This window comes from Salvelinus alpinus, chromosome 29 (genome assembly GCF_045679555.1).
Source record: "Salvelinus alpinus chromosome 29, SLU_Salpinus.1, whole genome shotgun sequence".
In the NCBI taxonomy this organism is placed as follows: domain Eukaryota; kingdom Metazoa; phylum Chordata; class Actinopteri; order Salmoniformes; family Salmonidae; genus Salvelinus; species Salvelinus alpinus.
Window position 1 is genome coordinate 35,373,944 of NC_092114.1, and position 72,089 is coordinate 35,446,032.

At 39.4% G+C, this 72,089-nt stretch overlaps 2 long non-coding RNA genes across 2 annotated transcripts; both read left to right on the plus strand.

The window, feature by feature from the left end:
- The first annotated feature begins 28,784 nt into the window (after window positions 1–28,784).
- Window positions 28,785–29,626, plus strand: LOC139559434 (uncharacterized). Its single transcript, XR_011671757.1, has 4 exons — window positions 28,785–28,930; window positions 29,123–29,253; window positions 29,346–29,407; window positions 29,561–29,626. It is a non-coding gene; the product is annotated as an uncharacterized lncRNA (long non-coding RNA).
- Window positions 29,627–29,883: 257 nt separating this feature from the next.
- Window positions 29,884–30,702, plus strand: LOC139559120 (uncharacterized). Its single transcript, XR_011671690.1, has 2 exons — window positions 29,884–30,016; window positions 30,145–30,702. It is a non-coding gene; the product is annotated as an uncharacterized lncRNA (long non-coding RNA).
- The last annotated feature ends 41,387 nt before the right edge of the window (window positions 30,703–72,089 follow it).

Genomic DNA, 72,089 nt, shown 5'->3' on the forward strand with positions numbered 1-72,089 from the left:
ATCAAACACCATGTAACGTGTCTAATACTCAATCTCGAAAACACTTATATATCTATGTTATATGACATATTACAAGTTTATAATCCCTCTAAAATGTATTTTCCTTTATTTTCAAGGTCTCCTGACCACCACTGTTGCCCCAACAACAACTACCAGCACCACAACACTTCCTACCCTTTTGACTTCAGTGACATCAACAACTAGGTAAGCAACATCATTTGTTATAATTATTTCATACAATTCAATTAACACCTTGTCAATCGAGGAACCTTTACAACAATGAACCTTGTATATCCATGCTTGTGTCGTTAACTACTGATGTTTTAATAAAAGCATCCAAAGTGTCAACCTTTCTTTAGAAAAGCTCTTTGAGTACATCAATCGGTCAAAAGGTGCAATGTAAATCCAATCCATTATTATTAATGTGCTTGCTGAAGGCAAGACCACTAGATTTCTTAGATACTTTTTCAAATTATTTTAACATTTTCTAAACTTTCTAAACTAAAACAATTTAATTGAGTATAAATTAGCATATAATAACCCACCCAAAATAATATTAACTCTTGAACCGTTCAAGCTAGAGAGACCGAACCAACTTTCATATGTTCAGGCTATCCTATCCTATCCTATCCTAATCCATCAATCAATCTTTCCATCTACCTACTTTTTCCAATTATAACCAGTCACTACCATTACTACTGCGGTGACTGCCAATACTATAACTTATTTTACAACCATGAATACTTTAAGACAAGCTAGCAAGTACACACATTTTCTTTAGGAAATGTAATTTTCCATGTATTATTATTTTCTCTTAGATTTGGCACAGTGGGGGTATTTGTTAAACTGATATTCAAGGTCAAAACACCAGTCCCCACTGAGGATGATGTCCTTGGTGCCGTCAAGAAGCAATTGTCTCCTCAATTCACGACCACTCAAACCACCTTCCAGAATGCAACTTATATCAGTGAGTTCCACAAATTAGGCTTCATGAAGACATTTATTTCCACTCTATAATATAATTTCTTAATAAGTAAACATTCAACTGCTCCTGCTATCTAAATACTTCTTGAATGTTTTTAATTGTTGTTGAAACTCCTAAATTGTAGCATTTCATTTGATCTGTTGCTATTGTGACCATTTTTTGTGTGCTCACAGAACTTACAGATACTTCATTTGCCATCGACCTTGGTTTCAAAATAACCAATGTAACCCAGGAGTCTCTAAGTAATAGACTCACACTCACCAATGAGACCGAGATCCAGGATTCAATTAACAGACTAGTAAGATACTGTACTTCTACACATAAGATCCATCCATGGTCATGTTCAGGTCATGATAGTAATTGACAACTTGATGTTTTGTCCCCTTTTAGCTCCATAAGGTTCTCAGTGAACCAGACGGCAAACAGTTTCAATTTCCCAACGCCGACTTCATGTAAGTACAACGTCATATCCTTGAACCAACCCATCTTTCTCAACTGCACTCTTTAGAATTTCTGCAGATTTCATTTAGCTGCTGCTTGTACAGCTAAACAGGATGAAGTGAGCATGTTTAACTCTCACACAAAACCCATTTTTACGCCCACAGTGCTGATGGCACTGAAATCACGGCAAACGTGACATATGTATACAAAGAGGAAGATGTCAACCACCCTAGTAGTTTTCTACAGGAAGTCTTAAAAGTCTCAGGTATGCTGCTTTTGTTACCATACGGTTGTCATTTCTATGTTTTTCTTTATGACAGTGAGTTATCAAACACCATGTAACGTGTCTAATACTCAATCTCGAAAACACTTATATATCTATGTTATATGACATATTACAAGTTTATAATCCCTCTAAAATGTATTTTCCTTTATTTTCAAGGTCTCCTGACCACCACTGTTGCCCCAACAACAACTACCAGCACCACAACACTTCCTACCCTTTTGACTTCAGTGACATCAACAACTAGGTAAGCAACATCATTTGTTATAATTATTTTATACAATTCAATTAACACTTTGTCAATCGAGGAACCTTTGCAACAATGAACCATGTATATCCATGCTTGTGTCGTTAACTACTGATGTTTTAATAAAAGCATCCAAAATGTCAACCTTTCTTTAGAAAAGCTCTTTGAGTACATCAATCGGTCAAAAGGCGCAATGTAAATCCAATCCATTATTATTAATGTGCTTGCTGAAGGCAAGACCACTAGATTTCTTAGATACTTTTTCTAATTATTTTAACATTTTCTAAACTTTCTAAACTAAAACAATTTAATTGAGTATAAATTAGCATATAATAACCTACCCAAAATAATATTAACTCTTGAACCGTTCAAGCTAGAGAGACCGAACCAACTTTCATATATTCAGGCTATCCTATCCTATCCTTATCCATCAATAAATCTTTCCATCTACCTACTTTTTCCAATTATAACCAGTCACTACCATTACTACTGCGGTGACTGCCAATACTATAACTTATTTTACAACCATGAATACTTTAAGACAAGCTAGCAAGTACACACATTTTCTTTAGGAAATGTAATTTTCCATGTATTATTATTTTCTCTTAGATTTGGCACAGTGGGGGTATTTGTTAAACTGATATTCAAGGTCAAAACACCAGTCCCCACTGAGGATGATGTCCTTGGTGCCGTCAAGAAGCAATTGTCTCCTCAATTCACGACCACTCAAACCACCTTCCAGAATGCAACTTATATCAGTGAGTTCCACAAATTAGGCTTCATGAAGACATTTATTTCCACTCTATAATATAATTTCTTAATAAGTAAACATTCAACTGCTCCTGCTATCTAAATACTTCTTGAATGTTTTTAATTGTTGTTGAAACTCCTAAATTGTAGCATTTCATTTGATCTGTTGCTATTGTGACCATTTTTTGTGTGCTCACAGAACTTACAGATACTTCATTTGCCATCGACCTTGGTTTCAAAATAACCAATGTAACCCAGGAGTCTCTAAGTAATAGACTCACACTCACCAATGAGACCGAGATCCAGGATTCAATTAACAGACTAGTAAGATACTGTACTTCTACACATAAGATCCATCCATGGTCATGTTCAGGTCATGATAGTAATTGACAACTTGATGTTTTGTCCCCTTTTAGCTCCATAAGGTTCTCAGTGAACCAGACGGCAAACCGTTTCAATTTCCCAACGCCGACTTCATGTAAGTACAACGTCATAACCTTGAACCAACCCATCTTTCTCAACTGCACTCTTTAGAATTTCTGCAGATTTCATTTAGCTGCTGCTTGTACAGCTAAACAGGATGAAGTGAGCATGTTTAACTCTCACACAAAACCCATTTTTACGCCCACAGTGCTGATGGCACTGAAATCACGGCAAACGTGACATATGTATACAAAGAGGAAGATGTCAACCACCCTAGTAGTTTTCTACAGGAAGTCTTAAAAGTCTCAGGTATGCTGCTTTTGTTACCATACGGTTGTCATTTCTATGTTTTTCTTTATGACAGTGAGTTATCAAACACCATGTAACGTGTCTAAATCTCAATCTCGAAAACACTTATATATCTATGTTATATGACATATTACAAGTTTATAATCCCTCTAAAATGTATTCCTTTATTTTCAAGGTCTCCTGACAACCACTGTTGCCCCAACAACAACTACCAGCACCACAACACTTCCTACCCTTTTGACTTCAGTGACATCAACAACTAGGTAAGCAACATCATTTGTTATAATTATTTCATACAATTCAATTAACACCTTGTCAATCGAGGAACCTTTACAACAATGAACCATGTATATCCATGCTTGTGTCGTTAACTACTGATGTTTTAATAAAAGCATCCAAAGTGTCAACCTTTCTTTAGAAAAGCTCTTTGAGTACATCAATCGGTCAAAAGGTGCAATGTAAATCCAATCCATTATTATTAATGTGCTTGCTGAAGGCAAGACCACTAGATTTCTTAGATACTTTTTCAAATTATTTTAACATTTTCTAAACTTTCTAAACTAAAACAATTTAATTGAGTATAAATTAGCATATAATAACCCACCCAAAATAATATTAACTCTTGAACCGTTCAAGCTAGAGAGACCGAACCAACTTTCATATGTTCAGGCTATCCTATCCTATCCTATCCTAATCCATCAATCAATCTTTCCATCTACCTACTTTTTCCAATTATAACCAGTCACTACCATTACTACTGCGGTGACTGCCAATACTATAACTTATTTTACAACCATGAATACTTTAAGACAAGCTAGCAAGTACACACATTTTCTTTAGGAAATGTAATTTTCCATGTATTATTATTTTCTCTTAGATTTGGCACAGTGGGGGTATTTGTTAAACTGATATTCAAGGTCAAAACACCAGTCCCCACTGAGGATGATGTCCTTGGTGCCGTCAAGAAGCAATTGTCTCCTCAATTCACGACCACTCAAACCACCTTCCAGAATGCAACTTATATCAGTGAGTTCCACAAATTAGGCTTCATGAAGACATTTATTTCCACTCTATAATATAATTTCTTAATAAGTAAACATTCAACTGCTCCTGCTATCTAAATACTTCTTGAATGTTTTTAATTGTTGTTGAAACTCCTAAATTGTAGCATTTCATTTGATCTGTTGCTATTGTGACCATTTTTTGTGTGCTCACAGAACTTACAGATACTTCATTTGCCATCGACCTTGGTTTCAAAATAACCAATGTAACCCAGGAGTCTCTAAGTAATAGACTCACACTCACCAATGAGACCGAGATCCAGGATTCAATTAACAGACTAGTAAGATACTGTACTTCTACACATAAGATCCATCCATGGTCATGTTCAGGTCATGATAGTAATTGACAACTTGATGTTTTGTCCCCTTTTAGCTCCATAAGGTTCTCAGTGAACCAGACGGCAAACAGTTTCAATTTCCCAACGCCGACTTCATGTAAGTACAACGTCATATCCTTGAACCAACCCATCTTTCTCAACTGCACTCTTTAGAATTTCTGCAGATTTCATTTAGCTGCTGCTTGTACAGCTAAACAGGATGAAGTGAGCATGTTTAACTCTCACACAAAACCCATTTTTACGCCCACAGTGCTGATGGCACTGAAATCACGGCAAACGTGACATATGTATACAAAGAGGAAGATGTCAACCACCCTAGTAGTTTTCTACAGGAAGTCTTAAAAGTCTCAGGTATGCTGCTTTTGTTACCATACGGTTGTCATTTCTATGTTTTTCTTTATGACAGTGAGTTATCAAACACCATGTAACGTGTCTAATACTCAATCTCGAAAACACTTATATATCTATGTTATATGACATATTACAAGTTTATAATCCCTCTAAAATGTATTTTCCTTTATTTTCAAGGTCTCCTGACCACCACTGTTGCCCCAACAACAACTACCAGCACCACAACACTTCCTACCCTTTTGACTTCAGTGACATCAACAACTAGGTAAGCAACATCATTTGTTATAATTATTTTATACAATTCAATTAACACTTTGTCAATCGAGGAACCTTTGCAACAATGAACCATGTATATCCATGCTTGTGTCGTTAACTACTGATGTTTTAATAAAAGCATCCAAAATGTCAACCTTTCTTTAGAAAAGCTCTTTGAGTACATCAATCGGTCAAAAGGCGCAATGTAAATCCAATCCATTATTATTAATGTGCTTGCTGAAGGCAAGACCACTAGATTTCTTAGATACTTTTTCTAATTATTTTAACATTTTCTAAACTTTCTAAACTAAAACAATTTAATTGAGTATAAATTAGCATATAATAACCTACCCAAAATAATATTAACTCTTGAACCGTTCAAGCTAGAGAGACCGAACCAACTTTCATATATTCAGGCTATCCTATCCTATCCTTATCCATCAATAAATCTTTCCATCTACCTACTTTTTCCAATTATAACCAGTCACTACCATTACTACTGCGGTGACTGCCAATACTATAACTTATTTTACAACCATGAATACTTTAAGACAAGCTAGCAAGTACACACATTTTCTTTAGGAAATGTAATTTTCCATGTATTATTATTTTCTCTTAGATTTGGCACAGTGGGGGTATTTGTTAAACTGATATTCAAGGTCAAAACACCAGTCCCCACTGAGGATGATGTCCTTGGTGCCGTCAAGAAGCAATTGTCTCCTCAATTCACGACCACTCAAACCACCTTCCAGAATGCAACTTATATCAGTGAGTTCCACAAATTAGGCTTCATGAAGACATTTATTTCCACTCTATAATATAATTTCTTAATAAGTAAACATTCAACTGCTCCTGCTATCTAAATACTTCTTGAATGTTTTTAATTGTTGTTGAAACTCCTAAATTGTAGCATTTCATTTGATCTGTTGCTATTGTGACCATTTTTTGTGTGCTCACAGAACTTACAGATACTTCATTTGCCATCGACCTTGGTTTCAAAATAACCAATGTAACCCAGGAGTCTCTAAGTAATAGACTCACACTCACCAATGAGACCGAGATCCAGGATTCAATTAACAGACTAGTAAGATACTGTACTTCTACACATAAGATCCATCCATGGTCATGTTCAGGTCATGATAGTAATTGACAACTTGATGTTTTGTCCCCTTTTAGCTCCATAAGGTTCTCAGTGAACCAGACGGCAAACCGTTTCAATTTCCCAACGCCGACTTCATGTAAGTACAACGTCATAACCTTGAACCAACCCATCTTTCTCAACTGCACTCTTTAGAATTTCTGCAGATTTCATTTAGCTGCTGCTTGTACAGCTAAACAGGATGAAGTGAGCATGTTTAACTCTCACACAAAACCCATTTTTACGCCCACAGTGCTGATGGCACTGAAATCACGGCAAACGTGACATATGTATACAAAGAGGAAGATGTCAACCACCCTAGTAGTTTTCTACAGGAAGTCTTAAAAGTCTCAGGTATGCTGCTTTTGTTACCATACGGTTGTCATTTCTATGTTTTTCTTTATGACAGTGAGTTATCAAACACCATGTAACGTGTCTAAATCTCAATCTCGAAAACACTTATATATCTATGTTATATGACATATTACAAGTTTATAATCCCTCTAAAATGTATTCCTTTATTTTCAAGGTCTCCTGACAACCACTGTTGCCCCAACAACAACTACCAGCACCACAACACTTCCTACCCTTTTGACTTCAGTGACATCAACAACTAGGTAAGCAACATCATTTGTTATAATTATTTCATACAATTCAATTAACACCTTGTCAATCGAGGAACCTTTACAACAATGAACCATGTATATCCATGCTTGTGTCGTTAACTACTGATGTTTTAATAAAAGCATCCAAAGTGTCAACCTTTCTTTAGAAAAGCTCTTTGAGTACATCAATCGGTCAAAAGGTGCAATGTAAATCCAATCCATTATTATTAATGTGCTTGCTGAAGGCAAGACCACTAGATTTCTTAGATACTTTTTCAAATTATTTTAACATTTTCTAAACTTTCTAAACTAAAACAATTTAATTGAGTATAAATTAGCATATAATAACCCACCCAAAATAATATTAACTCTTGAACCGTTCAAGCTAGAGAGACCGAACCAACTTTCATATGTTCAGGCTATCCTATCCTATCCTATCCTAATCCATCAATCAATCTTTCCATCTACCTACTTTTTCCAATTATAACCAGTCACTACCATTACTACTGCGGTGACTGCCAATACTATAACTTATTTTACAACCATGAATACTTTAAGACAAGCTAGCAAGTACACACATTTTCTTTAGGAAATGTAATTTTCCATGTATTATTATTTTCTCTTAGATTTGGCACAGTGGGGGTATTTGTTAAACTGATATTCAAGGTCAAAACACCAGTCCCCACTGAGGATGATGTCCTTGGTGCCGTCAAGAAGCAATTGTCTCCTCAATTCACGACCACTCAAACCACCTTCCAGAATGCAACTTATATCAGTGAGTTCCACAAATTAGGCTTCATGAAGACATTTATTTCCACTCTATAATATAATTTCTTAATAAGTAAACATTCAACTGCTCCTGCTATCTAAATACTTCTTGAATGTTTTTAATTGTTGTTGAAACTCCTAAATTGTAGCATTTCATTTGATCTGTTGCTATTGTGACCATTTTTTGTGTGCTCACAGAACTTACAGATACTTCATTTGCCATCGACCTTGGTTTCAAAATAACCAATGTAACCCAGGAGTCTCTAAGTAATAGACTCACACTCACCAATGAGACCGAGATCCAGGATTCAATTAACAGACTAGTAAGATACTGTACTTCTACACATAAGATCCATCCATGGTCATGTTCAGGTCATGATAGTAATTGACAACTTGATGTTTTGTCCCCTTTTAGCTCCATAAGGTTCTCAGTGAACCAGACGGCAAACCGTTTCAATTTCCCAACGCCGACTTCATGTAAGTACAACGTCATAACCTTGAACCAACCCATCTTTCTCAACTGCACTCTTTAGAATTTCTGCAGATTTCATTTAGCTGCTGCTTATACAGCTAAACAGGATGAAGTGAGCATGTTTAACTCTCACACAAAACCCATTTTTACGCCCACAGTGCTGATGGCACTGAAATCACGGCAAACGTGACATATGTATACAAAGAGGAAGATGTCAACCACCCTAGTAGTTTTCTACAGGAAGTCTTAAAAGTCTCAGGTATGCTGCTTTTGTTACCATACGGTTGTCATTTCTATGTTTTTCTTTATGACAGTGAGTTATCAAACACCATGTAACGTGTCTAAATCTCAATCTCGAAAACACTTATATATCTATGTTATATGACATATTACAAGTTTATAATCCCTCTAAAATGTATTCCTTTATTTTCAAGGTCTCCTGACAACCACTGTTGCCCCAACAACAACTACCAGCACCACAACACTTCCTACCCTTTTGACTTCAGTGACATCAACAACTAGGTAAGCAACATCATTTGTTATAATTATTTCATACAATTCAATTAACACCTTGTCAATCGAGGAACCTTTGCAACAATGAACCATGTATATCCATGCTTGTGTCGTTAACTACTGATGTTTTAATAAAAGCATCCAAAGTGTCAACCTTTCTTTAGAAAAGCTCTTTGAGTACATCAATCGGTCAAAAGGTGCAATGTAAATCCAATCCATTATTATTAATGTGCTTGCTGAAGGCAAGACCACTAGATTTCTTAGATACTTTTTCAAATTATTTTAACATTTTCTAAACTTTCTAAACTAAAACAATTTAATTGAGTATAAATTAGCATATAATAACCCACCCAAAATAATATTAACTCTTGAACCGTTCAAGCTAGAGAGACCGAACCAACTTTCATATGTTCAGGCTATCCTATCCTATCCTATCCTAATCCATCAATCAATCTTTCCATCTACCTACTTTTTCCAATTATAACCAGTCACTACCATTACTACTGCGGTGACTGCCAATACTATAACTTATTTTACAACCATGAATACTTTAAGACAAGCTAGCAAGTACACACATTTTCTTTAGGAAATGTAATTTTCCATGTATTATTATTTTCTCTTAGATTTGGCACAGTGGGGGTATTTGTTAAACTGATATTCAAGGTCAAAACACCAGTCCCCACTGAGGATGATGTCCTTGGTGCCGTCAAGAAGCAATTGTCTCCTCAATTCACGACCACTCAAACCACCTTCCAGAATGCAACTTATATCAGTGAGTTCCACAAATTAGGCTTCATGAAGACATTTATTTCCACTCTATAATATAATTTCTTAATAAGTAAACATTCAACTGCTCCTGCTATCTAAATACTTCTTGAATGTTTTTAATTGTTGTTGAAACTCCTAAATTGTAGCATTTCATTTGATCTGTTGCTATTGTGACCATTTTTTGTGTGCTCACAGAACTTACAGATACTTCATTTGCCATCGACCTTGGTTTCAAAATAACCAATGTAACCCAGGAGTCTCTAAGTAATAGACTCACACTCACCAATGAGACCGAGATCCAGGATTCAATTAACAGACTAGTAAGATACTGTACTTCTACACATAAGATCCATCCATGGTCATGTTCAGGTCATGATAGTAATTGACAACTTGATGTTTTGTCCCCTTTTAGCTCCATAAGGTTCTCAGTGAACCAGACGGCAAACCGTTTCAATTTCCCAACGCCGACTTCATGTAAGTACAACGTCATAACCTTGAACCAACCCATCTTTCTCAACTGCACTCTTTAGAATTTCTGCAGATTTCATTTAGCTGCTGCTTGTACAGCTAAACAGGATGAAGTGAGCATGTTTAACTCTCACACAAAACCCATTTTTACGCCCACAGTGCTGATGGCACTGAAATCACGGCAAACGTGACATATGTATACAAAGAGGAAGATGTCAACCACCCTAGTAGTTTTCTACAGGAAGTCTTAAAAGTCTCAGGTATGCTGCTTTTGTTACCATACGGTTGTCATTTCTATGTTTTTCTTTATGACAGTGAGTTATCAAACACCATGTAACGTGTCTAAATCTCAATCTCGAAAACACTTATATATCTATGTTATATGACATATTACAAGTTTATAATCCCTCTAAAATGTATTCCTTTATTTTCAAGGTCTCCTGACAACCACTGTTGCCCCAACAACAACTACCAGCACCACAACACTTCCTACCCTTTTGACTTCAGTGACATCAACAACTAGGTAAGCAACATCATTTGTTATAATTATTTCATACAATTCAATTAACACCTTGTCAATCGAGGAACCTTTGCAACAATGAACCATGTATATCCATGCTTGTGTCGTTAACTACTGATGTTTTAATAAAAGCATCCAAAGTGTCAACCTTTCTTTAGAAAAGCTCTTTGAGTACATCAATCGGTCAAAAGGTGCAATGTAAATCCAATCCATTATTATTAATGTGCTTGCTGAAGGCAAGACCACTAGATTTCTTAGATACTTTTTCAAATTATTTTAACATTTTCTAAACTTTCTAAACTAAAACAATTTAATTGAGTATAAATTAGCATATAATAACCCACCCAAAATAATATTAACTCTTGAACCGTTCAAGCTAGAGAGACCGAACCAACTTTCATATGTTCAGGCTATCCTATCCTATCCTATCCTAATCCATCAATCAATCTTTCCATCTACCTACTTTTTCCAATTATAACCAGTCACTACCATTACTACTGCGGTGACTGCCAATACTATAACTTATTTTACAACCATGAATACTTTAAGACAAGCTAGCAAGTACACACATTTTCTTTAGGAAATGTAATTTTCCATGTATTATTATTTTCTCTTAGATTTGGCACAGTGGGGGTATTTGTTAAACTGATATTCAAGGTCAAAACACCAGTCCCCACTGAGGATGATGTCCTTGGTGCCGTCAAGAAGCAATTGTCTCCTCAATTCACGACCACTCAAACCACCTTCCAGAATGCAACTTATATCAGTGAGTTCCACAAATTAGGCTTCATGAAGACATTTATTTCCACTCTATAATATAATTTCTTAATAAGTAAACATTCAACTGCTCCTGCTATCTAAATACTTCTTGAATGTTTTTAATTGTTGTTGAAACTCCTAAATTGTAGCATTTCATTTGATCTGTTGCTATTGTGACCATTTTTTGTGTGCTCACAGAACTTACAGATACTTCATTTGCCATCGACCTTGGTTTCAAAATAACCAATGTAACCCAGGAGTCTCTAAGTAATAGACTCACACTCACCAATGAGACCGAGATCCAGGATTCAATTAACAGACTAGTAAGATACTGTACTTCTACACATAAGATCCATCCATGGTCATGTTCAGGTCATGATAGTAATTGACAACTTGATGTTTTGTCCCCTTTTAGCTCCATAAGGTTCTCAGTGAACCAGACGGCAAACCGTTTCAATTTCCCAACGCCGACTTCATGTAAGTACAACGTCATAACCTTGAACCAACCCATCTTTCTCAACTGCACTCTTTAGAATTTCTGCAGATTTCATTTAGCTGCTGCTTGTACAGCTAAACAGGATGAAGTGAGCATGTTTAACTCTCACACAAAACCCATTTTTACGCCCACAGTGCTGATGGCACTGAAATCACGGCAAACGTGACATATGTATACAAAGAGGAAGATGTCAACCACCCTAGTAGTTTTCTACAGGAAGTCTTAAAAGTCTCAGGTATGCTGCTTTTGTTACCATACGGTTGTCATTTCTATGTTTTTCTTTATGACAGTGAGTTATCAAACACCATGTAACGTGTCTAAATCTCAATCTCGAAAACACTTATATATCTATGTTATATGACATATTACAAGTTTATAATCCCTCTAAAATGTATTCCTTTATTTTCAAGGTCTCCTGACAACCACTGTTGCCCCAACAACAACTACCAGCACCACAACACTTCCTACCCTTTTGACTTCAGTGACATCAACAACTAGGTAAGCAACATCATTTGTTATAATTATTTCATACAATTCAATTAACACCTTGTCAATCGAGGAACCTTTGCAACAATGAACCATGTATATCCATGCTTGTGTCGTTAACTACTGATGTTTTAATAAAAGCATCCAAAGTGTCAACCTTTCTTTAGAAAAGCTCTTTGAGTACATCAATCGGTCAAAAGGTGCAATGTAAATCCAATCCATTATTATTAATGTGCTTGCTGAAGGCAAGACCACTAGATTTCTTAGATACTTTTTCAAATTATTTTAACATTTTCTAAACTTTCTAAACTAAAACAATTTAATTGAGTATAAATTAGCATATAATAACCCACCCAAAATAATATTAACTCTTGAACCGTTCAAGCTAGAGAGACCGAACCAACTTTCATATGTTCAGGCTATCCTATCCTATCCTATCCTAATCCATCAATCAATCTTTCCATCTACCTACTTTTTCCAATTATAACCAGTCACTACCATTACTACTGCGGTGACTGCCAATACTATAACTTATTTTACAACCATGAATACTTTAAGACAAGCTAGCAAGTACACACATTTTCTTTAGGAAATGTAATTTTCCATGTATTATTATTTTCTCTTAGATTTGGCACAGTGGGGGTATTTGTTAAACTGATATTCAAGGTCAAAACACCAGTCCCCACTGAGGATGATGTCCTTGGTGCCGTCAAGAAGCAATTGTCTCCTCAATTCACGACCACTCAAACCACCTTCCAGAATGCAACTTATATCAGTGAGTTCCACAAATTAGGCTTCATGAAGACATTTATTTCCACTCTATAATATAATTTCTTAATAAGTAAACATTCAACTGCTCCTGCTATCTAAATACTTCTTGAATGTTTTTAATTGTTGTTGAAACTCCTAAATTGTAGCATTTCATTTGATCTGTTGCTATTGTGACCATTTTTTGTGTGCTCACAGAACTTACAGATACTTCATTTGCCATCGACCTTGGTTTCAAAATAACCAATGTAACCCAGGAGTCTCTAAGTAATAGACTCACACTCACCAATGAGACCGAGATCCAGGATTCAATTAACAGACTAGTAAGATACTGTACTTCTACACATAAGATCCATCCATGGTCATGTTCAGGTCATGATAGTAATTGACAACTTGATGTTTTGTCCCCTTTTAGCTCCATAAGGTTCTCAGTGAACCAGACGGCAAACCGTTTCAATTTCCCAACGCCGACTTCATGTAAGTACAACGTCATAACCTTGAACCAACCCATCTTTCTCAACTGCACTCTTTAGAATTTCTGCAGATTTCATTTAGCTGCTGCTTGTACAGCTAAACAGGATGAAGTGAGCATGTTTAACTCTCACACAAAACCCATTTTTACGCCCACAGTGCTGATGGCACTGAAATCACGGCAAACGTGACATATGTATACAAAGAGGAAGATGTCAACCACCCTAGTAGTTTTCTACAGGAAGTCTTAAAAGTCTCAGGTATGCTGCTTTTGTTACCATACGGTTGTCATTTCTATGTTTTTCTTTATGACAGTGAGTTATCAAACACCATGTAACGTGTCTAATATCTCAATCTCGAAAACACTTATATATCTATGTTATATGACATATTACAAGTTTATAATCCCTCTAAAATGTATTCCTTTATTTTCAAGGTCTCCTGACAACCACTGTTGCCCCAACAACAACTACCAGCACCACAACACTTCCTACCCTTTTGACTTCAGTGACATCAACAACTAGGTAAGCAACATCATTTGTTATAATTATTTCATACAATTCAATTAACACCTTGTCAATCGAGGAACCTTTGCAACAATGAACCATGTATATCCATGCTTGTGTCGTTAACTACTGATGTTTTAATAAAAGCATCCAAAGTGTCAACCTTTCTTTAGAAAAGCTCTTTGAGTACATCAATCGGTCAAAAGGTGCAATGTAAATCCAATCCATTATTATTAATGTGCTTGCTGAAGGCAAGACCACTAGATTTCTTAGATACTTTTTCAAATTATTTTAACATTTTCTAAACTTTCTAAACTAAAACAATTTAATTGAGTATAAATTAGCATATAATAACCCACCCAAAATAATATTAACTCTTGAACCGTTCAAGCTAGAGAGACCGAACCAACTTTCATATGTTCAGGCTATCCTATCCTATCCTATCCTAATCCATCAATCAATCTTTCCATCTACCTACTTTTTCCAATTATAACCAGTCACTACCATTACTACTGCGGTGACTGCCAATACTATAACTTATTTTACAACCATGAATACTTTAAGACAAGCTAGCAAGTACACACATTTTCTTTAGGAAATGTAATTTTCCATGTATTATTATTTTCTCTTAGATTTGGCACAGTGGGGGTATTTGTTAAACTGATATTCAAGGTCAAAACACCAGTCCCCACTGAGGATGATGTCCTTGGTGCCGTCAAGAAGCAATTGTCTCCTCAATTCACGACCACTCAAACCACCTTCCAGAATGCAACTTATATCAGTGAGTTCCACAAATTAGGCTTCATGAAGACATTTATTTCCACTCTATAATATAATTTCTTAATAAGTAAACATTCAACTGCTCCTGCTATCTAAATACTTCTTGAATGTTTTTAATTGTTGTTGAAACTCCTAAATTGTAGCATTTCATTTGATCTGTTGCTATTGTGACCATTTTTTGTGTGCTCACAGAACTTACAGATACTTCATTTGCCATCGACCTTGGTTTCAAAATAACCAATGTAACCCAGGAGTCTCTAAGTAATAGACTCACACTCACCAATGAGACCGAGATCCAGGATTCAATTAACAGACTAGTAAGATACTGTACTTCTACACATAAGATCCATCCATGGTCATGTTCAGGTCATGATAGTAATTGACAACTTGATGTTTTGTCCCCTTTTAGCTCCATAAGGTTCTCAGTGAACCAGACGGCAAACCGTTTCAATTTCCCAACGCCGACTTCATGTAAGTACAACGTCATAACCTTGAACCAACCCATCTTTCTCAACTGCACTCTTTAGAATTTCTGCAGATTTCATTTAGCTGCTGCTTGTACAGCTAAACAGGATGAAGTGAGCATGTTTAACTCTCACACAAAACCCATTTTTACGCCCACAGTGCTGATGGCACTGAAATCACGGCAAACGTGACATATGTATACAAAGAGGAAGATGTCAACCACCCTAGTAGTTTTCTACAGGAAGTCTTAAAAGTCTCAGGTATGCTGCTTTTGTTACCATACGGTTGTCATTTCTATGTTTTTCTTTATGACAGTGAGTTATCAAACACCATGTAACGTGTCTAAATCTCAATCTCGAAAACACTTATATATCTATGTTATATGACATATTACAAGTTTATAATCCCTCTAAAATGTATTCCTTTATTTTCAAGGTCTCCTGACAACCACTGTTGCCCCAACAACAACTACCAGCACCACAACACTTCCTACCCTTTTGACTTCAGTGACATCAACAACTAGGTAAGCAACATCATTTGTTATAATTATTTCATACAATTCAATTAACACCTTGTCAATCGAGGAACCTTTGCAACAATGAACCATGTATATCCATGCTTGTGTCGTTAACTACTGATGTTTTAATAAAAGCATCCAAAGTGTCAACCTTTCTTTAGAAAAGCTCTTTGAGTACATCAATCGGTCAAAAGGTGCAATGTAAATCCAATCCATTATTATTAATGTGCTTGCTGAAGGCAAGACCACTAGATTTCTTAGATACTTTTTCAAATTATTTTAACATTTTCTAAACTTTCTAAACTAAAACAATTTAATTGAGTATAAATTAGCATATAATAACCCACCCAAAATAATATTAACTCTTGAACCGTTCAAGCTAGAGAGACCGAACCAACTTTCATATGTTCAGGCTATCCTATCCTATCCTATCCTAATCCATCAATCAATCTTTCCATCTACCTACTTTTTCCAATTATAACCAGTCACTACCATTACTACTGCGGTGACTGCCAATACTATAACTTATTTTACAACCATGAATACTTTAAGACAAGCTAGCAAGTACACACATTTTCTTTAGGAAATGTAATTTTCCATGTATTATTATTTTCTCTTAGATTTGGCACAGTGGGGGTATTTGTTAAACTGATATTCAAGGTCAAAACACCAGTCCCCACTGAGGATGATGTCCTTGGTGCCGTCAAGAAGCAATTGTCTCCTCAATTCACGACCACTCAAACCACCTTCCAGAATGCAACTTATATCAGTGAGTTCCACAAATTAGGCTTCATGAAGACATTTATTTCCACTCTATAATATAATTTCTTAATAAGTAAACATTCAACTGCTCCTGCTATCTAAATACTTCTTGAATGTTTTTAATTGTTGTTGAAACTCCTAAATTGTAGCATTTCATTTGATCTGTTGCTATTGTGACCATTTTTTGTGTGCTCACAGAACTTACAGATACTTCATTTGCCATCGACCTTGGTTTCAAAATAACCAATGTAACCCAGGAGTCTCTAAGTAATAGACTCACACTCACCAATGAGACCGAGATCCAGGATTCAATTAACAGACTAGTAAGATACTGTACTTCTACACATAAGATCCATCCATGGTCATGTTCAGGTCATGATAGTAATTGACAACTTGATGTTTTGTCCCCTTTTAGCTCCATAAGGTTCTCAGTGAACCAGACGGCAAACCGTTTCAATTTCCCAACGCCGACTTCATGTAAGTACAACGTCATAACCTTGAACCAACCCATCTTTCTCAACTGCACTCTTTAGAATTTCTGCAGATTTCATTTAGCTGCTGCTTGTACAGCTAAACAGGATGAAGTGAGCATGTTTAACTCTCACACAAAACCCATTTTTACGCCCACAGTGCTGATGGCACTGAAATCACGGCAAACGTGACATATGTATACAAAGAGGAAGATGTCAACCACCCTAGTAGTTTTCTACAGGAAGTCTTAAAAGTCTCAGGTATGCTGCTTTTGTTACCATACGGTTGTCATTTCTATGTTTTTCTTTATGACAGTGAGTTATCAAACACCATGTAACGTGTCTAAATCTCAATCTCGAAAACACTTATATATCTATGTTATATGACATATTACAAGTTTATAATCCCTCTAAAATGTATTCCTTTATTTTCAAGGTCTCCTGACAACCACTGTTGCCCCAACAACAACTACCAGCACCACAACACTTCCTACCCTTTTGACTTCAGTGACATCAACAACTAGGTAAGCAACATCATTTGTTATAATTATTTCATACAATTCAATTAACACCTTGTCAATCGAGGAACCTTTGCAACAATGAACCATGTATATCCATGCTTGTGTCGTTAACTACTGATGTTTTAATAAAAGCATCCAAAGTGTCAACCTTTCTTTAGAAAAGCTCTTTGAGTACATCAATCGGTCAAAAGGTGCAATGTAAATCCAATCCATTATTATTAATGTGCTTGCTGAAGGCAAGACCACTAGATTTCTTAGATACTTTTTCAAATTATTTTAACATTTTCTAAACTTTCTAAACTAAAACAATTTAATTGAGTATAAATTAGCATATAATAACCCACCCAAAATAATATTAACTCTTGAACCGTTCAAGCTAGAGAGACCGAACCAACTTTCATATGTTCAGGCTATCCTATCCTATCCTATCCTAATCCATCAATCAATCTTTCCATCTACCTACTTTTTCCAATTATAACCAGTCACTACCATTACTACTGCGGTGACTGCCAATACTATAACTTATTTTACAACCATGAATACTTTAAGACAAGCTAGCAAGTACACACATTTTCTTTAGGAAATGTAATTTTCCATGTATTATTATTTTCTCTTAGATTTGGCACAGTGGGGGTATTTGTTAAACTGATATTCAAGGTCAAAACACCAGTCCCCACTGAGGATGATGTCCTTGGTGCCGTCAAGAAGCAATTGTCTCCTCAATTCACGACCACTCAAACCACCTTCCAGAATGCAACTTATATCAGTGAGTTCCACAAATTAGGCTTCATGAAGACATTTATTTCCACTCTATAATATAATTTCTTAATAAGTAAACATTCAACTGCTCCTGCTATCTAAATACTTCTTGAATGTTTTTAATTGTTGTTGAAACTCCTAAATTGTAGCATTTCATTTGATCTGTTGCTATTGTGACCATTTTTTGTGTGCTCACAGAACTTACAGATACTTCATTTGCCATCGACCTTGGTTTCAAAATAACCAATGTAACCCAGGAGTCTCTAAGTAATAGACTCACACTCACCAATGAGACCGAGATCCAGGATTCAATTAACAGACTAGTAAGATACTGTACTTCTACACATAAGATCCATCCATGGTCATGTTCAGGTCATGATAGTAATTGACAACTTGATGTTTTGTCCCCTTTTAGCTCCATAAGGTTCTCAGTGAACCAGACGGCAAACAGTTTCAATTTCCCAACGCCGACTTCATGTAAGTACAACGTCATATCCTTGAACCAACCCATCTTTCTCAACTGCACTCTTTAGAATTTCTGCAGATTTCATTTAGCTGCTGCTTGTACAGCTAAACAGGATGAAGTGAGCATGTTTAACTCTCACACAAAACCCATTTTTACGCCCACAGTGCTGATGGCACTGAAATCACGGCAAACGTGACATATGTATACAAAGAGGAAGATGTCAACCACCCTAGTAGTTTTCTACAGGAAGTCTTAAAAGTCTCAGGTATGCTGCTTTTGTTACCATACGGTTGTCATTTCTATGTTTTTCTTTATGACAGTGAGTTATCAAACACCATGTAACGTGTCTAATACTCAATCTCGAAAACACTTATATATCTATGTTATATGACATATTACAAGTTTATAATCCCTCTAAAATGTATTTTCCTTTATTTTCAAGGTCTCCTGACCACCACTGTTGCCCCAACAACAACTACCAGCACCACAACACTTCCTACCCTTTTGACTTCAGTGACATCAACAACTAGGTAAGCAACATCATTTGTTATAATTATTTTATACAATTCAATTAACACTTTGTCAATCGAGGAACCTTTGCAACAATGAACCATGTATATCCATGCTTGTGTCGTTAACTACTGATGTTTTAATAAAAGCATCCAAAATGTCAACCTTTCTTTAGAAAAGCTCTTTGAGTACATCAATCGGTCAAAAGGCGCAATGTAAATCCAATCCATTATTATTAATGTGCTTGCTGAAGGCAAGACCACTAGATTTCTTAGATACTTTTTCTAATTATTTTAACATTTTCTAAACTTTCTAAACTAAAACAATTTAATTGAGTATAAATTAGCATATAATAACCTACCCAAAATAATATTAACTCTTGAACCGTTCAAGCTAGAGAGACCGAACCAACTTTCATATATTCAGGCTATCCTATCCTATCCTTATCCATCAATAAATCTTTCCATCTACCTACTTTTTCCAATTATAACCAGTCACTACCATTACTACTGCGGTGACTGCCAATACTATAACTTATTTTACAACCATGAATACTTTAAGACAAGCTAGCAAGTACACACATTTTCTTTAGGAAATGTAATTTTCCATGTATTATTATTTTCTCTTAGATTTGGCACAGTGGGGGTATTTGTTAAACTGATATTCAAGGTCAAAACACCAGTCCCCACTGAGGATGATGTCCTTGGTGCCGTCAAGAAGCAATTGTCTCCTCAATTCACGACCACTCAAACCACCTTCCAGAATGCAACTTATATCAGTGAGTTCCACAAATTAGGCTTCATGAAGACATTTATTTCCACTCTATAATATAATTTCTTAATAAGTAAACATTCAACTGCTCCTGCTATCTAAATACTTCTTGAATGTTTTTAATTGTTGTTGAAACTCCTAAATTGTAGCATTTCATTTGATCTGTTGCTATTGTGACCATTTTTTGTGTGCTCACAGAACTTACAGATACTTCATTTGCCATCGACCTTGGTTTCAAAATAACCAATGTAACCCAGGAGTCTCTAAGTAATAGACTCACACTCACCAATGAGACCGAGATCCAGGATTCAATTAACAGACTAGTAAGATACTGTACTTCTACACATAAGATCCATCCATGGTCATGTTCAGGTCATGATAGTAATTGACAACTTGATGTTTTGTCCCCTTTTAGCTCCATAAGGTTCTCAGTGAACCAGACGGCAAACCGTTTCAATTTCCCAACGCCGACTTCATGTAAGTACAACGTCATAACCTTGAACCAACCCATCTTTCTCAACTGCACTCTTTAGAATTTCTGCAGATTTCATTTAGCTGCTGCTTGTACAGCTAAACAGGATGAAGTGAGCATGTTTAACTCTCACACAAAACCCATTTTTACGCCCACAGTGCTGATGGCACTGAAATCACGGCAAACGTGACATATGTATACAAAGAGGAAGATGTCAACCACCCTAGTAGTTTTCTACAGGAAGTCTTAAAAGTCTCAGGTATGCTGCTTTTGTTACCATACGGTTGTCATTTCTATGTTTTTCTTTATGACAGTGAGTTATCAAACACCATGTAACGTGTCTAAATCTCAATCTCGAAAACACTTATATATCTATGTTATATGACATATTACAAGTTTATAATCCCTCTAAAATGTATTCCTTTATTTTCAAGGTCTCCTGACAACCACTGTTGCCCCAACAACAACTACCAGCACCACAACACTTCCTACCCTTTTGACTTCAGTGACATCAACAACTAGGTAAGCAACATCATTTGTTATAATTATTTCATACAATTCAATTAACACCTTGTCAATCGAGGAACCTTTGCAACAATGAACCATGTATATCCATGCTTGTGTCGTTAACTACTGATGTTTTAATAAAAGCATCCAAAGTGTCAACCTTTCTTTAGAAAAGCTCTTTGAGTACATCAATCGGTCAAAAGGTGCAATGTAAATCCAATCCATTATTATTAATGTGCTTGCTGAAGGCAAGACCACTAGATTTCTTAGATACTTTTTCAAATTATTTTAACATTTTCTAAACTTTCTAAACTAAAACAATTTAATTGAGTATAAATTAGCATATAATAACCCACCCAAAATAATATTAACTCTTGAACCGTTCAAGCTAGAGAGACCGAACCAACTTTCATATGTTCAGGCTATCCTATCCTATCCTATCCTAATCCATCAATCAATCTTTCCATCTACCTACTTTTTCCAATTATAACCAGTCACTACCATTACTACTGCGGTGACTGCCAATACTATAACTTATTTTACAACCATGAATACTTTAAGACAAGCTAGCAAGTACACACATTTTCTTTAGGAAATGTAATTTTCCATGTATTATTATTTTCTCTTAGATTTGGCACAGTGGGGGTATTTGTTAAACTGATATTCAAGGTCAAAACACCAGTCCCCACTGAGGATGATGTCCTTGGTGCCGTCAAGAAGCAATTGTCTCCTCAATTCACGACCACTCAAACCACCTTCCAGAATGCAACTTATATCAGTGAGTTCCACAAATTAGGCTTCATGAAGACATTTATTTCCACTCTATAATATAATTTCTTAATAAGTAAACATTCAACTGCTCCTGCTATCTAAATACTTCTTGAATGTTTTTAATTGTTGTTGAAACTCCTAAATTGTAGCATTTCATTTGATCTGTTGCTATTGTGACCATTTTTTGTGTGCTCACAGAACTTACAGATACTTCATTTGCCATCGACCTTGGTTTCAAAATAACCAATGTAACCCAGGAGTCTCTAAGTAATAGACTCACACTCACCAATGAGACCGAGATCCAGGATTCAATTAACAGACTAGTAAGATACTGTACTTCTACACATAAGATCCATCCATGGTCATGTTCAGGTCATGATAGTAATTGACAACTTGATGTTTTGTCCCCTTTTAGCTCCATAAGGTTCTCAGTGAACCAGACGGCAAACCGTTTCAATTTCCCAACGCCGACTTCATGTAAGTACAACGTCATATCCTTGAACCAACCCATCTTTCTCAACTGCACTCTTTAGAATTTCTGCAGATTTCATTTAGCTGCTGCTTGTACAGCTAAACAGGATGAAGTGAGCATGTTTAACTCTCACACAAAACCCATTTTTACGCCCACAGTGCTGATGGCACTGAAATCACGGCAAACGTGACATATGTATACAAAGAGGAAGATGTCAACCACCCTAGTAGTTTTCTACAGGAAGTCTTAAAAGTCTCAGGTATGCTGCTTTTGTTACCATACGGTTGTCATTTCTATGTTTTTCTTTATGACAGTGAGTTATCAAACACCATGTAACGTGTCTAATACTCAATCTCGAAAACACTTATATATCTATGTTATATGACATATTACAAGTTTATAATCCCTCTAAAATGTATTTTCCTTTATTTTCAAGGTCTCCTGACCACCACTGTTGCCCCAACAACAACTACCAGCACCACAACACTTCCTACCCTTTTGACTTCAGTGACATCAACAACTAGGTAAGCAACATCATTTGTTATAATTATTTTATACAATTCAATTAACACTTTGTCAATCGAGGAACCTTTGCAACAATGAACCATGTATATCCATGCTTGTGTCGTTAACTACTGATGTTTTAATAAAAGCATCCAAAATGTCAACCTTTCTTTAGAAAAGCTCTTTGAGTACATCAATCGGTCAAAAGGCGCAATGTAAATCCAATCCATTATTATTAATGTGCTTGCTGAAGGCAAGACCACTAGATTTCTTAGATACTTTTTCTAATTATTTTAACATTTTCTAAACTTTCTAAACTAAAACAATTTAATTGAGTATAAATTAGCATATAATAACCTACCCAAAATAATATTAACTCTTGAACCGTTCAAGCTAGAGAGACCGAACCAACTTTCATATATTCAGGCTATCCTATCCTATCCTTATCCATCAATAAATCTTTCCATCTACCTACTTTTTCCAATTATAACCAGTCACTACCATTACTACTGCGGTGACTGCCAATACTATAACTTATTTTACAACCATGAATACTTTAAGACAAGCTAGCAAGTACACACATTTTCTTTAGGAAATGTAATTTTCCATGTATTATTATTTTCTCTTAGATTTGGCACAGTGGGGGTATTTGTTAAACTGATATTCAAGGTCAAAACACCAGTCCCCACTGAGGATGATGTCCTTGGTGCCGTCAAGAAGCAATTGTCTCCTCAATTCACGACCACTCAAACCACCTTCCAGAATGCAACTTATATCAGTGAGTTCCACAAATTAGGCTTCATGAAGACATTTATTTCCACTCTATAATATAATTTCTTAATAAGTAAACATTCAACTGCTCCTGCTATCTAAATACTTCTTGAATGTTTTGAATTGTTGTTGAAACTCCTAAATTGTAGCATTTCATTTGATCTGTTGCTATTGTGACCATTTTTTGTGTGCTCACAGAACTTACAGATACTTCATTTGCCATCGACATTGGTTTCAAAATAACCAATGTAACCCAGGAGTCTCTAAGTAATAGACTCACACTCACCAATGAGACCGAGATCCAGGATTCAATTAACAGACTAGTAAGATACTGTACTTCTACACATAAAATCCATCCATGGTCATGTTCAGGTCATGATAGTAATTGACAACTTGATGTTTTGTCCCCTTTTAGCTCCATAAGGTTCTCAGTGAACCAGACGGCAAACAGTTTCAATTTCCCAACGCCGACTTAATGTAAGTACAACGTCATAACCTTGAACCAACCCATCTTTCTCAACTGCACTCTTCAGAATTTCTGCAGATTTCATTTAGCTGCTGCTTGTACAGCTAAACAGGATGAAGTGAGCATGTTTAACTCTCACACAAAACCCATTTTTACGTCCACAGTGCTGATGGCACTGAAATAACGGCAAACGTGACATATGTATACAAAGAGGAAGATGTCAACCACCCTAGTAGTTTTCTACAGGAAGTCTTAAAAGTCTCAGGTATGCTGCTTTTGTTACCATACGGTTGTCATTTCTATGTTTTTCTTTATGACAGTGAGTTATCAAACACCATGTAACGTGTCTAATACTCAATCTCGAAAACACTTATATATCTATGTTATATGACATATTACAAGTTTATAATCCCTCTAAAATGTATTCCTTTATTTTCAAGGTCTCCTGACAACCACTGTTGCCCCAACAACAACTACCAGCACCACAACACTTCCTACCCTTTTGACTTCAGTGACATCAACAACTAGGTAAGCAACATCATTTGTTATAATTATTTCATACAATTCAATTAACACCTTGTCAATCGAGGAACCTTTGCAACAATGAACCATGTATATCCATGCTTGTGTCGTTAACTACTGAGGTTTTAATAAAAGCATCCAAAGTGTCAACCTTTCTTTAGAAAAGCTCTTTGAGTACATCAATCGGTCAAACGGCGCAATGTAAATCCAATCCATTATTATTTATGTGCTTGCTGAAGGCAAGACCACTAGATTTCTTAGATACTTTTTCTAATTATTTTAACATTTTCTAAACTTTCTAAACTAAAATAATTTAATTGAGTATAAATTAGCATATAATAACCCACCCAAAATAATATTAACTCTTGAACCGTTCAAGCTAGAGAGACCGAACCAACTTTCATATGTTCAGGCTATCCTATCCTATCCTATCCTAATCCATCAATAAATGTTTCCATCTACCTACTTTTTCCAATTATAACCAGTCACTACCATTACTACTGCGGTGACTGCCAATACTGTAACTTATTTTACAATCATAAATACTTTAAGACAAGCTAGCAAGCACACACATTTTCTTTAGGAAATGTAATTTTCCATGTATTATTATTTTCTCTTAGATTTGGCACAGCCGTGGTTTATGTTAAACTGATATTCAACCTCAAAACACCAGTCCCCACTGAGGATGATGTCCTTGGTGCCGTCAAGAAGCAACTGTCTCTTCAATCCAAGACTACTCAAACCACCTTCCAGAATGCAACTTATATCAGTGAGTTTAAGAAATTAGGCTTCATGAAGACATTTATTTCCACTCTATAAAATAATTTCTTATTAAGTACACATTCAACTGCTCCTGCTATCTAAATACTTCTTGAATGTTTTTTTTTACGGTGTTGAAACTCCTAAATTGTAGCATTTCATTTGATCTGTTGCTATAGTGACCATGTTTTTATCTGCTCACAGAACTTTCAGATACTTCATTTGCCATCAACCTTGGTTTCAGAATAACCAATGTAACCCTGGAGTCTCTAAGTAATAGACTCACATTCACCAATGAGACCTACGTCCAGATACAGGGTTCAATTAACACACTAGTAAGATACTGTACTTCTACACATAAGATACATCCATGGTCATGTTCAGGTCATGATAGTAGTTGACAACTTGATGTTTTGTCCCCTTTTAGCTTCGGCAACTTCTCAGTGAACCAGACGTCAACCAGTTTCAATTTCCCAACGCCGACTTCATGTAAGTACAACGTCATAACCTTGAACCAACCCATCTTTCTCAACTGCACTCTTTAGAATTTCTGCAGATTTCATTTAGCTGCTGCTTGTACAGCTAAACAGGATGAAGGGAGCATGTTTAACTCTCACACAAAACCCATTTTTACGTCCACAGTGCTGTTGGCACTGAAATCACGGCAAACGTGATGTATGTATACAAAGAGGAAGATGTCAACCACCCTAGTAGTTTTCTACAGGAAGTCTTAAAAGTCTCAGGTATGCTGCTTTTGTTACCATACGGTTGTAATTTCTATGTTTTTTTTATGACAGTGAGTTATCAAACACCATGTAACGTGTCTAATACTCAATCTCGAAAACACTATGTTATATGACATATTACAAGTTTTAATCCCTCTAAAATGTATTTTCATTTATTTTCTAGGTCTCCTGACCACCACTGTTGCCCCAACAACAACTACCAGCACCACACCACTTCCTACCCTTTTGACTTCAGTGACATCAACAACTAGGTAAGCAAGATCATTTATTATAATTATTTCATACAATTGAATTAACACTTTGTCAATCAAGAAACCTTTGCAACAATGAACCATGTATATCCATGCTTCTGTCGTTAACTACTGATGTTTTAATGAAAGCATCCAAAATGTTAACCTCTCTTTAGAAAAGCTCTTTGAGTACATCAAAAGGCGCAATATAAATACAATCCATTATTATTAATGTGCTTGCTGAAGGCAAGACCACTAGATTTCTTACATACTTTTTCTAATTATTTTAACATTTTCTGAACTTTCTAAACTAAAACAATTTAATTCAGTATAAATTAGCATATAATAACCCACCCAAAATGAAATTAACTCTTGAACCGTTCAAGCTAGAGAGACCAAACCAACTTTCATATGTTCAGGCTATCCTATCCTTTCCTTATCCATCAATCAATCTTTCCATCTACCTACTTTTTCCAATTATAACCAGTCACTACCATTACTACTGTATTGACTGCCACTACTATGACTTATTTTACAATCATAAATACTTTAAGACAAGCTAGCAAGCACACACATTTTCTTTAGGAAATGTAATTTTCCATGTATTATTATTTTCTCTTAGATTTGGCACAGCCGTGGTTTATGTTAAACTGATATTCAACCTCAAAACACCAGTCCCCACTGAGAATGATGTCCTTGGTGCCGTCAAGAAGCAACTGTCTCTTCAATCCAAGACCACTCAAACCACCTTCCAGAATGCAACTTATATCAGTGAGTTTAAGAAATTAGGCTTCATGAAGACATTTATTTCCACTCTATAAAATAATTTCTTATTAAGTACACATTCAACTGCTCCTGCTATCTAAATACTTCTTGAATGTTTTTTTTTACGGTGTTGAAACTCCTAAATTGTAGCATTTCATTTGATCTGTTGCTATAGTGACCATGTTTTTATCTGCTCACAGAACTTTCAGATACTTCATTTGCCATCAACCTTGGTTTCAGAATAACCAATGTAACCCTGGAGTCTCTAAGTAATAGACTCACATTCACCAATGAGACCTACGTCCAGATACAGGGTTCAATTAACACACTAGTAAGATACTGTACTTCTACACATAAGATACATCCATGGTCATGTTCAGGTCATGATAGTAGTTGACAACTTGATGTTTTGTCCCCTTTTAGCTTCGGCAACTTCTCAGTGAACCAGACGTCAACCAGTTTCAATTTCCCAACGCCGACTTCATGTAAGTACAACGTCATAACCTTGAACCAACCCATCTTTCTCAACTGCACTCTTTAGAATTTCTGCAGATTTCATTTAGCTGCTGCTTGTACAGCTAAACAGGATGAAGGGAGCATGTTTAACTCTCACACAAAACCCATTTTTACGTCCACAGTGCTGTTGGCACTGAAATCACGGCAAACGTGATGTATGTATACAAAGAGGAAGATGTCAACCACCCTAGTAGTTTTCTACAGGAAGTCTTAAAAGTCTCAGGTATGCTGCTTTTGTTACCATACGGTTGTAATTTCTATGTTTTTTTTATGACAGTGAGTTATCAAACACCATGTAACGTGTCTAATACTCAATCTCGAAAACACTATGTTATATGACATATTACAAGTTTTAATCCCTCTAAAATGTATTTTCATTTATTTTCTAGGTCTCCTGACCACCACTGTTGCCCCAACAACAACTACCAGCACCACACCACTTCCTACCCTTTTGACTTCAGTGACATCAACAACTAGGTAAGCAAGATCATTTATTATAATTATTTCATACAATTGAATTAACACTTTGTCAATCAAGAAACCTTTGCAACAATGAACCATGTATATCCATGCTTCTGTCGTTAACTACTGATGTTTTAATGAAAGCATCCAAAATGTTAACCTCTCTTTAGAAAAGCTCTTTGAGTACATCAAAAGGCGCAATATAAATACAATCCATTATTATTAATGTGCTTGCTGAAGGCAAGACCACTAGATTTCTTACATACTTTTTCTAATTATTTTAACATTTTCTGAACTTTCTAAACTAAAACAATTTAATTCAGTATAAATTAGCATATAATAACCCACCCAAAATGAAATTAACTCTTGAACCGTTCAAGCTAGAGAGACCAAACCAACTTTCATATGTTCAGGCTATCCTATCCTTTCCTTATCCATCAATCAATCTTTCCATCTACCTACTTTTTCCAATTATAACCAGTCACTACCATTACTACTGTATTGACTGCCACTACTATGACTTATTTTACAATCATAAATACTTTAAGACAAGCTAGCAAGCACACACATTTTCTTTAGGAAATGTAATTTTCCATGTATTATTATTTTCTCTTAGATTTGGCACAGCCGTGGTTTATGTTAAACTGATATTCAACCTCAAAACACCAGTCCCCACTGAGAATGATGTCCTTGGTGCCGTCAAGAAGCAACTGTCTCTTCAATCCAAGACCACTCAAACCACCTTCCAGAATGCAACTTATATCAGTGAGTTTAAGAAATTAGGCTTCATGAAGACATTTATTTCCACTCTATAAAATAATTTCTTATTAAGTACACATTCAACTGCTCCTGCTATCTAAATACTTCTTGAATGTTTTTTTATGTTGTTGAAACTCCTAAATTGTAGCAGTTCATTTGATCTGTTGCTATAGTGACCATGTTTTTATCTGCTCACAGAACTTTCAGATACTTCATTTGCCATCAACCTTGGTTTCAAAATAACCAATGTAACCCTGGAGTCTCTAAGTAATAGACTCACATTCACCAATGAGACCTACGTCCAGATACAGGATTCAATTAACACACTAGTAAGATACTGTACTTCTATACATAAGATACATCCATGGTCATGTTCAGGTCATGATAGTAGTTGACAACTTGATGTTTTGTCCCCTTCTAGCTTCGTCAACTTCTCAGTGAACCAAACGGCAACCAGTTTCAATTTCCCATCGCCGACTTCATGTAAGTACAACGTCATATCCTTGAACCAACCCATCTTTCTCAACTGCACTCTTTAGAATTTCTGCAGATTTCATTTAGCTGCTGCTTGTACAGCTAAACAGGATGAAGGGAACATGTTTAACTCTCACACAAAACCCATTTTTATGTCCACAGTGCTTATGGCACTGAAATCAGAGCAAACGTGACGTATGTATACAAAGAGGACGATGTCAACCACCCTAGTAGTTTTCTACAGGAAGTCTTAAAAGTCTCAGGTATGCTGCTTTTGTTACCATACGGTTGTCATTGCTGTGTTTTTTTTATGACAGTGAGTTATCAAACACCATGTAACGTGTATAATACTCAATCTCCAAAACACTTATATATCTATGTTATATGACATATTACAAGTTTATAATCCCTCTAAAATGTATTTTCATTTCTATTCTAGGTCTCCTGACCACCACTGTTGCCCCAACAACAACTACCAGCACCACACCACTTCCTACCCTTTTGCTGACCACTCCTTTCAATACCACAAGTGTTGGAGGTTTTCCTGGCTGGGCTTTGGCCATTATCATTCCTTGTGGCATCGCTATCATTCTGGTACCCCTGTGGATCCTGCTATGTGTACGTATAGGCTTGTGTTCACATGTGTACTGTGAAAATAGTTTACAAAGTATTTCATCCAATAAGCTGTTTAATTTCTGCAATGATATTTTGCATGTGAATCATGCCACCCCATCTTTATTTTGCAGTGTATGCTATGTGGCTGCTGTGCAGCTGTAAGGAGACGCTGGCACAGACGCAGATCTTACAATGTACAGTACACCACCAGAAACGGACTCTTCTAAGGTGACAACACTAACATCAGTAGGCAACTGTCATCACAAGAACAGCCAATTATATATCTATATCTGCATATCAGGAGGCTTCATTGGGTGCTTGCATCTATTTTTTTATCATGAAAAGAAAATTCATAATGGGCTTAATAATCCACAAGTTTTTTGCGCATTGTACAATTTTTCATATTATACATCTGATTGTTAATCAAAGTTACAGCTGAGCTGAACAGCATGTATGTTTATGTATTTATTAGCTATGTAATTTATGTGGTTTCAAGCTGTGCTGTCCACTGACTAAAATGGTTATCAGTTATTTATTTAATGTATAATAAGGTAGATTAAAATATTTATTTGAGTTTTGTTATTTCCTCTCTTGACTAACTATTAACTAACTTATTTTCAACTGCAATACAGTACTTGTTTCTTCATCACACAGTTTGACAAATGTAATAAAGACTTTGCTAATCGGTATTAAGAAAACATTGTATGATTACAGACAGCACATCTAAACATCAAAGGAAGTCAAGATTGTCCCACCTGGCACCTTACGCTCAGAAATATCTAACACAATTTAATATCTACAGTACCAGTCAAAAGTTTGGACACACCTACTCATTCAAGGGTTTTTCTTTCTTTTTACTATTTTCTACATTGTAGAATAATAGTGAAGATATAACACATTTGGAATCATGTAGTAACCAAAAAAGTGTTAAACAAATAAAAATAGATTTTAGATTCTTCAAAGTAGCCACGCTTTGCCTTGATGACAGCTTTGCACACTCTTGGCATTCTCTCAACCAGCTTCACCTGGAATGGTTTTCCAACAGTCTTGAAGTAGTTCCCACATATGCTGAGCACTTGTTGGCTGCTTTTCCTTCACTCTGCGGTCCAACTCATCCTAACCATCTCTATTGGGTTGAGGTCAGGTGATTGTGGAGGCTAGATCCTCTGATTTAGCACTCCAAATAGCCCTTACACAGCCTGGAGGAATGTTGGGTCATTGTCCAGTTGAAAAATAAATAATAGTCACACTAAGCGCAAACCAGATGGGATGGCGTATTGCTGCAGAATGCTGTGGTAGCCATGCTGGTTAAGTGTGCCTTGAATTCTAAATAAATCACAGACAGTGTCACCAGCAAAGCACCCCCACACCATCACACCTCCTCCAAGCTTCTTCTTCTTATTGGTGTCCTTTAGTAGTGGTTTCTTTACAGTATTTCGACAATGAAGGTCTGATTCATGCAGTCATCTCTGAACAGTTGATGTTGAGATGTGTCTGTTACTTGAACTCTGTAAAGTATTTATTTGGGCTGCAATCTGAGGTGCAGTTAACTCTAACGAACGTATCCTCTGCAGCAGAGGTAACTCTGGGTCTTCATCTCCTGTGGCAGTCCTCATGAGAGCCAGTTTCATCATAGCGCTTGTTGGTTCTTGACATTTTCCAAATTGACTGACCTTCATGTCTTAAATTACTGATGGACTGTTGTTTCTCTTTGCTTATTTGAGCTGTTCTTACCATAATATAGACTTGGTATTTTTTTTTACATTATTTTTTACTACCTATCATAAAAGTAATTTTGGAACTTTAAAGTGAATGTCTTGAAGTACTCAACACAAGATATTACTTGTTATAAACACATTTATTTTTTCTAACCCAAATTATTGATACATTTTTTTCCACTTTAGTCAGTATATACTTTCGCGGAAAATAGGCAGTTTTCTTGACTCATACCCTGACTTTGAGAAGGGATTGGGTGATTAGCTTAGCAGCCACGTGATGCTGCATAACAATGAGAACGCGATTGGTCGACGGTGCTGCGTGGACGTTATATATTGAATTATTCATTGCCTAATGTGATTCCTTTCTCTACTATCTCAGGCTTCATGTTGCTAAATGGCACAAAAAAATTGCTAAGAATCATGGTGAAAGTGGCCATAACAAGCAAAGGATCATGGTCGATGTAGTCATTTTCATCCTGCCTGAGAGTAAACCTTAATGGTTGTTTAGCAACACAACCGACGCCTAAGCAACTATGGGGCAAAACAGACTGGGTTGGCAGTTGGTTTAGATTGTTGACTATGGAAAGCCATTTGGCTCTTTGCATGTCAAAAAAAAAACATGTCAAATAACAGTATTTGATGAGTCAAATAAGGTTTTAATTTTACATGTCAAATAAAAAAGTTGTATTGTTGTGTGTGCCTAATTTGCACGTGCAAAGCCAAGCACCAACATTACGATCAGTAGCACTGTCCAAGCTGCTGTAAAAAATAAATAAAAGATTGCAAACAAGCACACTCCTTGGCCACGACGTAGTTACAATACTGCGTTGGTAATAAGTCATTATTTGTTTGACTGAATGGGACAACGTCTGTGTTAATATTTGAAATAAGATCAGGATCAAACGAGCAGGATAAAAAATGTTAGCAAATATATTTTGATGCAGATGTTATTAGCAACTTTTGGGGTAGTTAGCTTTAGCTTGGTACCTAGCGAGCACCAATGCAACCAGCCTGTAAACAATGACCAGATGAAACTGAAGCCATTTTCAATATTCTTAGTATTGATTTAGGAATCCATGTGACTAAATATTAGCTAGGCAACCACTTGTTGTTGTCTTATTGAAATCGAACGTCAGTTCATTAAAATAACTAGCTAGCTAGATAACGAACTAAACAAGCTAGCCAGCTATTTAACCCTGTTGCCCCAAGTTAACGTTATAAGCAGCTAGCTGGCTTCATCTGGCTAGTGCCGCTTGACCGGACCGGGTTATGTGTTGTGGAATTTGCAGTTCGCCCTTTATATAAAAGTCCCTCTGAAAGTGATGCAAATGGATACAAATAGTGGAATCATGCCATATTTAGACTAGATAATGCGAAACAAGGTTGGAGTGTTGGAATGTGGAGCAATGAAATGGGGTATCAGTCTACTCAGTACCGAAGTTCTCCTCAGAGTTTTCAGACTCCAAAACATCCATGTTGTATTGTTTTTCCTCTGGAATAGTGTTCAACAAACACATAATAGCTTGACTGGTACAATAAATGTGGATCATTTCACAGTTGTTTCAGAGTCCCGCAATATGAGCTACAACACAAATATTTGTGTAATCTATTCGCAGTTGTTTTCTGTGGGTTTCCATTAGTAGACTGATATCCCATTTTATTGATCCACAATGTACAGTGCAATATGAATGTCAATACGCACAATAAGCTGACTGGGAGGTGATTTCCCACAGTCAAAGTCACACAATAAGAGCTACAATGCTAATATTTGTTTAAACTCTTCACAGTTGTGTTCTGTGGGTGTCACTGAGTAAATTGATACACCATGTCATTGATCCACAATTCATAGGTAATGGTGTACAGTAGGGATGCACGATATATCGGTGAACATATCGGAATCGGACGTTATTAGCTAAAAATGCCAACGTCGGAATCGTCTCAATGTCTAGTTTAACGCCTATGTGCAAAACCGATGTCAAAGCTGACGTGCATACCTATATAACGTAAGCACATGACGTAATGATGCCACGGACAATTTGGTGCTACACGTGCAACACAGCATTCCTAACCTAGCCCACAATGTCAGCTGTGTGGATCGAGCAGCCAACAAGTCGAGCAGTCATTTGAAAGAGTAAGAACATTTCAGGGAGACAACTAAAATGCGAAATCCATTAACACCGAGATAATGGAATTAATTTCCCTTGACAATCAACCTTTCCCTGTCGTGGGTGATGTTGGCTTTCGCGACTGGTCGAGCACCGGTACACACTACCAGTGCGCTATTTTTCATATGTTGCCCTACCGGAGTTACAGCGTCACTGCTATTAGCTTCACGACATAAACGCCGTTTGGGTCTTTGCCTGTCAAAAAAGATACACATCAAAAAATACTATTTGGCAATAACACGATTTGCCGCATTAAATAAGCTTTTAATTTGACACGTCAAATAACACAGTTCTATTATAGAATGTTGTGTGTTCCGAATTTGCACGTGCTAGCCAAGCGCCACCACTACTATCAGTAGCACTGTCAAAGCTGGCAAACAAGCAAACACTGGCCACGAACGATGTGTTTACAATACTGCGTTTGTAATAAAGCATTATTTATTCGACCGCAACTTCTGGGGTAGCTAGCTAGCTTTAGCTTGGTACCTAGCTAGTGTAACGGATGTGAAATGGCTAGCTAGTTAGCGGGTACGCGCTACTAGCGTTTCAATCAGTTACGTCACTTGCTCTGAAACCTAGAAGTAGTGTTGCACCTTGCTCTGCAAGGGCCGCGGCTTTTGTGGAGCGATGGGTAACGACGCTTCGTGGGTGACTGTTGTCGATGTGTGCAGAGGGTCCCTGGTTCGCGCCCGTGTCGGGGCGAGGGGACGGTCTAAAGTTATACTGTTACACTAGCACCAATACAACCAGCCTGAAAACAATGACCAGTTGAAACTGCAGTCATTTTCACTATTCTTAGCAATGATTTAGGAATCCTTGTGAGTAAGTATTAGCTAGGTAGCCACTTGTTGTTCGCCTAATGAAATTAAACTTCAGTTCATGAAAATAAATAGCTAGGCAGCTACTTAGCCCTGTTGCCCAAAGCTAGCGTTAAAAGCAGTCAGCTAGCTTCATCTGGCTAGTGATGCTCGACCGGACCGGGTTATATGTTGTGAAGCTAGCCACAATAAGGATTAGGCACAATAGTGTAATTTGAGGTTTACCTTCAAAATAAAAGTACCTATTTGAAAGTGATGCAGAAGTTTAGAATTGGTGGAATCATGCCATATTTAGACTAGATAATGTTAAACAAGGTTGGATTGTGAAGCAATGATTATGAAGCAATGAAATGGGGTATCAGTCTACTCGGTTACACCCACAGAACACAACTCTGAAGAGTTTATGCAAATACACTACCGGTAAAAACACCTACTGATCCGTATTCATCGACCTGGCCAATGCTTTCGACTCTGTCAATCACCACATTCTTATTGACAGACTCAACAGCCTTGGTTTCTCAAATGATTGCCTCGCCTGGTTCACCAACTACTTCTCTGATAGAGTTCAGTGTGTCAAATCAGAGGGTTTGTTGTTCAGACCTCTGGCAGTCGCTATGGGGGTGCCACAGGGTTCAATTCTCGGGCTGACTCTTCTCTGTATACATCAATGATGTCGCTCTTGCTGCTGGTGATTCTCTGATCCACCTCTATGCAGACGACACATTTCTTTATACTTCTGTCCCTTCTTTGGACACTGTGTTAACAAACCTCCAGACGAGTTTCAATGCCATACAACTCTCCTTCCGTGGCCTCCAACTGCTCTTAATTGCAAGTAAAACTAAATGCATGCTCTTCAACCGATCACTAACCCTAGTAGTTAGAGCGTTGGACTAGTAACCGAAAGTTTGAATCCCCGAGCTGACAAGGTAAAAATCTGTTGTTCTGCCCCTGAATAAGGTAGATAACACACTGTTCCTAGGCCGTCATTGAAAATAAGAATTTGTTCTTAACTGACTTGCCTAGTTAAATAAAGGTAAAATAAAAACTGGCTCTCATGAGGACTGCCATAGGAATGGAAGACCAAGAGTTACCTCTGCTGCAGAGGATACGTTCATTAGAGTTACCAGCCTCAGAAATTGCAGCCCAAATAAATGCTTCACAGAGTTCAAGTAACAGACATCTCAACATCAACAGATGAGACTCTGTGAATCAGGCCGTCATGGTCGAATTTCTGCAAAGAAACCACAGCTAAAGGACACCAATAAGGAGAAGAGACTTGCTTGGGCCAAGAAACACGAGCAGTGGACATTAGACCGGTGTATATTTGTCCTTTGGTCTGGAGTCCAAATTGGAGATTTTTGGTTCCAACTGCCGTGTCTTTGTAAAACGCGGTGTGGGTGAACGGATTATCACTGCATGTGTATTTCCCACCGTAAAGCATGGAGGAGGAGGTGATATGGTGCTTTGCTGGTGACACTGTCTGTGATTTATTTAGAATAAAAAATATATATTGTATTTTAAAAGCAACAGTTCTAACCTAGACTTTTTTTCAACAATACTTTTTTTTTTCATCTGTACTGTTACTTAGGGTTGCACTATCAAAAACTCAACCTGTGTGATGTGATCAATGAGTTTATTCCAGTTAAAATGTAAAATTATTTATTGTATTTTAACAACAACAGTTCCAACCTAGACAGATGTAGAGTGTTTTGAATGGGAAAAAATAAATATGCATAGCTATTTATAAGGGTATTTCATTGTTAATTGTTTTTGGCTTAAGGGCAATGAAATGTACCAGTATTTAAGTATAGTTGCATATTTTCATAAGCTTGGGTCTCAGGAAAACAGAATTTCTAATTTGGGTCCCAGGGTGTAAAAGTTTAAGAACCCCTGTTATCAACGTGCAACCAAAAATACGTTTGCACAATGAGCACTTGTCTCTCAAAACATCGTTACAGTTGTTTAGCTAGCTAGCCAATTGTAGACATATTTAACGTTACATTGACATGAAATCAGTCAAAACACTTCCCCACATGGCAGTTTCTTGTCGTTGTTGGTAGAATCACAACAACTTTGGCCGCTCTGACGATTGTAATTTACATAGGCTTTCTAGGGCAGACCAGGGCTGATGGCACCGCTTGGTTGCTACGCAGTAGCCGATCAGCAGAGCTTGTGACTTCAGTCAGAATACTTCACTATTGTAGTCATATTTTGTCTCTACAGCAAGAGGGCGCCAAATGATCAGGTTCTGGTTGGTTATTGTTCAACACAGGCCCGGTCCAAATACATTGAAAATGCATTCTTATATGTCTGAATTGGTGTAAACTAACATTACAAGTTTTCCAAGAGCCATTATGTACCATTATGTGGAGTGTGGAGCTTGCAATGCCAGGGTCGGTTCCCACTAGAGTCCTTCACACAAAAATATATGCATGCTCTACTGTGGTTCGCTTTCAAAAAAAGCATCTACAAAATTATAATATAAACTAAGCATGTACTGTTCATCTTTAATGTCATACCATGGCATTCACACATAAAACAAGGAGGATGTTCCTTATTGTGGATGTAATGGCATGTTCAATAGAACAGATTCAATGAAACTAGAACACCTTTCAGCGTCATAGTAGAAGTCAGGGAAATGTCAGGGAGTGAGTCAACGCTTAAATTAACTTGCCATCTTATATTATGAAATCTAATGACAAACCAAACCAGTTTTAAATCAACCAGGACTGTTTAGGGTGTGTCTAGTTATTGGAGGATGGCAATGCCTAAGACAACAATAAATAATCAGAAACTTGAAATCACATTTCACATATCCAAATAGTGTTGTGTAAGGGTAAGTTGTACAATTCACATCTGATAAATACAAGTTAGGATTCGTTACGATTGGGTCACTGCAAATCGTTAGTTGGGATGTGTGCAAAAAAAAGTATATCATTGGTCAAAACACTGACACACTGACTGGGGATGTTGCTCTTCGCAAGATGACACGTTTTCTCTAAATGAATACATTTCTACCTGTACATATGTTTTGTTTACTGTCGCAAGTAGCCATCCTATAAGCAGGAAGGAGTTCTATAGAAATAATCCACTTCACAGAGGTTTAACGGGTCCTGGATAGAGGTCCTGGATGGCAGGAAGCTTGGCCCTAGTGATGTACTGGGCCGTATGCACTACCCTCTGTAGTGATGCAACCATTCAGGATGCTCTCGATGGTGCAGCTGTAGAACTTTTTGAGGATCTGTAGACCCATGGGGGAATAGTTTTTGCCGTGCTCTCTTCATGACTGTCTTGGTGTGTTTGGACAATGATAGATTGTTGGTGATGTGGACACCAAGGAAATTGAAGAGCTCAACCACAGCCCCGTCTATGAGAATGGGGGCGTGCTCGGTCCTCCTTTTCCTGTAGTCCACAGTCATCTCCTTTGTCTTGATCACGTTGAGGGAGAGGTTGTTTTCCTGGCACCACATGACTAGGTCTCTGACCTTCTCCCTATAGGCTGTCTCATCTCATCCTATGGTATTGAACGCTGAGTTGTAGTCAATGAATAGCATTCTCACGTAGGTGTTCCTTTTGTCCAAGTGGGAAAGGACAGTGGGGAGTGCAATAGAGATGGCATCATCTGTGGATCTGTTGGGGCGGTATTGAAATTGGAGTGGGTCTAGGGTTTCTGGGATGATGGTGTTGATGTGAGCCATGATCAGCCTTTCAAAGCACGTCATGGCTACAGACATGAGTGCTATGGGTCGGTAGTCATTTAGGAAGGTTACATTAGTGTTCTTGGGCACAGGGACTATAGTTGTCTGCTTGAAACATGTTGGTATTAGACTCAGTCAGGAACCGTTTGAAAATGTCAGAAGACACTTGCCAGTAGGTCAGCGCATGCTCGGACTACACGTCCTGGTTATCCGTCTGGCCCCGCAGCCTTGTGATTGTTGACCTGTTTAAAGGTCTTACTCACATCGGCTACGGAGAGTGTGATCATACAGTCGTCTGGAACAGCTGAAGCTAACATGCATGCTTCAGTGTTGCGTGCCTCGAAGCAAGTATAGAAGTAATTTAGCTTGTCTATTTGGCCGGTGTCACTGGGCAGCTCGCGGCTGTGTGAGCAGTGCTTCCCTTTTTATGCAAGTAAAGTACGTAAAAAATAATTAATCTTGGATTCATGTGATGATATGTTGTGTGGTTCTCCCAATACAACTCGGGAAAGCATGCAGTTTATTAGGCTACAAATAAAATAAGTTATGATGTACTTCACAGTGTGGTGAAAGTGCACAGTGATGAGTATGATTTTCCTTTCAATAAATATCGATGGTCTTATTCTGGTGACATGATGATTGATGCTGCAGTTGGACCTCAAAGCCAGCTCCACTGCATTTTTTTCATTGTTCCCCTCTAATCAGGGACTGATTTAGGGACACCAGGTGTGTGCACTTAATTATCAGGTAGAACAGAAAACCAGCAGGCTCTGGACCTCGTAGAGTAAAAGTTGAATACCCCTGATGTAGGCTATACCCACAATGTATCTGCTAGCTGTTAGCTAGAGCACACGTGCCAATACAAGAGTGGGCACATTCGCTACACAGTGCATTCAGAAAGTATTCAGACCCCTTGACTTTTTCCACATTTCGTTACAGACTTCTAGAATGTATTTAAAAAATGTTGCCCTCATCAATCTACACAATCTACCCATAATAACAAAGCAAAAACAGGTTTTTAGATTTTTTTGCTAATTTATAAAAAATGAAAACCTGAAATATCACATTTACACAAGTTTTCAGACCCTTTACTCAGTACTTTGTTAAAGCACCTTTGGCAGCGATTACAGCCTCAAGTCTTCTTGAATATGATACTACAAGCTTGGCACATTTGTATTTGGGGAGTTTCTCCCATTATTTTCTGCGTGCCCAGTTCCCAGTTGTTTTGAATGTGGAAATAGTGACGGCGTCAGCATCACTGGCTACTGACCTATTAAAAATGAGTGTGTTCTTCAAGCATGTCAGGAAACTGTCTTATATGGGACACCGAATGAAGGGATGACGACTAATGTCTACCACCAGAAATAAATGCTAATAGGTACTGTATCTGTATTGGTTTGAAAGACAATTATAATATTTGCACATTGTTGTATTAGCAGAACAATAAGGATGGTTTATTCTACATGGAACCGTTGCACTTGAAAGTTATCAAAACACTTTGTTTAGAATATCTACATAAGTTCAGCAAATTGCACTTTTCTCTTATTACTTTGTAGGCTACTGCTGGACCCATGGCTTGAGGCAAACTGTCATATCCAGTGTCATATCCAGGGTGAAGTGTCATGCACTCCACCCCTCCTGCCACCTGACTGCACTTGTACGTACATGAAGACAGAACCTCACCCAGAGACCTGTGAATGTCGGTATGTGGTTAGACAGCCAAATCCTTAGAAAATACCATAGAAATAGAATTGAATGCCATGCTATTTCTGGGACAGCTGAAGTTGTACCGAAGATTTGTATGCTCCTTGTTCTATCTGTGGTTCTCCTCTACACAGAACTTATTTGTATTGTTGCTAGGTAAAGTGTAGCTACACTGTCTTTATAAGCACATCAATATTCCAGCAGAAAATGTTTTGTCTTTACATGAAATTACAAAACTTCAAGTTGCAAGCTACTTTCATAGCAAGGTGTTGTAGAACGAGTGTCTCTTGAAAAACATTGCAGACACTGGTAAAACATGTGTATACTTTAAATGCATACATTCAACAGCTGATACCAAAATGAACAAATGGCGGGAAATCACGCATTAGATTCCTTCGCAGTATGAATAAACTTAGTATGTTGATATTCATTGCTTACTGCATATGTTTTACTAAACAGTATGTTCTAAATAATATGTAGTACACAGAAGTATGTACTTTTAGTAAGTAGTAGGCAAGACATATTGGACACGGACCATGCCTCGGGATTTAATGAATGTGAAATGTCATATGAATATAAATATATTCTTTCCCAGCACTGTCTCTAAGTAGGTTGGTATACAATGAGTCTTAAATCTGGTCACACCCTAAAAAGTCACACCCTCGAAGATTAACATACTCTAAAACTTGTGTTGTGTTTGCACCTAGCAAGTACAACGGGAATGCACACACATTACATCCATATAAGCAGTCCTTAGTCAAGAAGGCTCTGATAGTAACAATTAGACATGTTGAGTCAGGCATCACTCTCAGGGATGTACAGGTTCACAAGTGATACTAACATGTTGAAAGAAACTCGCCCAAATTGCTTATCTAAATCATTTGGGTAACACTTTGTGAATGTTAAAGGTGCCATAACCTAATATTTAAAAATACTTCAAAAGATACCAGAATAAGTTATTTTTTCATTACAGTATTTAGTAGCAGTATTGTTGCTGGTGTTGCTGACTGGATTAGTCCTGTGCACCACAAGGCTGTATTAGACTCTGCTGAGCTAAAGCCAAGGCATAAGCTTCTGGCTCAATGGGTGTTAGGCCGGGTATCTGTAAAGCACTTCCTGACCACCACTGATGTAAAAAGGGCTTCATAAAATAAATGTGATTGATTTGATTGGAGCTAATACATGTCTTCAGGTATCAGGCAAGGTTACTGAACACATTACAATGCCATCAATTGCTCTGACCTGAGTTCAAATAGTATTGAGCCTGTCTGGAGTGGAGTGCCAGAAAGATGTGGTTTGCCCTTTTGGGACTATTACAGTGGTCCCATTGTGCCAGGCAAGCTCAATCATCGACCACAGCTAGTTAGAGTATTTAGAATATACTATTTATCCAGGTCAGGTTCCAACCCCTTCTGCCATTGTGGCCTTGAGCAAGGCACAAACCCCTGAACTACTACCTGGGTACTGCTCTGAGGCTTACCTGATGCTCCCAGACTGTTGCGTGAATAGTATGTCAGAGGGTTGGGTACTGTGACAGATGGAATACACATTTTCGTTGTACTGATAAACAAGGCAAAATTAAACATGTCCTCCAACTAATACATTTAAGTTATCGTGTGTGACCGCATTTTATCCAATAAGGTGAGTGTGAATTTTACAGAGAGTAGAGGCCTAATGTTTATGAATTAAAATGGCCAACGTACTTCCCGTGGTTACTTTTTTTATTGTCATGCCAGATACTCAAGGTTGTGACCCGGTCCGTGTACATCTTAGACAATGGTTTTCTGATGTAAAACGGAAACGTCAGCAACGTTTTTCTTTCTTTTTCAAATGTTTTATTTAATTTGTTCACAAAACACATTGGTTGTTACTTTGTTTTTTGCAGATGAAAAAAAAAACATGATATTTTGATTTTCACAAGTGGGTGGGGTTAAATGTGGAAGGTCTGTCATTGGCCAAATGCACAACCTCTCCCTTAAAAATAAGAGTTCACCCTTGAACTTATTTCTATTAATCTGCCATCTAATAATTAACATTATTAATTAATTTACTGTAACATTAATGTTAGACTTGCTACATGCTATTAATGTTAGTAAGGGTCTGTGTGTCTGTTCTGAAGAGGTTAGTGTGCGAGGGCGCTAGCCTGCTACTCTCCCTCTGAGGAAGAACATCTCGGAAAACATTACCTTCCTCTCCTTTTTGTGTGTGTGTGTGTGTGTGTGTGTGTCCAGTTGTTTTAGTCTACTCATAAGTGTGTTTGTCTTTCAAGAAATTCCACAAATTAACTTTTAACAAGGCACACCTACCTCATGAAGCTGGTGAGAATGCCAAGAGTGTGCAAAGCTGTCATCAAGGCAAAGGGTGGAAACTTTGAAGAATCTCAAGTATATTTTTATTTGTTTAACACTTTTTTTTGGTTACTACGTGATTCCATATGTGTTTTTTTCATAGTTTTGACATCTTCACTATTATTCTACAATGTAAAACATTGTAAAAATAAAGAAAAACCCTTGAATGAGTAGGTTTCTCCAAACTTTAGACCGGTACTGAATGTGTATGTATGTATGTACAGTGAAAGATTAGTGGAATCTGTGTGGGTAGCTGGACAGGTAGGATGACTGACAGTGAAGGTGAACAGGTGGTCACGTGTCAGAAGAATGGATGAGACTGAGGCAGGAATTCCTTTAACCATAAAGTGGTATATTTACTGAGTAGTCTGTGCTGCATAACAAAGGAAACAAATAACAAGTATCCAATCAAATTCATAATCAAAGATCAAATCATAACAATCATTCATTATTAACATAATTAGGGAATTCAACAATCCAGTTCATTATGAAGTCAATAGTAAAACACCCGTGAGTCATTTAGGCTCTTAGCTATTTATCATAAATCATGAAAGAATACAAACAGTGAATGGTCATTCAAGCTATAATCCCCTTTAGTTTGATATCAAAGTCGATCAGTTAACAATGACGTTTCTCATTTCACCCTTTCAATTGTCTTCATGTGTACATGTAATCAATTTCATTACATATTAACCATATCGATTGCATAATTGGCCTATGATGATCCGTAGGGCCGCGATCATTGACCATTCACATTACACCATATGTTTGAAGCGTGCGCTCCAAGCCGCGCTGCGCATTAATAACTACACTGCTCAAAAAAATAAAGGGAACACTTAAACAACACAATGTAACTCCAAGTCAATCACACTTCTGTGAAATCAAACTGTCCACTTAGGAAGCAACACTGATTGACAATAAATGCCACATGCTGTTGTGCAAATGGAATAGACAAAAGGTGGAAATTATAGGCAATTAGCAAGACACCCCCCAAAAAGGAGTGATTCTGCAGGTGGTGACCACAGACAACTTCTCAGTTCCTATGCTTCCTGGCTGATGTTTTGGTCACTTTTGAATGCTGGCAGTGCTCTCACTCTAGTGGTAGCATGAGACGGAGTCTACAACCCACACAAGTGGCTCAGGTAGTGCAGTTCATCCAGGATGGCACATCAATGCGAGCTGTGGCAAAAAGGTTTGCTGTGTCTGTCAGCGTAGTGTCCAGAGCATGGAGGCGCTACCAGGAGACAGGCCAGTACATCAGGAGACGTGGAGGAGGCCGTAGGAGGGCAACAACCCAGCAGCAGGACCGCTACCTCCGCCTTTGTGCAAGGAGGTGCACTGCCAGAGCCCTGCAAAATGACCTCCAGCAGGCCACAAATGTGCATATGTCAGCATATGGTCTCACAAGGGGTCTGAGGATCTCATCTCGGTACCTAATGGCAGTCAGGCTACCTCTGGCGAGCACATGGAGGGCTGTGCGGCCCCACAAAGAAATGCCACCTCACACCATGACTGACCCACCGCCAATCCGGTCATGCTAGGGGATGTTGCAGGCAGCAGAACATTCTCCACGGCGTCTCCAGACTCTGTCAGGTCTGTCACATGTGCTCATGTGCTCAGTGTGAACCTGCTTTCATCTGTGAAGAGCACAGGGCGCCAGTGGCGAATTTGCCAATCTTGGTGTTCTCTGGCAAATGCCAAACGTCCTGCACGGTGCTGGGCTGTAAGCACAACCCCCACCTGTGGACGTCGGGCCCTCATACCACCCTCATGGAGTCTGTTTCTGACCGTTTGAGCAGACACATGCACATTTGTGGCCTGCTGGAGGTCATTTTGCAGGGCTCTGGCAGTGCACCTCCTTGCACAAAGGCGGAGGTAGCGGTCCTGCTGCTGGGTTGTTGCCCTCCTACGGCCTCCTCCACGTCTCCTGATGTACTGGCCTGTCTCCTGGTAGCGCCTCCATGCTCTGGACACTACGCTGACAGACACAGCAAACCTTTTTGCCACAGCTCACATTGATGTGCCATCCTGGATGAACTGCACTACCTGAGCCACTTGTGTGGGTTGTAGACTCCGTCTCATGCTACCACTAGAGTGAGAGCACCGCCAGCATTCAAAAGTGACCAAAACATCAGCCAGGAAGCATAGGAACTGAGAAGTTGTCTGTGGTCACCACCTGCAGAATCACTCCTTTTTTGGGGGTGTCTTGCTAATTGCCTATAATTTCCACCTTTTGTCTATTCCATTTGCACAACAGCATGTGAAATGTATTGTCAATCAGTGTTGCTTCCTAAGTGGACAGTTTGATTTCATAGAAGTGTGATTGACTTGGAGTTACATTGTGTTGTTTAAGTGTTCCCTTTATTTTTTTGAGCAGTGTATAAACAATAACTGATGGCCCACTCTCCCGATCGCAACAGATAGTTCAGATGAAAGGTAACAGAGTCGGTGGACATACGTGGATTCATGGACGCACAGAACTTCTCGAGCAGAAGGAGATAAGGAAGAGAAAGCAGCGAGATCAGGCGATGCCGTTTTCCTCCTTTTATGTGGATGAGATCTGTCGGTCATTGCCACCTGACCTAATTAAAGCGCCCCTGGCCCAGCTGAGTAAGTGGCCATGAATTAAAGGATTATTCCACCAACTCCATAGGCCTTTTCTACATACAGTATATGTCTATATACAGTGCATTTGGAATGTATTCAGATCCCTCAACTTTTTCTAAATTTTGTTACGTTACAGCCTTATTCTAAAATGTATTAAATTGTTTTTTCCCTCATCAATCTACACACAATACCCCATAATGACCCCATACCCCATAAAAACACGTTTTTATTTATACAATTTATAAAACCTAAAAACTGATATCACATTTACATAAGTATTCAGACCCTTCACTCAGTACTTTGTTGAAGCACCTATGGCAGTGATTCCAGCTTCGAGTCGTCTTGGGTATGATACTACAAACTTGGCACACCTGTATTTGGGGAGTTTCTCCCAGTCTTCTCTGCAGATCCTCTCAAGCTCTGTTAGGTTGGATCGCGTGTGTTGCTGCACAGCTATTTTCAGGTCTCTCCAGAGATGTTTGATCGGGTTCAAGTCCGGGCTCTGGCTGGGCCACTCAAGGACATTCAGAGACTTGTCCCGAAGCCACTCCTGCGTTGTCTTGGCTGTGTGCTTAGGTGAACTTTAACCCCAGTCAGGTCCTGTTTGCTCTGGAGCAGGTTTTCATCAAGGATCTCTCTATAAGTCTCTCTATAAGTTCCTGTTGAACACATCTTGTTGAACGCGGAACAAGGGAGAACTTGGTTTGTTGTTTTGAGAAGTTTGTTGTTTTGAAAGTGTATTGGAAAGTTTCTTCGTAGCTAGCTAACTTTTTAGTTTGGATCCCGCGACGCATTTGACATCAGTTACTGGGACTGCTACTCTCTGTCCAGTGATCCTGCCAACCAAGGCCGGGTCTGAGGAGCTATTTGGCGTAGCAGCTAGCCTAGCTGCTTAATAGCTGCCTATCAAGCTAGCAGGGATCATTGAGGACTTGAATGTAGCCCGCGACGTGGTTAGCCATTGTGGCTGGGACCGCGGATTGTCCCGGGTTTGTGGCTGTCTAGATCCCTGCTGTTTTTGTGTTCCCTGTGACCTGCCATGTGTGGAACTGCGAGAAGTGACAGCGTAACCTACGTTGCTAGCTACGATGACAAAGACCAAAGCCGGCGGGAGTATTGTTGAGGACAGTGGTGTCTCCCTATCGCAGGTGAAGGATCTTTTAAACAAAAAAATGAGTCCAGGACCTGAAGAACAGTTTGCAGTTCTCCCAGGGTCAGCTCGACGAGGTGAAACAGGAGAACGGCAAGTTGACAGCAATCTGTAAGTCATTGAGAGAGGGCATCAGTTCTGTGTGTGAATCCATGATAACAATGACGGGTAAATCTCGAGGGACAATCAAGGCGGAACAACGTGGTGGTGGACGGAATTGCAGAATCCCCACATGAGACCTGGACGAAGCCTGGAAGAAGCCTGGAAGGGATGAGAGATCCAAGTCTGTGGGTTCATAGCTCCAACCCCGCAGCACACACACACACACACCAATTGATTAATGGACTGCTGAATGTTTTTTTTTCTCTCTTGCTTTGTTTGATCTTTTGCATATAATGTCTATCTCTGATAAGCTACCAAGGAAAGGGCTGAAAATTGCCCATATTAATATATGTAGCCTTATAAATAAGGTTAATGAAATCAATAAATTGCTAACATCAGATAACATTCATATATTAGCCATTTCTGAGACTCACTTAGATTATTAATTTGATGATACAGCAGTAGCAATACAAGGATATAACATCTATAGAAGAGACAGAAACGCTTATGGGGAAGGTGATGCTGTATATATTCAGAGCCATATCCCTGTAATGCTTAGTTAGGAAACTGACTGTTAGAACTGTTAAGGCTCCATGGATTGATGAGGAATTGAAAAACTGTATGGTTGAAAGAGATGGAGCAAAAGGAGTGGCTAATAAGTCTGTCTGACTTACTGCATATTGAGAAATTATGAAACTAATTATGTAACTCAACAAAAAGAAGAAGAAACTGTATGATGAAGCCAAGATCAATGGTATAAATAATGGTGGGAAAAAACGTTGGTGTGCTTTAAATGAAATTATGGGCAGAAAGACAAATTCAGCTCCATCTTTCATCGAATCAGATGACTTATTCATCACAAAACCATTTGATGTTGCCAATTATTTTAATGATTTATTCATTTGCCAAGTGGGAAAACTTAGGCAGAAAATGCCAACAACAAACAGTGAGCCATCGTATTCATGCATAAAAAGACAAATAAAAAAATATGAACATTGCAAGTTTGAATTTTGTAAAGTTTGTGTGGGAGAGGTGGAAAAATTATTGTTAACGATCAATAATGACAAACCTCCTGGTATTGTTAACTTAGATGGAAAGCTACTGAGGATTGTAGCTGACTCCTATAGCCACTCCTATCTGTCATATATTTAATATGAGCCTAGAGGAAAATACTTGTCCTCAAACTTGGATGGAAGCCAAAGTAATTCCGCTACCCAACAGTGGTAAAGCAGTCTACTGGTTATTTACTGGTTATAAGCTTGCTGCCAGCTCTTAGCAAACTGCTGAAAGAATTGTGTTTGACCAAATACAATGCTATTTCTCTGTAAACAAATTAACAACAGACTTTCAGCATACTTATAGAGAAGGGAACTCAACATGTACTGCACTGGCACAAATGACTTATGATTGGTTGAGAGAACTTGATAATAATAAGATTGTGGGAGCTTACCTGTCACCCTAGACCCACTTCAATTTGCATACCGCCCCAATAGGTCCACAGACGATGCAAGCACCATCACACTGCACACTGCCCTATCCCATCTTGACAAGAGGAATACCTATGTAAGAATGCTGTTCATTGACTACAGCTCAGCATTCAACACCACAGTACCCTCCAAGCTCATCATTAAGCTTGAGGCCCTGGGTCTCAACCCCGCCCTGTGCAATTGGGTCCTGGACTTCCTGACGGGCCGCCCCCAGGTGGGGAAGGTAGGAAACAACTACACTTCACTGAACCTCAAAACTGGGGCCCCACAAGGGTGTGTGCTCGGCCCCCTCCTGTATTCCCTGTTCACCCATGACTGCATGGCCTTGCACACCTCCAACTCAATCATCAAGTTTGCAGACAACACAACAGTAGTAGGCTTGATCACCAACAATGACGGGACAACCTATAGGGAGGAAGTGAGGGCACTCGGAGTGTAGTGTCAGGAAAACAACCTCTCCCTCAACGTCAACAAAATGAAGGAGATGATTGTGGACTTCAGGAAACAGCAGAGGGAGGACCCCCCTATCCACATCGACGGGTCAGCAGTGGAGAAGGTGGAACGTTTTAAGTTCCTCAGCATAAACATCAAGGACAAACTGAAATGGTCCACCCACACAGTTACAAAACTGATCAACAATTAGTCACTAGACTGCTGTGTTGACAATAAATGGTGCATCGGGTGGTGAAGAAGGCGCAACAGCGCAGCAGCGCCTCTTCAACTTCAGGAGGCTGAAGAAATTTGGCTTGTCACCTAAAACCCTCATAAACTTTTACAGACACACAATTGAGAGCATACTGTCACGCTGTATCACCGCCTGGTACGGCAACTACACCGCCTACAACCGCAGGTCCCTTAAGAGGGTGGTGCGGTCTGCACAACGCATCACCGGGGGTAAAATGCCTGCCCTCCAGGACACCTACAGCACCCGATGTCACAGGAAGGCCAAAAAGATCATTTAGGACAACAACCACACGAGCCACTGCCTGTTCACCCCGCTACCATCCAGAAGGCGAGGTCAGTACAAGTGCATCCAAGCTGGAACCGACAGACTGAAAAATAGCTTCTATCTCAAGACCATCAGACTATTAAACAGTCATCACTAGCACAGAGAGGCTGCTGCCTGCGTACAGACTTGAAATCATTGGCCACTTTAATAAATGGATCACTAGTCACTTTAATAATGTTTACATATATTGCATTTCTCATCCCATATGTATATACTGTATTTTATACCATCTATTGCATCTTGCCTATGCCACTCAGTCATTGCTCCTCCATATATTTATATGTATATATTCTTATTCCATCCCTTTACTTAGATTTGTGTCTATTAGGTAGTTGTTGTGGAATTGTTATATTACTTGTTAGATATTGCTGTAGTGCCGGAACTAGAAGCACAAGCATTTCTTTAAACTCGCAATAACATCTGCTATCCATGTGTATGTGACCAATAACATTTGATTTGATTAGATTTTTTACTGTTAGAGTTCAGTGCAGCCTTTGATGTTATAACCTGTTGTTGAATGGCTTTTCAACCCTTGCCATGTCATGTATTCAGAGCTATCTATCTCAACGGGTTTTCTTTAATGGAAGCTTCTCTAATGTCGAACATGTAAAGTGTGGTGTACCACAGGGCAGTTCTCTAGAACCTCTTCTCTTTTCTATTTTTACCAATGACCTGCCACTGGCATTAACTTATTATGGCTGCAGGGGCAGTATTGAGTAGCTTGGATGAAAGGTGCACAGAGGTGCCCATAGTAAACTGCCTGCTCCTCAGTCCCAGTTGCTAATATATGCATATTATTATTTGTATTGGATAGAAAACACTCTGAAGTTTCTAAAACTGTTTGAATGATGTCTGTGAGTATAACATTACTCATATGGCAGGCAAAAACCTGAGAAAAACAGGAAGTGGGAATTCTGAGGTTGGTAGATTTTCAACACAGCCCCTATTGAACAAACAGTGGGATATGGATGAGTTTGCACTTCCTACGGCTTCCACTAGATGTCAAGAGTCTGTAAAACCTTGTCTGATGGCTCTACTGTGAAGTGGAGCCGAAGGAGACAGGAATTAGTCAGGTCTACCATGACCTGGCCATGCTCTGACCATGCGCGTTCAAATGAGAGGGAGCTCTATTCCATCGCATATCTGAAGTCAATGTAATTCTCCGATTGGAACATTACTGAAGATTTATGTTAAAAACATTCTAAAGATTGATTCAATACATCGTTTGACATGTTTCTACTGACTGTTACTGAACTTTTTGACATTTCGTCAGCTTTTAGTGAACGCGCTTTCTGACTTTGGATTTGTTTACCAAACACGCTAACAAAAATAGCTATTTGAACATAAATGATGGACATTACCGAACAAAACAAACATTTCTTGTGGAAGTGGGAGTCCTGAGAGTGCATTCCGACGAAGATCAGCAAAGGTAAGTGAAGATTTATAATGCTTTTTGTGAGTTTTGTTGACTCCACAATTTGGCGGGTAACTGTATGACTTCCTTTTGTGGCTGAACGCTGTTCTAAGATGATTGAATATTGTGCTTTTGCCGTAAAGCTTTTTGAAATCTGACACAGCGGTTGCATTAAGAACAAGTGTATCTTTAATTCTATGTAAAACATGTATCTTTCAAAGTTTATATCAAAGTTTATGATGAGTATTTATGTTATTTGACGTGGCTCTCTGCAATTTCTCCGGATATTTTGGAGGCATTTCTGAACATGGCGCCAATGTAAACTGAGGTTTTTGGATTAAAATATGAGCTTTATCGAACAAAACATACATGTATTGTGTAACATGAAGTCCTATGAGTGTCATCTGATGAAGATCATCAAAGGATAGTGATTCTTTATCTCTATTTCTGCTTTTTGTGACTCCTGTCTTTGGCTGGAAAAATGACTGTTTTTCTGTGATTTTGCGGTGACCTAACATAATTGTTTGTGGTGCTTTCGCTGTAAAGCCTATTTGAAATCGGACACTTTGATAGGATTAACAACAAGATTACCTTTAAAATGTTATAAGATACATGTATGTTTGAGGAATTTTAATTATGAGATTTCTGTTGTTTGAATTTGGCGCCCTGCACTTTCACTGGCTGTTGTCATATCATCCCGTTAACGGGATTGCAGCCATAAGAAGATATAAACAAAGCATGTGTGTCCATGTATGCTGATGATTCAACCATATACGCATCTGTAACGATAGTCTATTTCGTCCTCCTCATCGGACGAGGAGAGGCGAGAAGGATCGGACCAATATGCAGAGTGGTAAGTGCTCATGATGATTTATTAAAACCGAACTGAACACTGAAATACAAAAACAATAAACGATGTGCAGAAAACCGAAACAGTACCGTGTGGTGAAAAAACACTAACACGGCAACAATCACCCACAAACAAACGGTGTGAACAGCCTACCTTAATATGGTTCTCAATCAGAGGAGACGTAAAACACCTGCCCCTGATTGAGAACCATATCAGGCTAATTAACAATGAACCTAAACATAGAAACACATAACATAGAATGCCCACCCCAACACACGCCCTGACCATACTAAACAAAGACAAAATAAAGGAAATCAGGTCAGGAACGTGACAGAACCCCCCCCCCCCCCTCAAGGTGCGAACTCTGGGCTCACCACCTAAAATTTTAGGGGATGGTCTGGGTGGGCATCTGTCCACGGTGGCGGCTCTGGCTCTGGACGTGGTCCCCACCCCACCATAGTTAATCCCCGCTTCCGTGGCCTCCTCCTAACGGCCACCCTCCATATAAACCCCACTGGATTAAGGGACAGCACCGGACTGAGGGGCAGCACCGGACTGAGGGGCAGCACCGGACTGAGGGGCAGCTCCGGGCTGGCTGACGGCTCTGGCTGGTCATGGCTGGCTGACGGCTCTGGCTGGTCATGGCTGGCTGACGGCTCTGGCTGGTCATGGCTGGCTGACGGCTCTGGCTGGTCATGGCTGGCTGACGGCTCTGGCTGGTCATGGCTGGCTGACGGCTCTGGCTGGTCATGGCTGGCTGACGGCTCTGGCTGGTCATGGCTGGCTGACGGCTCTGGCTGGTCATGGCTGGCTGAAGGCTCTGGCTGGTCATGGCTGGCTGACGGCTCTGGCTGGTCATGGCTGGCTGACCGCTCTGGCTGGTCATGGCTGGCTGACGGCTCTGGCTGGTCATGGCTGGCTGATGGCTCTGGCTGGTCATGGCTGGCTGACGGCTCTGGGCAGACGGGCAGTGCAGGCGGCTCTGGGCAGAGGGGCACACCTGTAAGGAGGAGACGGAGAGACAGCCTGGTGCGGGGGGCTGCCACCGGAGGACTGGTACGTGGAGGTGGCACCGGATATACCGGACCGTGAAGGAGTACACGAGCTCTTGAGCACCGAGGCTGCCCAACCTTACCTGGTTGAATGGTCCCCATAGCCCTGCCAGTGCGGCGAGGTGGAATAGCCCGCACTGGGCTATGCTGGCGAACCGGGGACACCATTTGTAAGGCTGGTGCCATGTACGCCGGCCCAAGGAGACGCACTGGAGACCAGATGTGTTGGGCCGGCTTCATGACACCCGGCTCGATGCCCAACCTAGCCCTACCAGTGCGGCGAGGTGGAATAGCCCGCACTGGGCTAAGCACGCGTACTGGGGACACCGTGCGCTCCACCGCATAACACGGTGTCTGACCAGTACGACGCCCTCTCACTCCACGGTAAGCACGGGGAGTTGGCTCAGGTCTCCTACCCGGCTTTGCCACACTCCGCGTGTATCCCCCCCCCAAGAAATTTTTGGGTCTGACTCTCGGGCTCCCAACCGCGTCGCCGCGCTGCCTCCTCATACCAGCGCCTCTCTGCCTTCGCTGCCTCCAACTCGGCTTTAGGACGGCGATATTCCCCTGGCTGAGCCCAGGTCCCCTTGCCATACAGAATCTCCTCCCACGTCCATGAGTCCTGGGTTTTTCTCCGCTGCTGCTGTCGCTGCCCTTTTCCACTCTGCTTGGTCCTTTGTTGGTGGGTGTTTCTGTAACGATAGTCTATTTCGTCCTCCTCATCGGACGAGGAGAGGCGAGAAGGATCGGACCAATATGCAGAGTGGTAAGTGCTCATGATGATTTATTAAAACCGAACTGAACACTGAAATACAAAAACAATAAACGATGTGCAGAAAACCGAAACAGTACCGTGTGGTGAAAAAACACTAACACGGCAACAATCACCCACAAACAAACGGTGTGAACAGCCTACCTTAATATGGTTCTCAATCAGAGGAGACGTAAAACACCTGCCCCTGATTGAGAACCATATCAGGCTAATTAACAATGAACCTAAACATAGAAACACATAACATAGAATACCCACCCCAACTCACGCCCTGATCATACTAAACAAAGACAAAATAAAGGAAATCAGGTCAGGAACGTGACAGCATCAGCAACCACAGTTAGTGAAGTCACTGGAACCCTTAACAAATACTTGCAGTCTGTTTTGGAATGGGTGGCCAGTAATAAACTGGTGCGGAACATCTCTAAAAATAAGAGCATTGTACATTGGTACAAATTATTAATTAAGTTCTAGACCTCAGCTGAATCTGGTAATGAATGGTGTGGCTGTTGACCAAGTTGAGGTGACTAAATTACTTGGTGTTACCTTAGATTGTAAACTGTCATGGTCAAAACATATAGATTGAATTGTTGTAAAGATGGTGAGAGATCTGTCCATAATAAAGAGATGCTCTGCTTTTTTGACACCACACTCCAAAAAGAAAGTTCTGCAGGCTCTAGTTTTGTCTTATCTTGATTATTGTCCAGTCATGTGGTCAAGAGGATAGACCTAGCTAAGCTGCAGCTGGCTCAGAACAGAGCGGCACATCTTGCGCTTCATTGTAATCAGAAAGACTGATATAAATACTATGCATGCCAGTCTCTCTTGGCTAAGAGTTAAGAAGAGACAGACTACATCACTTCTTCTTTTTATAAGAAATATTAATCCCAAATTGTTTGCATAGTCAACTTACACACAGCTCTGACACACACACTTACCCCACCAGACATGCCACCAGGGGTCTTTTCACAGTCCCCAAATACAGAACAAATTCAAGAAAGTGTACAGTATTATAAAGAGCCATTATTGCATGGAACTCCGTTCCATCTCATATTGCTCAAGTGAACAGCAAACCAGGTTTAGAAAAACAGATAACGCAACACCTCACAGCACAACGCCTCTCCCCTATTTGACCTCGATAGTTAGTGTGTATGTATTGGTATTGATATGTAGGCTACGTGTGCCTTTTTACATTAATTTTTTAATAATGTAGTTCTGTCCTTGAGCTGTTCTTGTCTATTAATGTTCTATATTATGTCATGTTTCATGTTTTGTGTGGACCCCAGGAAGAGTAGCTGCTGCTTTTGCAACAGCTAAAGGGGATCCTAATGAAATACCGAAATAATTTGCTCTGTTCGTCTTTCCCTCGATCCTGACTAGTCTCTCAGTCCTTGCCGCTGAAAATATCACCACAGCATGATGCTGCCACCACCATGCTTCACCGTAGGGATGGTGCCAGGTTTCCTCCAGACGTGACGCTTAGCATTCAGGCCAAATAGTTAAATCTTGGTTACATCAGACCAGATAATCTTGTTTCCCATGGTCTGAGAGTCCTTTAGGTGTCTTTTGGCAAACTCCAAGCGGGCTGTCATGTGCCTTTTACTGAGGAGTGGCTTCCGTCGGGCCACTGTACCATAAATGCCTGATTGGTGGAGCACTGCAGAGATGGTTGTCCTTCTGGAAGGTTCTCCCATCTCCACAGAGGAACTCTGGAGCTCTGTCAGAGTGACCAACAGGTTCTTGGTCATCTCCCTGATCAAGGCCATTCTCCAATCAAGTTGTAGAAACATCTCAAGGATGATCAATTTCGAGTCACATAGCAAAGTGTCTGAATACTTAAGAAACAGTTTTCGCTTTGTCAATATGGGTTATTGTGTGTTGATTGATGAGGATTTTTAAATTAAATCCATTTTAGAATAAGGCGTAACAAACGTAACAAAATGTGGAAAAATTCAAGGGGTCTGACTACTTTCCTTATGCACTGTATGTGCAACATGTAAAGTGTTGGTACCAATTTTAAAACTTCTTCAGGATTGGTGGGTCCCCCATTGGACTGTTGAGCTAACGTAGGCTAATGCGATTAGCGTGAGGTTGTAAGAAACAAGAACATTTCGCAGAACATAGACATATCTGATATTGTTAAGCTAACTGCATTGTCCAATTTTACAGTAGCTATTACAGTGAAATAATACCATGCTATTGTTTGAGGAGAGTGCACAGTTATGAACTTGAAAAGTTATTAATAAACCAATTAGGCACATTTCGGCAGTCTTGATACAACATTATGAACAGAAATGCAATTGGATCAGTCTAAAACTTTGCACATACACTGCTGCCAACTAGTGGCCAAAATCTAAATTGCGCCTGGGCTGTAATAATACATTATGGCCTTTCTCTTGCATTTCAAAGAAGATGGTACAATTTTTTTCCCCTTTGTCTTCTCTTTTACCAGATCTAATGTGTTATATTCTCCAACATTAATTTCACATTTCCACAAACTTCAAAGTGTTTCCTTTCAAATGGTATCAAGAATATGCATATCCTTGCTTCAATGCCTGAGCTACAGGCAGTTAGATTTGGGTATGTCATTTTAGGTGAAAATTTAAAAAATGGTTCGAACCTTAAGAGGTTTAATCAGCTGAAATAAAAGGTCCCTGAAATGTTCCATACACACGAAAGCTTATTTCACTCAAATTTTGTGCACAAAATTGTTTACTTCCCTTTTAGTGAGCATTTCTCCTTTGCCAAGATAATCCATCCACCTGACTGACAGGTGTGGCATATCAAGAAGCTGATTAAACAGCATGATCATTATCACAGGTGCACCTTGTGCATGGGGAAAATTAAAGGCAACTCTAAAATATGCAGTGTTGTCACACAACACAATGCCACAGATGTCTCAAGTTTTGAGGGATTGTGCAATTGGCATGCTGACTGCAGGAATATCCACCAGAACTGTTCCCAGAGAATGTAAGGTTCATTTCTCTACACTAAGCCACCTCCAACATCGTTTTAGAGTTTGCATACTCACCAGACATGTCACCCATCGAGCTTGTTTGGGATGCTCTGGATCGTTGTGTACGACACCATGTTCCAGTCCCGTCAATATCCAGCTACTTCACACTGCCATTGAATATGAGTGGGACAACATTCCACAGGCCACAAGCAACAGCCTGATCAACTCTATGTGAAGGAGATGTATTGCGCTGCATGAGGCAAATGGTGGGCACACCAGATACTGACTGGTTTTCTGATCCACACCCCTACTTTTTTTTAAAGGTATCTGTGGCCAACAGATGCATATCTGTATTCACAGTCATGTGAAATCCATAGATTAGGGCCTAATGATTTTATTTCAATGAACTGATTTCCTTATATGAACTGTGTAACTCAGTAAAATATTTGAAATAGTTGCATGTTGCGTTTATATTTTTGTACAGTGTATATTATTCTTATTAACACAAGTTCAACTCACTATAAAACTAGAAATCTGGAAATCCAAGATGATTTCCTCCGTTGTTGGCTTCACCATGTGGGGTCATTGTGACTCTCAATCATAGTTAGCAGCTGATTACAAAATACCTTGACATCTCTTTTGTTAGAGATTCATAAACTGAATCTACCTTCAAAAGAAACAGCCACGTTATGTTAATTAAAATATATTGGAATTGGCAGGTATGTGAGTGGAGGACTGTTAAATAAAAAAAGTCTGAGTGATCACTTTAGGCCACTGACTAAATAAAATGAATGGCGCAAAAGTTAAGTAAATTAAGTGTAATTAAGCAAGTTTTGGCCTATAGAAAATCTTGAAAAATGTTTGTCACCTGACTAGTTTTCAATACAAGAAGGTCAGTAACTGGGGAAAAAAACTATTGTTATTATACTCTCAAAGAGATTCACCTACCCATCTTTTGTTCCTCCCTTTTTCACATTATCGTTTGACCCTCCCACAAGTTTTCTTCAGAACACCTAACCAGTTTTCTTTCACAAGACCGGTTTTCAATACCTCACCAGTATCTTAGGGAAAAAAACAAAAGCAATATTATCTATATACTGTATATTATTATATAACAAAGCAGTCACCCCACCACTGTAGTAAACAGCTGGGGAATGAGGCTGGATAAATGTAACCACTCTCAAATTCATAGATGCAAGGAATGACCATCAATGAGGTAAAAATGACGAGGACCAAGGCAGTCTTCAAAATATTGAAATTCCTTTATTGTAGTGTAGTTTCATGTTCAGTAGAACAAATAAAAAAATTACTTGCACACCTTTCATCATTATAGCATTCGTCAGGCAGAGAAAAAAGTAACCACTGTGATTATTATTATTTGACCCTGCTGGTCATCTATGAAAATTTGAACATCTTAGCCATGTTCTGTTATAATCTCCACCCGGCACAGCCAGAAGAGGGCTGGCCACCCCTCATAGCTTGGTTCCTCTCTAGGTTTCTTCCTAGGTTCAGGCCTTTCTGGGGAGTTTTTCCTAGCCACCGTGTTCCTACACCTGCATTACTTGCTGTTTGGGTTTTTAGGCTGTTTCTGTACAGCACTTTGTGACATCAGCTGATGTAAGAAGGGATTTCAAAATACATTTGATTTGATTTGATTTCAATAAAAATGCAATATTCTGATATGTATATTATAACAAACCAAACCAGTGTTCAATCAACCATGATTATAAAGGGTTTGGCAAGTCACAGAATTAGTAATCTGTGGACAGCAACACCTAAGACAACAGTAAATGATCAGAAACGTGAAATCACAGTTCACATATCCAAATAGTGCTAGGAATAAGTGTAAGAGTAGGTTGTACAATTCACATCTGATAAATATAAAATATTGCCGATTGTTACAATTGGGTCCTTGCAATATGTTTGGTTCGGAGTTCAACATAGGGTAGCAGTCTCAAAATGGTCTCTCAATAGCCATTTTGTAGGGCTCACATCCTTAGGTTGTCCCCTGTCCTGGGGAAATGTAACCACTCAAATTCATAGACTGTTATGGATGCAATAATTAATACTTACCAATCTCGGATTGTCCATTTAAAGACTCTGCCCAATCACTTTTTTATAAAAAAAAAAAATATTCAGCCACGAGATAAAGATTTATATGAATTTCTCCAAAAATATAAATGTCTGTGAAGTCCAAAAATTAAAGGGTAGTTTGCACACAAAAATAATAGACAGAATGTCAGATTTAAAAAAAAACGTTTTTTATTAAATTGATTTTCAGCAGGCACACATGGATGTTTTGGTGTCAACCTTCAGTTTAAGTAATCAATGTTAAATCATTTTAGCATCTGAGAAAAGTGCCTTACAAATAAATTATTCTTATTAATAGAATTAATGAAGTCCAACTGAAATCTGGAAATCCAAGATGATTTCCTCCGTTGTTGTGTTCACCATGTGGGGTCATTGTGACCCTCGGTCATAGTCAGCAGCTGATTACAAAATACCTTGACATCTCTTTTGTTAGAGATTCATAAACTGAATCTACTGTTAGAAGAAACAGCTAGGTTATGTTAATAATATATGTACACAAATTAGCAGGTGTGTGAGTGTAGGACTGTTAAATAGAAAAAGGCTGAATTATAACCTTAGGCCACTGACTAAATAAAAGTATGTTTTTGACTATAGAAAATGTTGATTTATTTGTATTGTTGCCTGACCAGTTTTCAATACAATAAGGTCAGTAATTGGGGAAAACGAAATTGTTATTATACTCGTAAACCGATTCACCTGCCCATATTTCGTTCCTCCCTTTTTCATATTATCTTTTGTCCCTCCTGAAAAATTTGTCAGAACACCTAACCAGTTTTCTTTCACCTGACCAGTTTTCAATACCACGTCAGTATCTTGGGTAAAAACAATAACAGTATTATCCACAAGACCTTTCACATGCATTCACCCGCCCATCCATTGTCCCTCCCTTTTTTCATAATCTTTATCTTATATTTTGTGCCTCCCAAAATATTTACGTCACTTGAAAGGTGAAGAATTTGTGGCATCAAAACAGCCCGAGAGTAATATAAATAGAAACTAAGCTTGAAATGGCAAACACAACTACATGCATAATAACATTTTAGAGCGGATAGAAGCTAGATATTGTGATTGTTTATTGTCATTGACCAATTCCTTCCTCAATTGATATTTGGAGAAATTACAGAAATAAGGAGACTGGCAGTAAAGTGTTTTCTGTAGGTAAGTAATGACCTTTACTGTATAATGTAATCTATACATGGAAAAGCTTTGATTTGTTAACATATTTTATTTGCACACAGTAAAAAAAAATTATAGAAAATATAACACAAGGTATGTCACATGAGGAAGAGAAACCCAAAATGGGCTTTTAAGAAAGGATATAAGTCCTAAATGGATAATGTAAATAAAAAACATTGAAACTATGAAGATTATGGGTATTATGTATGTGTTATATATGAAAACCCATCCACTTTTGATGAACGACAACTATTACTGTCACAGAATATATATAGGATTCAGAATTTCTGGCAGACCAGTTGGAAACTTTTCCTCTTTTATGAAGTAACGGTTACATGATTTAAGTGATATGCATTCATCAGTATAATGGATGGATGTGGATTCCTTTCAAAATAATGAAGTAAGCTTACAGTATTGTTATATGTGAGAGGATATTAAGCATAATTATTTATCCTCCTGTCTTCTTTATACAATAACAATAACATGTAGCCAAGTCCTGTGCTGTCATAATGAATGACACAAACATGCCTCCCATCTAAATCTACCACCCTTCCTTTTGAAGAATATAGACATTGGATTTATGAGCTTTATGATAGCCAAGTTTGAATACATATGTTTTTTAAGCAGTAAAAGGCTGATTTCTCTTGACAAAATGCAACCCTAATGTGGATTTTAGTGTATTATTTGATGTATTATGTGTTATAATTGGGAAAACACTCCACTTTTGATGAACTGCACCTATTACTGTATCAGAATATGTATTTGTTTCAGAGTGAATTGCTGGGTGCTGGTAGACTGTTTGACAACTAGAAATTCATTTTCTTCTTTTATGAAGTAACATGATTGACGTGCTGCAGTAAAAGGCAAAAAATACAACACAAATTTAGATTTTCCTATAAAATGTCACGAGGGTGTATAAATCAATTTTTACAGCAGCCTACTAGACAAAAATTATAGAAAACTTTTTGAGATCTTTATACCACTTGATCTGGCACACCTAAATGAGTTCAAGTGCACACGTTTCCTTACCAAGTTACACATTAAGTTTTACTTGAATGGAGTCCACCATTGCACATTAATAGTGGTTCATAAGAACAGTCAATAAAATGTATATTTTTCTTTCTGTTCAGAAAACAACTGCATGAACTGGGTTCAAAATGAAGGCACAGAAAGTGACAGCTACTTTCACCATGGGTATGTAGTACACTGAATTTCATGTTTTACTAAATGCTAACTTCATGTCAACTAGTGTATTAATCCGAAATCAAAATATAAATGATGAAAAAGGCAGGATGGTGACAGAAAATCCCATATCCAATTTGGATAATGTAATTATATCATCAAATCAAGTGTATTTATAAAGCCCTCTTACATCAGCTATCTCAAAGTTCTGTACAGAAACCTAGCCTAAAACCCCAAACAGCAAGCAATGCAGGTGTAGAAGCAAGGTGGCTAGGAAGAATTCCCTAGAAAGGCCAGAACCTAGGAAGAAACCTAGAGAGGAACCAGGCTATGAGGGGTGGCCAGTCCTCTTCTGGCTTTGCCGGGTGGAGATTATAACAGAACATGGCCAAGATGTTCAAATGTTCATAGATGACCAGCAGGGTCAAATAATAATAATCACAGTGGTTGTCGAGGGTGCAACAGGAGTAAATGTCAGTTGGCTTTTTATAGCCGATCATTCAGAGTATCTCTACCACTCCTGCTGTCTCTAGAGAATTGAAAACAGCAGGTCTGGGACAGGTAGCACGTCCGGTGAACAGGTCAGGGTTCCATAGCCGCAGGCAGAACAGCTGAAACTGGAGCAGCAGCACGGCCAGGTGGACTGGGGACAGCAAGGAGTCATCAGGCCAGGTAGTCCTCAGGCATGGTCCTAGGGCTCAGGTCCTCCGAGAAAGAGAAAGAAACAAAGAAAGAAAGAGAGAAAGAGAGAAAAAATTTGAGAGAGCATACTTACATTCACACAGGACACCGGATAAGATATAACAGACTGACCCTAGCCCCCCGACACATAAACTACTGCCCCCCGACACATAAACTACTGCAGCATAAATACTGGGGGCTGAGACAGGAGGGGTCGGGAGACACTGTGGCCCCATCCGACGATACCCCCGGACAGGGCCAAACAGGTAGGATATAACCCTACCGACTTTGCCAAAGCACAGCCCCCACACCACTAGAGGGATACCTTCAACCACCAACTTACCATCCTGAGACAAGGCCGAGTACAGCACACAAAGCTCTCCGCCACGGCACAACCCAAGGGGGGGGCGCCAACCCAATTATACTAATGAGCAATGATGTAATTTTTTTTGCATATGATGTTACAATGCATATGATTTTTTTCAAAATATGTTTCTATTTTGACATTTAGTGTGGGAAATTTTAAATGTTGCCTAATCTACTGTCAAATGTCACACCTCGATTAAATACATACATATTTAAAGGGAAAATTACTAAAGTGTAAGAGGTAAACATAATCACACTGCTACATATTACTTCAATTATATTAACACACTACTTACTGTAATGAAAAATGTGATATCTTATAAACAAACAAAAAATACAACTCAAGTGTGTTAATCTCAGTAAGGTATTATACAGTGCCTTCAGAAAGTATTCACACCCTTTCACTTTTTCCACATTTTGTTGAATTCCAGCCTGAATTTAGAATGGATTAAATTTGGATTTTTATGTCACTGGCCTACACTCAATACACGATAATGTCAAAGTGGAGCTATGTTTTTCAATTTTTTAAAACAAATTAATAAAAAATGAAAAGCTGAAATGTCTTGAGTTCATAATTATTCAACCCCTTTCGCTATGTCAAGCCTAAATAAGTTCAGGAGTAAAAATGTAATTTACAAGTCGCATAATAAGTTGCAAGGACTCCCTCTGTGTGCAATAATAGTGTTTAACATGATTTCTGAGTGACTAACTCATCTCTGTACCCCACACATACAATTATCTGTAAGTTCTCGAGCAGTGAATTTCAAACACAGATTCAACCACATAGACTAGGAAGGTTTTCCAATGCCTCGCAAAAAAATCTGACATTGACTATCCCTTTGAGCATGGTGAAGTTATTAATTCAACATTAGAAGGTGTATCAATACACCCAGTCACTACAAAGACACAGGCATCCTTCCTAATTAAGTTGCCGGAGAGGAAGGAAAACTTGAATCTACTTGAAAATCTATGTAAATGGTTGTCTAGCAATGATCAACAACCAATTTGACACAGCTTGAAGAATTTTGAAAGAATAATGAGCAAATGTTGCACAATCCAGGTGTGGAAAGCTCTTAGACTGACAAAAGGTGTTTCTACAAAGTATTGTCTCGGTTGTGAGCACTTATGTAAATGAGATATTTCTGTATTTTATTTTCAATACATTTGCAAAAATGTTACCTCTACGGACCCCCCATCCCGGATCCGGGATCATTCTCATCAGAAACGCTGATTAGAATAGCCTAGCCTAGCGCCATAGGGATATCATATAATATAATTTCATGAAATCACAAGTCCAATACAGCAAATGAAAGATAAACATCTTGTGAATCCAGCCAACATGTCCGATTTTTTAAATGTTTTACAGCAAAAACACAACATATATTTATGTTAGCTCACCACCATATCCCAAAAAACACAGCCATTTTTTCACCGCAAAGATAGCTTTCACAAAACCCACAAATAGAGATAAAATGAATCACTAACCTTTGAACAACTTCATCAGATGACAGTCTTATGACATCATGTTATAAAATACATTCATGTTTTGTTCGAAAATTTGCATATTTATAGCCAGAAATCGTGGTTTTACATTGGCGCCATGTTCAGAAATGGCTCCAAAATAGCGAAAGTAATTACAGATAGCAACGTGAAATACAGAAATACTCATCATAAACTTTGATGAAAGATACATGTTTAACATATAATTAAAGATACACTGGTTCTTAATGCAACCGCTGTGTTAGATTTAAAAAATAACTTTAGTAAAAAGCACAGCATGCAATAATCTGAGACAGCGCTCAGCCATTCTCTGCCATGTTGGAGTCAACAGAGTCAACAGAAATACGAAATAACATCATAAATATTCCCTTACCTTTGATGAACTTTCATCAGAATGCAGTGCCAGGAATCCTAGTTCCACAATAAATCGTTGTTTTGTTTTATAATATCCATTAATTCTGTCGAATTAGCAACTTTGGCTAGCATGTGTAGCTCACGTGTCCATACACATTTGCGCAATGAACGAAAACTTCAAAAAGGGATATTAAAAGTCGAATAAACTGGTCAAACTCAGTTGAGAATCAATCTTCAGGATGTTTTTCTCATATATATCCAATAACGTCCCAGACGGAGAATTTCTTCATGTCTTTCTAACGCAGTGCAGACAAAGACATGACATTCCCAATGTGCCAAGTACTGTCAATCTGCCTGACCACGCACTCCAAAGGCTCTCATCCGGTCCCACATGAAGCTATATGCTTCATTCCACGTTCTACTGCCTGTTGACATCTAGTGGAAGGCGTATGAAGTGCATACAGATCCATAAATATAAGTCAATTGAATAGGCGATGCCTTTCACAGCGACCCATTTCAGAATTTTCACTTCCTGTTTGGAAGTTTGCCTGCCATATGAGTTCTGTTTTACTCACAGATATAATTCAAACAGTTTTAGAAACATCAGAGTGTTTTCTATCCAATAGTAATAATAATATGCATATCATATGATCTAGGAAAGAGTACGAGGCCGTTTAATTTGGGCACAAATTCATCCAAAAGTGAAAATGTCGCCCTTTAGTTGTAACATGTTTTCACTTTGTCATTATGGCTTATTGTGTGTAGATGGGTAGGAATTATAAATTTTTTATACATTTTGAATTCAGGCTGTAACAAGAAAATGTGGATTAAGTCAAGAGGTATGAACACTTTCTTAAGGCATTGTAGGTCATATTGTTAACAATCATTTACTCTTTATTTTTACATTTTTACATCATTATTTATTTTCTGAAAAATATAAGGAGTGTGGCTACAAATTATAATTATTTATTTTATATGAAAATAAGCAGAATATTTAAAAACTGCACCATCCAGATGAAGAGTAATCTTGGAAATATTGATATTGTGCGCAATAAACAATTTAACCATTCATCTCACAAACCACAGTGTTCTTATGTTGGATTATCCATGGAGTTTCTTCCACAACCGCATCTTCCACAACTGCATCTCCTACAACTGCATATCTTATTACGACAACAACAACTGCAGTTCCTACGGCAACAACTGCAGATCTTATTACGACAACAACAACTGCAGCTCCAACGACAACTGTAGCTCCAACAACAACTGCAGCTAAAACGACAACTACAACTGCGGTACCTAATACAACAACCACAACTGCAGTTCCTAATACAACTGTAGCTCCTATGACCACTACAACAGTAGCACCTACAACGACAACTATAGCTCCTACAGCAACAAATGTAGCTCCTACTACTACTAAAACTACAGACCCTACGACAACTGTAGCTCCTATGGACACTACAAAGGTAACACCTACAATGACCACTGTAGCTCCCACGACACCTGCAGTTCCTACGACAACTGAAGCTCTGACGGCAACAACTGCTGCTCCTACAACCACTACAACTCCAGAACATACCACGACAGAACCTACTCCTACGACTGCTACTACTGCAGAACCTACCACAACAACTGCTGTTCTTACGACCACAACGACTGCAGAAACTTCTACAACAACTACAACTTCAGATCCTACGACCACCACAACAACAGCACCTACTACAACACCTGCAGTTCCTACAACTGTAGCTCCCACGACCACTACACCTGCTGTACTGACTACAACAATCACAACTACAGCTCCTGCTACAACAACTGCTATTCTTACAACCACTGCGACTTCAGCACCTTCTACAACAACTACAACTTCAGCTCCTACGACAACCACAACAGCAACACCTACAACAACTGTAGCTCCCACGACAACTGCAAATCCTACAACAACCTTAGCATCTACTTCAACCACAGCAGCTGCTCCTACGACAACCACTGCAGCTCTAACTACAACAACTGCTACTCCAACGACCACTACAACTCCAGAACCTATTACGACATCCACTGCAGCTCCTGCTACAACAACTGCTATTTTTACAACCACTGAGACTGCAGCACCTTCTACAACAACTACAACTTTAGCTCCTACGACAACCACAACAGCAACACCTGCAACAACTGTAGCTTCCACGACAACTGCAGCTCCTACAACAACTTTAGCATCTACTTCAACCACAGCAAATGCCCCTACGACCACCACTGTAGCCCTAACTGCAACAACTGCTGCTCCTATGACCACTACAACTCCAGAACCTACTACGACAACCAGTGCAGCTTCTACTACAACAACTGCTGTTCTTACGACCACAACGACTGCAGCACCTTCTACAACAACTACAACTTCAGCTCCTACGACAACCACAACAACAGCACCTACTACAACACCTGCAGTTCCTACAACTGTAGCTCCCACAACCACTAAAACTGCTGTACTTACTACAATAATCACAACTACAGCTCCTGATACAACAACTGTAGCTTCTACTTCAACCACAGCAGCTGCCTCTACGACAACCACTGCAGCTCTAACTACAACACCTGCTGCACCAACGACCACTACAACTCCAGAACCTATTACGACAACAACTGCAGCTCCTGCTACAACAACTGCTATTCTTACAACCACTGAGACTGCAGCACCTTCTACAACAACTACAACTTCAGCTCCTACGACAAGCACAACAGCAACACCTACAACAACTGTAGCTCCCACGACAACTGCAAATCCTACAACAACCTTAGCATCTACTTCAACCACGGCAGCTGCTCCTACGACAACCACTGCAGGTCTAACTACAACAACTGCTGCTCCAACGACCACTACAACTCCAGAACCTATTACGACAACAACTGCAGCTCCTGCTACAACAACTGCTATTCTTACAACCACTGAGACTGCAGCACCTTCTACAACAACTACAACTTCAGCTCCTACGACAAGCACAACAGCAACACCTACAACAACTGTAGCTCCCACGACAACTGCAAGTCCTACAACAACCTTAGCATCTACTTCAACCACAGCAGCTGCTCATACGACAACCACTGCAGCTCTAACTACAACAACTGCTACTCCAACGACCACTACAACTCCAGAACCTATTACGACAACCACTGCAGCTCCTGCTACAACAACTGCTATTCTTACAACCACTGAGACTGCAGCACCTTCTACAACAACTACAACTTTAGCTCCTACGACAACCACAACAGCAACACCTGCAACAACTGTAGCTCCCACGACAACTGCAGCTCCTACAACAACTTTAGCATCTACTTCAACCACAGCAAATGCCCCTACGACCACCACTGTAGCCCTAACTGCAACAACTGCTGCTCCTATGACCACTACAACTCCAGAACCTACTACGACAACCAGTGCAGCTCCTACTACAACAACTGCTGTTCTTACGACCACAACGACTGCAGCACCTTCTACAACAACTACAACTTCAGCTCCTACGACAACCACAACAACAGCACCTACTACAACACCTGCAGTTCCTACAACTGTAGCTCCCACGACCACTAAAACTGCTGTACTTACTACAATAATCACAACTACAGCTCCTGATACAACAACTGTAGCTTCTACTTCAACCACAGCAGCTGCCTCTACGACAACCACTGCAGCTCTAACTACAACACCTGCTGCACCAACGACCACTACAACTCCAGAACCTATTACGACAACAACTGCAGCTCCTGCTACAACAACTGCTATTCTTACAACCACTGAGACTGCAGCACCTTCTACAACAACTACAACTTCAGCTCCTACGACAAGCACAACAGCAACACCTACAACAACTGTAGCTCCCACGACAACTGCAAATCCTACAACAACCTTAGCATCGACTTCAACCACAGCAGCTGCCCCTACGACAACCACTGCAGCTCTAACTATAACAACTGCTACTCCAACGACCACTACAACTCCAGAACCTATTACGACAACCACTGCAGCTCCTGCTACAACAACTGCTATTCTTACAACCACTGAGACTGCAGCACCTTCTACAACAACTACAACTTCAGCTCCTACGACAACCACAACAGCAACACCTACAACAACTGCAGCTCCCATGACAACTGCAGCTCCTTCAACAACTTTAGCATCTACTTCAACCACAGCAGCTGCTCCTACGACAACCACTGCAGGTCTAACTACAACAACTGCTGCTCCAACGACCACTACAACTCCAGAACCTATTACGACAACCACTGCAGCTCCTGCTACAACAACTGCTATTCTTACAACCACTGCGACTGCAGCACCTTCTACAACAACTACAACTTCAGCTCCTACGACAACCACAACAGCAACACCTACAACAACTGCAGCTCGCATGACAACTGCAGCTCCTTCAACAACTTTAGCATCTACTTCAACCACAGCAGCTGCTCCTACGACAACCACTGCAGGTCTAACTACAACAACTGCTGCTCCAACGACCACTACAACTCCAGAACCTATTACGACAACAACTGCAGCTCCTGCTACAACAACTGCTATTCTTACAACCACTGAGACTGCAGCACCTTCTACAACAACTACAACTTCAGCTCCTACGACAAGCACAACAGCAACACCTACAACAACTGTAGCTCCCACGACAACTGCAAGTCCTACAACAACCTTAGCATCTACTTCAACCACAGCAGCTGCTCATACGACAACCACTGCAGCTCTAACTACAACAACTGCTACTCCAACGACCACTACAACTCCAGAACCTATTACGACAACCACTGCAGCTCCTGCTACAACAACTGCTATTCTTACAACCACTGAGACTGCAGCACCTTCTACAACAACTACAACTTTAGCTCCTACGACAACCAAAACAGCAACACCTGCAACAACTGTAGCTCCCACGACAACTGCAGCTCCTACAACAACTTTAGCATCTACTTCAACCACAGCAAATGCCCCTACGACCACCACTGTAGCCCTAACTGCAACAACTGCTGCTCCTATGACCACTACAACTCCAGAACCTACTACGACAACCAGTGCAGCTCCTACTACAACAACTGCTGTTCTTACGACCACAACGACTGCAGCACCTTCTACAACAACTACAACTTCAGCTCCTACGACAACCACAACAACAGCACCTACTACAACACCTGCAGTTCCTACAACTGTAGCTCCCACGACCACTAAAACTGCTGTACTTACTACAATAATCACAACTACAGCTCCTGATACAACAACTGTAGCTTCTACTTCAACCACAGCAGCTGCCTCTACGACAACCACTGCAGCTCTAACTACAACACCTGCTGCACCAACGACCACTACAACTCCAGAACCTATTACGACAACAACTGCAGCTCCTGCTACAACAACTGCTATTCTTACAACCACTGAGACTGCAGCACCTTCTACAACAACTACAACTTCAGCTCCTACGACAAGCACAACAGCAACACCTACAACAACTGTAGCTCCCACGACAACTGCAAATCCTACAACAACCTTAGCATCGACTTCAACCACAGCAGCTGCCCCTACGACAACCACTGCAGCTCTAACTATAACAACTGCTACTCCAACGACCACTACAACTCCAGAACCTATTACGACAACCACTGCAGCTCCTGCTACAACAACTGCTATTCTTACAACCACTGAGACTGCAGCACCTTCTACAACAACTACAACTTCAGCTCCTACGACAACCACAACAGCAACACCTACAACAACTGCAGCTCCCATGACAACTGCAGCTCCTTCAACAACTTTAGCATCTACTTCAACCACAGCAGCTGCTCCTACGACAACCACTGCAGGTCTAACTACAACAACTGCTGCTCCAACGACCACTACAACTCCAGAACCTATTACGACAACCACTGCAGCTCCTGCTACAACAACTGCTATTCTTACAACCACTGCGACTGCAGCACCTTCTACAACAACTACAACTTCAGCTCCTACGACAACCACAACAACAACAACAGCACCTACTACAACACCTGCAGTTCCTACAACTGTAGCTCCCACGACAACTACAACTGCTGTACTTACTACAATAATCACAACTACAGCTCCTGATACAACAACTGTAGCTTCTACTTCAACCACAGCAGCTGCCTCTACGACAACCACTGCAGCTCTAACTATAAAACCTGCTGCACCAACAACCACTACAACTTCAGAACCTATTACGACAACAACTGCAGCTCCTGCTACAACAACTGCTATTCTTACAACCACTGAGACTGCAGCACCTTCTACAACAACTACAACTTCAGTTCCTACGACAAGCACAACAGCAACAACAACAACTGTAGCTCCCACGACAACTGCAAATCCTACAACAACCTTAGCATCTACTTCAACCACAGCAGCTGCTCCTACGACAACCACTGCAGCTCTAACTACAACAACTTCTGCTCCAACGACCACTACAACTCCAGAACCTATTACGACAACAACTGCAGCTCCTGCTACAACAACTGCTATTCTTACAACCACTGAGACTGCAGCACCTTCTACAACAACTACAACTTCAGCTCCTACGACAACCACAACAGCAACACCTACATTAACTGTAGCTCCCACGACAACTGCAGCTCCTACAACAACTTTAGCATCTACTTCAACCACAGCAAATGCCCCTACGACCACCACTGCAGCCCTAACTGCAACAACTGCTGCCCCTACGACCACTACAACTCCAGAACCTACTATGACAACCACAGCAGCTCCTGCTACAACAACTGCTATTCTTACAACCACTGAGACTGCAGCACCTTCTACAACAACTACAACTTCAGCTCCTACGACAAGCACAACAGCAACACCTACAACTGTAGCCCCCACGACAACTGCAGCTCCTACAACAACTTTAGCATCTACTTCAACCGCAGCAGCTGCCCCTACGACAACCACTGCAGCTCTAACTACAACAACTGCTGCTCCAACGATCACTACAACTCCAGAACCTATTACGACAACCATTGCAGCTCCTGCTACAACAACTGCTATTCTTACAACCACTGCGACTGCAGCACCTTCTACAACTACTACAACTTCAGCTCCTACGACAACCACAACAGCAACACCTACATTAACTGTAGCTCCCACGACAACTGCAGCTCCTACAACAACTTTAGCATCTACTTCAACCACAGCAAATGCCCCTACGACCACCACTGTAGCCCTAACTGCAACAACTGCTGCTCCTATGACCACTACAACTCCAGAATCTACTACGACAACCACTGCAGCTCCTACTACAACAACTGATGTTCTTACGACCACAACGACTGCAGCACCTTCTACAACAACTACAACTTCAGCTCCTACGACAACCACAACAACAGCACCTACTACAACACCTGCAGTTCCTACAACTGTAGCTCCCACGACCACTAAAACTGCTGTACTTACTACAATAATCACAACTACAGCTCCTGATACAACAACTGTAGCTTCTACTTCAACCACAGCAGCTGCCTCTACGACAACCACTGCAGCTCTAACTACAACACCTGCTGCACCAACGACCACTACAACTCCAGAACCTATTACGACAACAACTGCAGCTCCTGCTACAACAACTGCTATTCTTACAACCACTGAGACTGCAGCACCTTCTACAACAACTACAACTTCAGCCCCTACGACAACCACAACAGCAACACCTACAACAACTGTAGCTCCCACGACAACTGCAAATCCTACAACAACCTTAGCATCTACTTCAACCACAGCAGCTGCTCCTACGACAACCACTGCAGGTCTAACTACAACAACTGCTGCTCCAACGACCACTACAACTCCAGAACCTATTACGACAACAACTGCAGCTCCTGCTACAACAACTGCTATTCTTACAACCACTGAGACTGCAGCACCTTCTACAACAACTACAACTTCAGCTCCTACGACAAGCACAACAGCAACACCTACAACTGTAGCCCCCACGACAACTGCAGCTCCTACAACAACTTTAGCATCTACTTCAACCGCAGCAGCTGCCCCTACGACAACCACTGCAGCTCTAACTACAACAACTGCTGCTCCAACGATCACTACAACTCCAGAACCTATTACGACAACCATTGCAGCTCCTGCTACAACAACTGCTATTCTTACAACCACTGCGACTGCAGCACCTTCTACAACTACTACAACTTCAGCTCCTACGACAACCACAACAGCAACACCTACAACAACTGTAGCTCCCACGATAACTGCAGCTCCTACAACAACTTTAGCATCTACTTCAACCACAGCACCTGCTCCTACGACAACCACTGCAGGTCTAACTACAACAACTGCTGCTCCAACGACCACTACAACTCCAGAACCTATTACGACAACCACTGCACCTCCTGCTACAACAACTGCTATTCTTACAACCACTGAGACTGCAGCACCTTCTACAACAACTACAACTTCAGCTTCTACGACAACCACAACAGCAACACCTGCAACAACTGTAGCTCCCACGACAACTGCAGCTCCTACAACAACTTTAGCATCTACTTCAACCACAGCAAATGCCCCTACGACCACCACTGTAGCCCTAACTGCAACAACTGCTGCTCCTATGACCACTACAACTCCAGAATCTACTACGACAACCACTGCAGCTCCTACTACAACAACTGATGTTCTTACGACCACAACGACTGCAGCACCTTCTACAACAACTACAACTTCAGCTCCTACGACAACCACAACAACAGCACCTACTACAACACCTGCAGTTCCTACAACTGTAGCTCCCACGACCACTAAAACTGCTGTACTTACTACAATAATCACAACTACAGCTCCTGATACAACAACTGTAGCT